General features: G+C 41.2%; 4 protein-coding genes across 8 annotated transcripts; 3 read left to right on the top strand and 1 right to left on the bottom strand.

Annotated features, from left to right (window-relative positions):
• Positions 1 to 10,902: 10,902 nt before the first annotated feature.
• LOC137598881 (capping protein, Arp2/3 and myosin-I linker protein 3-like) lies at positions 10,903 to 38,568 on the bottom strand. Of its 2 annotated transcripts, none has more exons than XM_068319412.1 (40): positions 38,381 to 38,568; positions 34,969 to 35,063; positions 32,492 to 32,542; positions 32,332 to 32,391; positions 31,613 to 31,734; positions 31,390 to 31,484; positions 30,986 to 31,056; positions 30,789 to 30,862; positions 30,640 to 30,715; positions 30,472 to 30,560; positions 30,070 to 30,164; positions 29,428 to 29,514; positions 28,923 to 29,032; positions 28,717 to 28,794; positions 28,537 to 28,613; positions 27,504 to 27,608; positions 27,318 to 27,387; positions 25,138 to 25,219; positions 24,734 to 24,830; positions 24,438 to 24,492; positions 23,838 to 24,010; positions 23,669 to 23,737; positions 23,130 to 23,223; positions 21,569 to 21,667; positions 21,363 to 21,482; positions 21,171 to 21,284; positions 20,924 to 21,099; positions 20,688 to 20,775; positions 20,483 to 20,602; positions 18,387 to 18,453; positions 17,949 to 18,133; positions 17,075 to 17,154; positions 15,353 to 15,526; positions 15,068 to 15,266; positions 14,228 to 14,981; positions 14,027 to 14,133; positions 13,752 to 13,878; positions 11,884 to 11,955; positions 11,627 to 11,734; positions 10,903 to 11,453 (listed from the first exon to the last, which is right to left on the bottom strand). In XM_068319412.1, exons 1-40 carry the CDS (start codon positions 38,436 to 38,438, stop codon positions 11,413 to 11,415), a joined length of 4,614 nt encoding a protein of 1,537 aa, XP_068175513.1. In that variant the 5' UTR covers positions 38,439 to 38,568; the 3' UTR covers positions 10,903 to 11,412. The 2 variants fall into 2 exon arrangements, with proteins under 2 accessions (XP_068175513.1, XP_068175514.1); XM_068319413.1 differs by having other exon boundaries at positions 14,240 to 14,981.
• A 1,127-nt stretch (positions 38,569 to 39,695) lies between these two features.
• LOC137599089 (putative high affinity immunoglobulin gamma Fc receptor IB) lies at positions 39,696 to 45,635 on the top strand. Of its 3 annotated transcripts, XM_068319772.1 has the most exons (9): positions 39,696 to 39,842; positions 41,037 to 41,075; positions 41,184 to 41,486; positions 42,795 to 43,097; positions 43,206 to 43,271; positions 43,356 to 43,478; positions 43,566 to 43,604; positions 43,809 to 43,890; positions 44,030 to 45,635. In XM_068319772.1, the coding sequence occupies exons 1-9, from the start codon at positions 39,812 to 39,814 to the stop codon at positions 44,190 to 44,192; spliced, it is 1,149 nt and encodes a 382-aa protein (XP_068175873.1). In that variant the 5' UTR covers positions 39,696 to 39,811; the 3' UTR covers positions 44,193 to 45,635. The 3 variants fall into 3 exon arrangements, with proteins under 3 accessions (XP_068175873.1, XP_068175874.1, XP_068175872.1); XM_068319773.1 differs by having other exon boundaries at positions 41,184 to 41,237; positions 43,206 to 43,478; XM_068319771.1 differs by having other exon boundaries at positions 43,206 to 43,478.
• A 3,057-nt stretch (positions 45,636 to 48,692) lies between these two features.
• Positions 48,693 to 55,506, top strand: rabggta (Rab geranylgeranyltransferase subunit alpha). Its single transcript, XM_068319313.1, has 17 exons — positions 48,693 to 48,809; positions 49,124 to 49,157; positions 49,307 to 49,417; positions 49,580 to 49,704; positions 49,809 to 49,996; positions 50,123 to 50,380; positions 50,557 to 50,640; positions 50,738 to 50,820; positions 51,059 to 51,154; positions 51,800 to 51,905; positions 51,988 to 52,039; positions 52,130 to 52,218; positions 52,348 to 52,436; positions 52,518 to 52,634; positions 52,746 to 52,859; positions 53,016 to 53,103; positions 54,820 to 55,506. The coding sequence occupies exons 2-17, from the start codon at positions 49,155 to 49,157 to the stop codon at positions 54,966 to 54,968; spliced, it is 1,752 nt and encodes a 583-aa protein (XP_068175414.1). The 5' UTR covers positions 48,693 to 48,809; positions 49,124 to 49,154; the 3' UTR covers positions 54,969 to 55,506.
• Positions 55,507 to 57,048: 1,542 nt separating this feature from the next.
• On the top strand, positions 57,049 to 70,109 carry LOC137598849 (protein-glutamine gamma-glutamyltransferase K-like). Of its 2 annotated transcripts, XM_068319359.1 has the most exons (15): positions 57,049 to 57,344; positions 58,524 to 58,585; positions 62,024 to 62,177; positions 62,270 to 62,458; positions 64,535 to 64,786; positions 65,519 to 65,637; positions 65,744 to 65,851; positions 66,394 to 66,571; positions 66,662 to 66,800; positions 66,890 to 67,082; positions 67,682 to 67,835; positions 67,971 to 68,255; positions 69,150 to 69,310; positions 69,397 to 69,533; positions 69,627 to 70,109. In XM_068319359.1, exons 3-15 carry the CDS (start codon positions 62,039 to 62,041, stop codon positions 69,784 to 69,786), a joined length of 2,214 nt encoding a protein of 737 aa, XP_068175460.1. In that variant the 5' UTR covers positions 57,049 to 57,344; positions 58,524 to 58,585; positions 62,024 to 62,038; the 3' UTR covers positions 69,787 to 70,109. The 2 variants fall into 2 exon arrangements, with proteins under 2 accessions (XP_068175460.1, XP_068175459.1); XM_068319358.1 differs by lacking the exon at positions 58,524 to 58,585 and having other exon boundaries at positions 57,050 to 57,344.
• The last annotated feature ends 281 nt before the right edge of the window (positions 70,110 to 70,390 follow it).

Raw genomic sequence — 70,390 nt, 5'->3', positions numbered from 1 at the left:
TAAGCCTGAGCATCTCCCTCCATCATCCCAAAACCCTCTCAATGACAAGTTAACCTCTCCATCACCCCCTAAACCCAGTTTCACATCCTCCAGCTTTATCCCCTCTGAGATACCTAAGGTCAAGTGGTGTCGAGATTGTAAAATTCTTTGACAAGACAAAAACCAAAAGCATTGCTGTTTTTTGGGGGTTTTTTTTAATAAAAGATGAATAAAAAGGTGCTCAAAAAGAGGTGGCAGAGGTGAAGGAGAGAAGTGACAGAGCCGAGGAGAGGCCATAGCTGTTGGACAGATGGTGTGAAGTGGAGGACTGTAGGGTCTCACTAAGGCAGCCTTATCTCACAGATACATGTCCTAATCCACACTAACTCTGCAACAAGCAGCAGGCTTACACGTCTCATCTCTGGAGGGGCCTCCCTCCCCTCTGAGGATCTGTCTCCTTCACTCTCTACATACTCATAAACACACAAAGGATCCATTCAGTGACACACAGTGGAAAAGACACATGAAGGCTACTCGTAAGCAAAACCCCCCCAAAAAAAACCCCAAAACAGAACCGTTCTGATGGTTTGATTTCACTTGTCAAATCCTGATTCACTGCTTCTCTCAAATGACAAAAGATTCAAAATGCTGTCAGGCATGTTTGGTTGCTAAGGGTTACAAACATAAACAAACAAAAAAAGTAAAATGTTTGGCTTGATTTTTTTTTTGGTTTAATGTAAATATTTCTGGAAGTGCCACCTGGAAGAAATGGAAGGCTGACATATTTGCTATGTTCAGCGTAAAAACAAGAGGACACAAGCCAGTGTCTTATTGTGCCGGTCCCAAGCCTGGATAAATACAGAGGGTTGCGTCAGGAAGGGCATCCGGCGTAAAACTTTTGCCAAATCAAAGATGCGAATCAAACCATGACTTCCATACTGGATCGGTCGAGGCCCGGGTTTACAACGACCGCCATCGGTGCTGTTGACCTACAGGGCACCGGTGGAAATTGGATTACTGTTGGTCGAAGAAGGAGAGGAGGAAAGTGCGTTCGCTCGAAGAAAGAGAAGAGGAACACCAAGAGTATAGGACTGAGAGTAGGGACGTTGAATGTTGGAACTATGACAGGAAAAGGTAGAGAGTTGGTCGACATGATGCAGAGGAGGAAGGTAGACATACTGTGTGTACAGGAGACCAGGTGGAAAGGTAGCAAGGTTAGAAGTTTAGGAGCAGGGTTCAAGTTGTTCTATCATGGTATAGATGGGAAGAGAAATGGAGTAGGAGTTATCTTGAAGGAGGAGTTTGTTTGGAATGTCCTGGAGGTAAAAAGAGTGTCGGATAGAGTGATGAGTCTGAAGCTAGAAATAGAAGGTGTGATGTTCAATGTTGTTAGTGGGTATGCTCCACAGGTAGGATGTGAGCTGGAGGAGAAGGAGAAATTCTGGTTGGACTTTGACAAAGTGATGCAAAGCATACCTAGAAGTGAGAGAGTTGTCATTGGAGCAGACTTCAATGGACATGTTGGTGCAGGAAACAGAGGTGATGAGGAGGTGATGGGCAGGTTTGGTATCCAGGAGAGGAACGCAGAAGGACAGATGGTGGTTGACTTTGCAAAAAGGATGTAAATGGCTGTAGTGAATGCTTTCCTCCAGAAGAGGCAGGAACATAGGGTGACCTATAAGAGTGGAGGTAGGAGCACACAGGTAGACTACATCTTGTGTAGACGGTGTAACCTGAAGGAGATCAGTGACTGCAAAGTAGTGGTAGGTGAGAGTGTAGCCGAACAGCATAGGATGATGGTGTGTAGGATGACTCTGGTGGTGAGGAAGATGAAGAGGACAAAGGGAGAGCAGAGGACGAAATGGTGGAAGCTGAAAAAGGAAGAGTGTTGCATGACTTTTAGGAGGGAGTTAAGACAGGCTCTGGTTGGCAAGGAGGTGCTTCCAGATGACTGGACAACTACAGCTAATGTGATCAGGGAGACAGGTAGGAGAGTACTTGGTGTGTCATCTGGAAGGAAAGTAGATAAGGAGACTTGGTGGTGGAATGAGGAGGTACAGGAGTGTATACAGAGAAAGAGGTTAGCTAAGAAGAAGTGGGACACTGAGAGGACTGAGGAGAGTAGACAGGAGTACAGGGAGATGCAGCGTAAGGTGAAGGTAGAGGTAGCAAAGGCCAAACAAGAAGCTTATGATGACTTCTATGCTAGGTTGGACAGTAAGGAGGGAGAGACTGATCTATACCGGTTGGCAAGACAGAGAGATAGAGATGGGAAGGATGTGCAGCAGGTTAGGGTGATTAAGGATAGGGATGGAAGTCTATTGACAGGTGCCAGTAGTGTGATGGGAAGATGGAAAGAGTACTTTGAAGAGTTGATGAACGTGGAAAATGAGAGAGAACAAACACTAGAAGAGGTGACTGTTGTGGACCAGGACGTAGCAAAGATTAGTCAGGATGAAGTGAGGAGGGCATTGAAGAGGATGAAGAGTGGAAAGGCATTCCGTCCTGATGATATACCTGTAGAGGTATGGAAGTGTCTAGGAGAGGTGGCAGTAGAGTTTCTGACTGGGTTGTTCAACAGGATCTTAGATAGTGAGAAGATGCCTGAGGAATGGAGGAGAAGTGTGCTGGTGCCCATTTTTAAGAACAAGGGAGATGTGCAGAGTTGTGACAACTACAGAGGAATAAAGCTGATGAGCCATACAATGAAGTTATGGGAAAGAGTAGTGGAAGCTAGACTAAGGGCAGAAGTGAACATTTGTGAGCATCAGTATGGTTTCATGCCAAAAAAGAGTACTACAGATGCAGTATTTGCTTTGAAGATGTTGATAGAGAAGTACAGAGAAGACCAAACTGAGCTGCATTGTGTTTTTGTAGATCTGGAGAAAGCTTATGACAGGGTGCCCAGAGAGGAACTGTGGTATTGTATGAGGAAGTCTGGAGTGGCAGAGGAGTATGTTAGAGCGGTGCAGGACAAGTATGAGGACTGTAAGACAGTGGTGAGGTGTGCTGTAGGTGTGACAGAGGAGTTCAAGGTGGAGGTGGGACTGCATCAGGGATCAGCTCTGAGCCCCTTCTTGTTCGCTATGGTGATGGACAGGCTGACAGACGAGGTTAGACAGGAATCTCCATGGACTATGATGTTTGCATATGACATTGTGATCTGTAGTGAGAGCAGGGAACAGGTGGAGGAGAAGCTAGAGAGGTGGAGGTTTGTCCTGGAAAGGAGAGGAATGGAGGTTAGCCGCAGTAAGACAGAGTACATGTGTGTGAATGAGAGGGACCCAAGTGGAAGAGTGAGGCTACAGGGAGAAGAGATCAAGAAGGTGGAGGGTTTTAAGTATTTAGGGTCAACAGTCCAGAGCAATGGAGAGTTTGGAAAAGAGGTGAAGAAGCGTGTCCAGGCAGGATGGAACGGGTGGAGGAAAGTGTCAGGTGTGATGTGTGATAGAAGAGTTTCAGCTAGAATGAAAGGAAAGGTGTACAAAACTGTGGTGAGACCAGCGATGTTGTTTGGTCTAGAGACAGTGTCACTGAGGAAAAGACAGGAGACAGAGCTGGAGGTAGCAGAGATGAAGATGCTGAGGTTCTCTTTGGGTAGTGACCAGGAAGGATAGGATCAGGAATGAGTACATCAGAGGGACAGCACATGTTAGAGGTTTTGGAGATAAAGTCAGAGAGGCCAGACTGAGATGGTTTGGACATGTCCAGAGGAGAGATAGTGAATATATTGGTAGAAGGATGCTGAGTTTTGAACTGCCAGGCAGGAGGCCTAGAAGAAGACCAAAGAGGAGGTTTATGGATGTAATGAGGGAAGACATGAAGGTAGTTGGTGTGAGAGAAGAGGATTCAAAGAACATGGCTAGATGGAGGCAACTGATTCGCTGTGGCGACCCCTGAAGGGAAAAGCCGAAAGGAAAAGAAGAAGAAGAAGAAGCGTAAAAACAAGAATGTGAGCTCTGTCACCTCTGAATAATCACTGTATGATCTATGGTTATTGTCCTCATTCAGATCAGTCATTAATAGGATCAATAGCTCCTCAGCTAACCGAGCTAACAAATGCTACAATGATACTGTGAGCACTAGTTAGTGATTACACTAGTCGGATGTTAGAGACCACTTTAAACTATGTCCATAATAAAAATGTTTCCTTTTGACAGTGATGTCTCCATACAGCAGACACAGACCTAATGTTACATCCAGTCATGATGATCCAGGATTATCATGTAAATAAAAGCAGAGGGGTGACATTTAATTTGATTCTGTCTTGACAAAAACAGCCTAAAAAGACTAATAATATTAAAATATGTTTGTCAGTTGTATTGGAGCGTGTGGTTTTCATCTCCTTAGGTTACTAAGCTAGCAGTTTTGGCACTTCATCTAAGCACAAAGACAAGAGTATTATGCTATCAAATATTCACTTAAACTCTTGATAAACCAAGGAAATTTCCTCAGATTCTATTCCTGTATCTGACATACTTTTCTAAATCACTATGTCTTGAATCATTATCTGATTGAGTTTACATAATTTAAACAGGAAACCTAAATGGCCTGTTTTTGAATATGAGTGGAAAACTCACACCTTTACTCTTCATCTCTGTCAATAAAAGCTAATATTCAGTATTCAGTGTGCTTTGAGGAGTATAATTTATCATTCATCTTCCCTCTGCACCAGGCTCCCTCTTATTACAGTTTTTTTTTTAACACGCCTGATTCATCACTTCAAATGTTAAATTTCATTTCTATAAACGGTCTGATTTTGTGCAGCATTCATAGTTACACTCTATCATATATACAGTAGATCTTTCATAGATTGTTTGTGTTTGTTTCTGTGTGTGTGTGTTTACTTGTGCTGTCCACATGTGGGGTCTCATTGTGAGTGACTTATCAGGCTAGTCATAGGATTAGCCCTGATTCTCCCCCTGAAACTAGTGTCAGATTAACAGATACCCATGGCTTCATAAGCCATCTGTAATGTAGACTTAAGACATTACCTCAGCCAGGCCAGCCTTCACCACCTATCCCCACCTAAAATCAATAGAAACACTTAATAATGATTATACCACTTCTGTTTATTCAATGGTGGTTAATCATGTATAAAGAAAAACTTCATCACAGCAGGTGGGATTGATGTTGACCCGGGCTATTCAATGGCTATCTGCTATTATATTGATGACGATTGCTCATAAAGAATGTTTAATATCTTTTTATAGATAAATAATTTCTCTGTTGAATTTCAAAAGCAAATTTTCGCAAAAATTTTATATACGTCATAAACTTTTTTATTTTTTTAAATTTTTTTACAATTCACGTATCAATTACCGTTTGAACATTCGTATGGATTGCAAAACAAAGTCATAAAACTGAAATGTGGGATGGACTTTACAGAACACACCAATAAATTATTAAATGTAAATTATTCATTAAACGGAGGAACTGTGGAGTTTTGTAGAGGGGCATTTAAAATGTTGCTTTAATGGGTAAATTAAAGACAATGAATAAATAAAGAAAAAAACACAAGGAACTATCTCATCAATAGTAATGTTAGAATGATGTTATAATTGTTTGTGTATAGTTTATAGAACTTCAACAAGCTTATAATATTTTATGTTATTCAGAAAAAAATATAGGAAATATGTTTGTGTACATGTTTATCTCCTTCTTTCTCCTTTTTCAGTTATTTAATGTGTGCAAATAGTTTTGGTTTAAATTCCTTTCAGTCTTGTAATATCTATTTTGTAAATTATAGTTACTTACAAACTGATCTGAACTGAATGAATGAATTGCTAAGTCTAGAAAGGTGATTTAACAAGTCCAAACCCTCATCAACACCGTTGAAAAACAAACATAAAGTAGATGAATTTAATCTTAATACACGCAGATGAACAGAGATGGAAAACAGGGGGTGCCAGCAGACAGAGACACAGAGACATAGGTTAGAGAGGATGAGGATGAGGAAGAGAGGGATGAACGGATTAAGGTGGTCGATACTTTGGTTGTTCTTCCAGACTAAAAGATGACACTAAAGCTGTTAATTCACCCCCCCACCCCTCCCTTCAAGTCAGGAGGTGGCAGGGCTCTTCCAGTTTATTTTTACCGTTACTTGGCAACTAGTCTAAGAACCTTTAAGTTCTGTTGAGATGAATCTTAAGAAGTTTGTTGCTTGTAACTGGAGAAAAAGGACTGTGTGTCCCTGGACTTAGAATCACGGTTCAGATGGAAACAGGTAGAGCAGTCAGCAGTTTTCACCATCTCCAGGAAAAATACAGCCTCCAGCACTTACATACAATTTCTGCAGATGCCAATAAGTTAGAAACAGTTTCTCAGTTCTATCCCCTCCAAAAAGAAAGAAAATGGATTTTTGACTTTGGATGTTTTTCCAGCACAAACAAAAAAGACTGAACTTCATGGAAAACATCTAAGGAGACATCTGGAAGAAGAACATTAAAATGAACACATTATTTATCAACAAGCGCTATAAATGTCATTTTAATGCACTGCACAGGCTTTATCGCAGTGCAATTCCACAGCGAGTCCCTTCATGTGATATGAAGCCTGATGTCTGCTGCTGACCTGACATTGACTGACATTTTCAGAATCTTGTCATGGTTGCATTGTCATCATATCCAGACCCCGTGGTGATCATCCTTGTCATGACTGGGACAGGAACCCTAAAGGCAATGTGAAAAACTGGTTGCATTTAGGTTTATTCAAACATTTATCTTTTTTTTTTTTTTTTTATGTTTTAGTAGGGTGGGAATGTACAGATTAAATATATTATATGTTCTGTCATACTAATTAAAGAATGATGCTGCCAAAATGTATTATTTCAGGATTTTGTAAATGCTTCTTACAAGAGAGAACAAAATCATGACAATCATCAAGCATTTCCAAGCCAGCAGTAAAGACAGCTTCTTTTCTCACACGTTAACAATTGTGAACAAAAAGTGTCAAAACCCAGGCTCAGTTAATCTGATGTATATACGTAGGTAAAAAGGAACATAACGTATCAAGTGCCTCTGAAAAAGCTAGTATTTTTGGTCATGTTTCATTAACACTTTTATATACAAACTTACACTTCAGAAAAAGCTGATTATGACAGGACTGCAAGCCGGTCAGAACATGAAATAAATATTATTATCTACAATCGACACATTTAGAATGGTTAAAAGAAAACTAAAGATATGTCAGATCTGACACCTTATGGGTTCATGAAATAAAAATAGCAGCACATTTAATTTAATTTTGAACATATAACATTCTGTGAAGTGTCATGATCTTACACTGTACACTACAATAATACCTAGCATGCTGGTGGCCCTTCTAAGATCACAAGATCATAGCAACACAGAAGCAGCACCAATGACTAATTCATTACAAATGGAAGTTCCAAAATGCAAAAATGTCAACTATTTAATGTTCCTTAGACCTGCTGCTGTATAAGATTTCACAAAACAGGTCGTGGTGGCAGGGTTAGAAGTTTGGCAAGGTTTTTGTTGAAAAACTGACCAACTGACCGACCGACTGACCAACCAGTCAATACAACAAAACAAACAGGTTGGTAACCAGGGAGAGAGACGTTTCGTCTGGCATCATCGTCAGTACAGAGTACGAGGTCAGATTAGTTTATTTGTTGGGTAAAACACCGAAAATGAGGTCATTCTTAACCTGCTAAAGACTCTGAGGACATCTGGTGGTCTAGACGTCGATATGTCAGTAACTATATGTACCCAGATAACACCTTGGTTATGTTATTTAAAAGTTAAATCAATTAAAAGGACATAATGTGAATTTAATTTTTAAAGCAGAAATAAAATTGCAATAGCCAACTTTAAAACACTCGGTAAGCTAGTGGACATGTCAATATGAATCAACCATCCTCAGATGAGGACTAAGAAAATAAAATGAACCTTTCAATATATTAAAAAAAAGGCAATAATTTATAAAATACTAAAAAAAAAAAAGCTTGGCTAATAAAATCCGTGAATAAAACTTACCACTGGCACATATTACATCACAATTTCTGTTCATGTCTGATATAAAATTATAAAAAAAAATTATTTGTGTCTCATATTTTTTCAGCTTTGTCCTGCAAATTTCTGTTGCTTCACTGCGATGGCAAATATTTTTTGTAGCAAAGAGCTGAAAAATCTTACTTTGCATGACTTCCTTACAACTGTAGTAATATCACATGATGTGACAATCCTGACCAGTCATGGCCAGTGACTGTGCAGGCTGTGTGTACGTGTCGATTGGCTTCCACTCAAATGTGCGCGATGCTGTTTGAACAGGTCCGTCCAACAGACAGGCTGCTGGGCCATCCGTTAGGGAGATGGTTCCCATGACGACCTAGCTGAAATACTTGTGACCTTTAGTTGATTTAGGTGTAATTGCATTAAATTACACTGCTTCTCATTGAAGCATTGTCTGCTTTCTGCTGTCATTTCCCTTGAAACTGCTGCGTTGTGAATGTCATCCAGCAGGCCAACTGTGAGCAGCTACATGCAAATAGACTTTGACAGCTTGTTCATGTGCCAACAGCGTGGAGGAAGAGGTAAAACAACGTTGTACAGGGTTGAAAATGATTAAAGGTTTTTTTTGGGGGGTTTTTTTGTGACGTACGAAAAAGTTACTTCTAGTTTTGTATCTATCTGACATGAACTGAACTTTTCCTCACAAGCCATTAAAGCGTTTCCTGACACACAGTGGATCCTCCCTCAGCCTGGAAAGTAAAGGATTTAGATTTTAGGGGGTGCTGTTGTGTGCATGATATTACATATTGCTTTGGACTGCCGGCATCATTTTATTTTCATGCATTTTTTTTTCTCCTCTACCCACACATGTTCTCTCTCTGACTCCTCTCTTCCCTTGGCCTTTACGTGATCGTGTTGCTTGGTAACTGCAGCAGAAAGATGAGAAGTGTAGGATGTGTTTGGGCGCCTCATGTGTGATGTGTTTTCACATCAGTTGAATGGAACACAGAGCAGTATGTAACACAGCCAAATCACACTGTACCATGATGTAATGACTATCAAAAAAAAACAACATGACATGACATGTGCTGGATACACAGGGAAACTCAATGAATGGAACAGCATAATGTTAAACCTGACACAGTATGCAGAATTACAAATATATTTTAGTGGGTAGCAAAATCATGCTCCAAAAGTTTTTTAGAAATAGAAAACGTTACTATGCAGAATTACAACTTTGTTTAAAATATAAACGTCTCCTCTAATTCTATTTAGTTTGTATATAAACACTCAATTCATCGCCAGCGGACATTTAATTACAGGTGAGGACTTGCTGGTGTGGATTCAACATTGGATTTAAAAGGAGTGGGAGTACCACCGCTTTTCTTTTATGAAGTCATTGTTGCAAAGATTGCCAATAATCTATCTGAAATCTAACCATAAATCAGAATTCGAGAGGGCAAACTGCTTCAGAGGAGATTCTCACATTGCTCACACAGAGTGGATGTGAGTCAGGACATAAAGCACATGTGTCAAACTCATGGCTCAGCTGAATCACCAATCTATTTTATTGAGAGAAAAGCAGTTAGAATATCTTCAAACTGATCTTTAAGGTCAAAATATTGCAGGAATAGTAAATGTAATAACCGTTTGACTTGCAACGTATGCTGTGTCTTGAATTTCGGCCCCTTTTGTGATCGAATTTGACAACCCTGATATAAAAGTCCAAATTTATGTGGGAAAATGTAGTAATTCATTAGCAGAGATAGGACCGAATGATTAAATGAGTTCATTACAATCACATATCTGTGATCTGAGCAGACCACAAGAGAGAGAGACATTTAAAAACAACAACACGTTTTTAATATCTGGTGTACGCAGTGATTTGCCTCAGTCAACTGAAAAACCTCACTGAAATTTCCCCAGAGGCTATTTAATGATTAAAAATCCCTGACTCTGTTTATCTCCACCTCAACCAATTGCAAAGATTTCCTTTCTCAGAAGCAGTGTTCTAACTCATATCTGACTCATTACAGCATTGTTAGAAAAAAAAGGTCAAGGCATGGTTGCTACTGACAACCTCCAGACCACTGCTCTGCTCATCATCTGGGTGTTTCCCAGAGGCGGCCTCATTTGTTAGGAACAGTCGCCCCCTGCTGTTTTTCTCTTCTTTAACTTTCAGACGATAAGTGGTTGCCATGACAACCACAGGGAGCTGGGGGGCACGTTTAAAGTCAGGAAGTTCATTTCTCATCCACCTGTGATTATGGAAATCAGATTAGGGAGTTGGATGGTTGTTACTGTGAAAATGTGCTTATTATAATTATAATAATTACACTTCTTGAGACAATAGTGAGGTAATAAAAGTGTTCATTAATTAACAGAATTTACCAGACACATCATTTGCAGCTTTATATATTCATGCTACTGAAACAAACTTCTCTTGTTGCGTGCAGCAACAGCAGACGTGAAGACAGTCGGTCCGTCAGTCACGTTTGAATCCTCCCATCACCTTCCAGATCCATTTCTATTGTTTTCTAAAATCTATGTAAGGTTACGACACGTTCAGCAGCTCGTCTGCTTGTCTTTTAGATTTGTGTGTATGAATTGAAAAAATGCAGAACATTAAGCTGCAATAAAGCTCCATATAATGAAAGGATGCATACGGATTTCTTACTACAAGTGCCACCTTTCACAAATAAATATTAATATAATCCATTTTTAACATGACGTTTTAAGTTAAAATACATCAGCTGGTAGAAGCAATGCCTTTAATGCAATTTAATCGTGAGTGTTGCACAGAAAAGACACATATTCTTGTTGAGACAATTATGTTTCAAAAAGAGACAGTTGTTTTATATTAGGATTTTATTCATACAGTGAGAGTGCTCATACATAATATTTATTATAAAATATATTACCTTTCAGTACCTGAAAGCAAAACTAGATATAAACAACAAGTTTCATCTGATAAGAAGCAACGTATTTTCAAGTGTCAACCAAGGCAATCAACTTCAGCAGTCAAAAATGCATTGCAGATTTAAGAAATCACATTCTAATAAAGACTTTTTTCTTACTATCAAAAGCCACAATGCTTGAACAATCAGCCCACCATCCACCAACACACACACACAAAAAAAACAATGATCATTTGGGTTTTCGTAAGTAGCAAATACTGTTAAAATACTGCAGCCACAAAAAGATTTGAGCAGGTTTTGTATGAGAGAAAAGTAAAGACAGAAACAGGATGAAGAGGGAGGAGAGGGACATGAAGGAAAGTGAGCGGATCAACCGAAGCGAGTGACTGATGCTTCATGATGTCGCTCATGATGCACCGTAAAACATTTTTCTCTGGCTCTCCCCTCCTTGTATAATTTTCCTTATTCTGTTGTTGATGAAATCCATCGCAGTTGTCATGACAACTCATTGGCCTGACAGCGCCAGGTGAATGTCTCAGGCATCACAACAGCTCGCTTTGACCAGGGGCTGAGTTGAAGCTGTCTGTAAAGAAGAAGATGACAAAAGCATAAAGAAAGATCACAACATTTGAAAACATACGATAAAATATCTAATTATTAAAGTATATAAACTTTAATGGACATGTTCTATAATGGTAACATGTTGCGGTGTTGGATTACACACATAAACACGTAAATAAAAACAGAGACATGTACCAGACAAGTCCAGTGACTTATTTCTGTTTTGGGGTAGTCTAGGTTTTTTCACGGGGGGTTTGCGATTTGGGGGCTTCTCAACGTTATTAGGGCTTTCCCTGTCAGTGCCTGAGTTCAGTGAGGACAAAAAAAACAAACACAGATTCACAGTTATATACAGACACTTAACAAACAGATCAACAAACGTAACAACATAAATAGGAATATGTTGCTTAAACTGTTTGAAGAGTCTGCGACGCGGGAAGGACAAGTTGTACCTGCGTCACAAGACATGGCCTTTCTGTTTCTCTGTGGTTTCACCGGTGCGTGGAGCCTCAGGCCTTCTTCACCTGCATATTTATCAAAGAAGAATGAATTAATGACAATCCTTTATGTACACGATTATTTTGGCCACTTACGATGTTACTCTACTCAGACCACTGGAAAGATCAACTTGAAAATCGAGGGATTTGCCTCACGACTCAACTCTCTATTCACCACAACGGGATGAAGTCTTTTAGTGCTGCAATATATAACATTTCCTTTTCGTGGTCTATCTTCTCATTACTTTATTCATTCAGTTTATCTGTCTTGTGGGTCACGGGTCTGCTGGAGCCTATCCAAGCTGGATACGGGCAAGGGGCGGGGTACACCCCAGATGAGACGCCAGCTCATCGCAGTGCCACATGAAAGACAAACAACCGCTCACGCTCACAGCTATGGACAATTTAGAGGGATCACTTCGCCTACACCGCATGTTTTGGAGGTGGGAAAGTGAAGAAAACCTTCCCAGACACAGGGAGAACATACAAACTCAGCGCAGAAGGGAATCGAACCTGGAACCTTCTTCACTGACACATGAAGCCCACAGAACCACAGGACCAGCAAAGAGCAGAATTACAATTCTGAGCTCCCGAAGTTGGACATTTTCTGCTCTTTGAGTGCCTTAAGTTACTGTCCGTGAATTTCCCACCCACAGAACATTTCTGCCAAGAATACTCTTGTTATTGTCATATGGTGATTGGATGGTTGTAATAAGGGCCATGGTATCCCATGCTGCCACACTTCCCTTCACAGGACTCTGCAGGAGGTGTTGAAACTTCCCTGCAGGCCAATTCATTTGAGTCTTCAAATTATTCTTGGTTCAGCTCCTCTTCTGTGACTTCAGAAATTTTCCTCAGGAGACTTTTCGAAAGCCGTCTGCCTCACAACTTTGATATCAAGACTCCAGAAGGTCCTCTTTGCTTGTCAAGCGGACAATTCTAATAGCACAACTTCCTTTTCCCCCATTTACTATACCCTGAGCATAAGCTGAGCTAATCCACCACATTTATCTTTCTATATTTATCTTTAAATCCGTGACCCTTCCTGTATACTTACGACCACTTGTATTTGGCAGAGACATCACAAGAAAAAAATACTGTAACCCCAAAATTAAACCACTTCCAATATAAGATGAATAAGATTCAAAATCCAAATTTGTTTGCGAAACTAAAGTAAGACTGACATGTGATGATTCTAGTAAAAGGAAAATGGAAGCAACCGAGCTAATTAAACTACATACATACAGCGTCACATTGTTACTACTGCTGAGGGATTCTCTGCTAAGGTTGAACTATTTCCAACCAGCAACATTTACTGGGTGGTTGTCAGATTGATTTTACAAAAACCACTGATTTCCATGAAACTCAGCAAAAGGATGGAGAACCAGGCCAGGAGAGAATCAGCATAAAATCACATTTAAAGAAAATGATCCAAGAATCTTTTTCCCCTTTTTAATTTTTTTTCTAATATTTAGTTTTCTAGTTTTCAATATTATGCAAAAAAAATAAAAAATTTTACCCCACATGGGATGACAGCTACACAAATGATTGCTTGACCCTGGGGGAGGTATGCCATTCTAGTTACACAGCAATACTTATGCTGTAATCATAGTGAAATCTAAACAAATATCCTGTTGTATAAGTCTGACAGTGACATGCCACAAATGGTAATGCAGTGAATACAATGATGGACAGCATACAGTCTTTATTTCTAGTAATGTATCGTAATTACAAAAGAGAAAAAAAGTCAGAAAAGTAAGAAAAATCTGCTACTTTGGAGGTGAAACTGGTGCTAGTTAAATGAATTATAGTAGATGAGTTACCTTGACTTGCAGCCCTGTCTGGTAATCCAAGAATGGCTTTGCAGACAGGAGGCGGCACAGGAGGAGGAGGCAAGGTCCTCTCATTCAGCGGTTCTTTTGGAAAACTCACAAACGTAGACGTCTTTGGCTGTTTTTAAAAAAAAAAATTTGTACAAGAAAACAGAAAACATGAACAAGCCAAAGAGACAAAGACAGTTACTACTGTCCCATGTGCTGTACATGTACAGTCACCACTGATAGACTTGTGAATACTGTAGATTGTTTCACAGTCGTACCTTTTCTGGAATGGGAGGAGGATGACTCTCTGTGTCTCTTCTCTTTTCTCTCTCTTTCTTTTCCATCTTTACAAGATCGTTCTCCGTTTCTCCCTCCTCTTCTGTACCTGATTAAAAACAAGCAATTCTTCCCGTTTATTATGGTCTGCACACACACTCAGGTAAAGTCTCTTAACATGCAGCATATAAAGAGTGAAGTACCTGGTAAAGTACCTGAGCTCTCCAGTCGATGCCTGTGCCTCAGCTTGGAGAGGTTTGGTTTGCTGCTTTGTGGAGGGGGTTCTGGCTTTGATGCACATAGAGGGACTCGACCTCCTCCGCTGCTTCTCCATCCTTCAGCAAACCCCCCCCCACGGTCGTCAGGTCCCGTTTCTCTGTCGCCCTGCGTGTCCTGCAGATGCCAGTCTGGAGCCGCTGCCTCTGTGCTTTTCAGCAGACTTGTGTCGTGTTTCGGAGAGGGCGTCCTGTCCGACGGGTACGGCGGCAGTGGTCTTTGCGCCAAATTAAGGACCTGGGCTTGTTTGTCTGGCTTCCTGCTTAGATGTCTGCTGTCAGTCCAGTGATTGTCCACCTGTACGTCCGTTGGCCTGCTTTCTGACCACGACCTGTCCAGCTGCCTGCCACCCATCCACTGTCTTTCTATCTTTCTGTCAATCTGCCGCTGTGTGTGTCTGTCAACTGTCCACTGTCTGTCCTGGTGTTTTTCCGGGTGTCTACTCTCAGTCCAGTACCTGTCTGTTTGTCTGTCTGTCGTTCTAGGCTCCCCAAGACTTCTCTCCTGTAGCTTGTTATCAAACCTCTGTCTCTCTGTGTGTTTCTCTCCATGTTGATCACCCTGCCTCGGTTCCGTCCACAGCTTGTCTGCATGCAGCACCTCTGTCGTCCTCTGCTTATCATCCACCCAGTACTTGTCTGTCTCTGCTGGCTGCTCAAACACTGCATCTATGTCAGGTTTCTGTCAAAACACAAGAGAACGTAGAACAAAAGATCACACCGTGTACCTCCTGTAAACTTAAAGCTAGTGGATCACACTGACGATACCTCTCTGGGAGAATAAAAGGGGTGCTTGCTTCCTCCCATGCCTGGGTGAGGGATGCCCTGCACTGGTGGTGGACTCAAAACAAGAGTATTTTTCCCCTGGTGATTGTTCATTTTCCCATCAGCCCCTTCATTGGGGGATCCAGCTCTGGCTGTGTATCTCGGAGGCTGAAGGAGTGTGTACACATTCTCTGTGGCTGTCCTGCGAGTCGGAGGAGACCGTCTATTCAGGGCTATATCCGTTAGTGGTGTGTCTGTTTGTGTGTGTCTGTGTGTGCAAATACACACCCTGTGGGTGCTGTACCAACAGTGTGACACCCGTCCCCATAGATCTCTGCCTCAGGCTCCAGTCCTTGATTGGAGGAAGTTTGGTTTCGATTCTTACGGAAACCGAAGATGGCCAACATGTTTCTCCTCTTCTTCCTCCTGAGTGAGTGAGCTTTGTGCAGGGAGGAGAGTTGACTGGAAGAGGTGAGAGAGGTTGAATGTCAGCATCTGTCTGCTATTTTAAGAGTACAATGAATAGTCAGAGACATTTTTAACTGCTTCTGCTACATCGGAGGGTTGCTAGGAAACACATTTTGCGAAACAATGATTTACCTAAATGGAACTTTTTTATATTGACAGTGTAATCCCATGGAAAGCAATGACTTTACCCGATGATCTGTAATGGAGGAAGATTAATTTGAAAAGTTGTGATTGCTGTGCCAAATTACAGCCTGACCAAACTCTGACCATCTGAATGTTTAAGGGTGACACTGGGGGGTTAGTATGTTTTAAAAAAAAATTTTTTTAATGAATATCATAAGACAATGCACTCATTTTCAAAAAATGCTGATTTACTAATCTGAATGACATACGACATCTGACCAAAAAACATACAAAGTCCTTTACTGAATAGCATGTACTACCTAACTAATCAATCCTGTCTTTTCATGCTACAAACAGCCAGCTCCAGCTCCATTAATCACAATCAATGTTTCACGTGATATCGTGGGAAGCGGACTCAATCAGTTCTGAATATAAAACCAGCAGGCAGGATGTTCCAAAAAACCCAAACTCCGTGCGAAATTACTTCAAAGACAGATGGCACGCTGGTCAGAGAAACACACACACACACACACACACACACACACACACACACACACACACACACACACACACACACACACACACACACACACACACACACACACACACACACACACACACACACACCTTGTGGTATATGATGAGCAATAAGGTAAGCAGTAAAAGTATTTACCTCAGGAAGGACGTGAGGATTCCGAGGCGAAATAATCACTGATTTAGTCTGTTAGGAATGCAATTTTTTCATACTTTGTCCTTCACTATAGGAATTTATATAATCTTTTTGGTTATTTTATAATGCAAAGTTATATTAATGTTCATGAAAATTATTAAGTATCTCAAGCCCATCAGCCAAACGTACCTTTCTTATATTTCAAATGAAGTTTTTGTCACCCTTAACTGGTTTCATTGTAAAAGTGTAATTACTGCAGTAATACTGTGTCTTCCACTGTGTGTGTCTTTACATTCTGAGACAGTTTTAGGCAAGTTCATGCAATACACACATATTAGTGAAATGGATGAACAATCCCCTCAGTGAAGAAACTATTGTATTTTCATATTTATATTGTGAATTTTTGGAAAATGAAACCTAAAAGATAAACATTTTCCTCTTCTTGTAAAGGTAGTTTTTTCAGCAGCGAACTCTCTTTTACATTCATCAAACAATTTTCTAAATCAGTTTCTGCTGGTAAATGTTTTACCATGCTACAGCGATTTAGAGGTGATGCACTGGTGAAATACCTACCTCAAGCAAATCTGAGGATTAATCAAATTTCTTTTAAGAAAAAAAAAAAAGGATAATTATAAATGTTCATGGGATGGGATTTGAACTTCAAAACTTGCAGGTTGCTTTGAAAATAAATATGAGTTTTAGTTGAAATGGAGGTGATATTCTGTGGGAAGCCGTACAGAAAGTCCTACCTGTCAGGCAGAACTCGTTTAGTGTAGAAATCTGGGAGTCCATCATCAAGAGGGCTTATCCCTCCATTTTCACTGCATGGCTACACACACACACACACACACACACACACACACCACACACACACACACACACACACACACACACAGACACAAAAGAAATGAAAAAGTAGTCAGTTGAGTTTCACTGGTTTTCATTTGTGAATGTGTTGGATGGAATAAAACCAATGGGTTACAGCAGCTTCAGGAGGACAACATACAGTCGTACCTCTACTTACGAAATTAATTGGTTCTGGAAGAAATTACGTAAGTAGAGACGCGTTTTCAATGCAAATGCCCTAATTTGTTCCAAACCCACAAAAATTCCGATATAAATGTTTTATAAAGCATAAAAATGCATCAAAACATGTAACAAATACATGTTACGATTAGATTATTACACAATAAATGACAGTTGTGCATAACGTAAAAAACAAAGAATAAAGAATAATAATGACGGTCATGTACCTTTTAACAGCTGTCCTCATTGTGTTTTGCCCTCTTTGGTTCATGCGCTCCTATCTCACGATGCCGAACAACAGAGTGAATTCCATCCTCCTCCTGAACTTCTCCCACCACCCACGCAATGCCTTAAACTCCTTAAACTTCCTTTTGTTTTAACAACGTGGCGATTGTAGATTTTTGGCCATATTCTTTGGCGAGATCAACCAAAGCCGATAGAGTGTTTTTATTCGAGTATCAGGCGATACTGCGCTTTTACATTACGTAAGCCGAAATTTCTTTCGTAAGCAGAGGTAATATTTTCCTCCTGAGAAATTTCGTAAGTAGAAAATTTCGTTAAGTAGAGACAGCGTGAGTGTTGACCCCCACTCATTACCTCGGCAGGGACATGCCCTCCTTTGTGCCTCCGTGGCGGCCTCGGCCGAACTCGCGTCACATGATGGAGTGGTAGACCCTGTGTGGGCAGCTCCGACAGCCCCTCCCAGGATGCTGACCGGGATAGTGGTGAAGAGTACGATGGTACAGAGGGGGGTGGGGAGGAGCTGGAGTCATCACACAGACCTGATATAAGTGAAGAGCAACGGAAGAATTACAGATAATGTGGAGCTGAGGATGAAGACGTGGGGTTTCTCGGGAGTCTGTCAACTTTCAACTGTACTGATATATCCTGAAATATACTGTAATACTGCAGATGCTTCTCAGCTCAGTTAACTGGAAAAGATAAAATAATTCAATGGAGTCCTAATGGAGCTACAGGGACAGAAAAAAGGGAAACAGAGAGGAGGATAAGAGGAGGACGAGAGGATGTACTGACTCAGCCTGGTGGAGACAGGTCGGATCCGTCTTGTTCTTGAGCTGTGCTTCTTAATGGCTATTGTGTCCTGGAAGACAAGAAGAAAAGACTTTCTGTCCTGATCCCTAAGAGATAACAAGATAAATGACTGGCAGGATTTGTGGCACAAAGTTTTACCCATAGTTAACAGGGGGAAGTTTTTAGCCATGACTATTCATTCACTCATCGTCAAATGCCCGCTTCTACCGTTGTCGTGGGTCACGGGGTGCTGGAGCCTATCCCAGCTGACTGGCGTGATGCCAGTGCACCACGGAGCCACACGTAAACAGACGTGTACTAGGGTCAAATTCCAACTTCTGTACACTCAGGAACCGGATAAGACAGAAAGACGAGGGAGAAGGCCAGTGTGAGTAAGACCATAAATCAAAGCTAGTGCTTTGATCAGAACACTAGCTCTGATCTTTGACCTATGCAAGTAGGTCAGGGTAAAATTTTGAATTCAGGGGTGTCGCAGCCTTGGTTCTAGTTGATCTCCCAATACAACCGATACAAACAACAGGTCGAATTTGAAGAGCAATTCTCCTGATGAGAAAGGTCTGTCTGAAGAACATGATCACCAAGCAACATGTTGTTTGTTTCACGTGTAACTGCGAACATTGAGGCAGAAAAGGCCATGTACTGTACCGCTACAGGGCAGAGTGATCTGTGAAGGAGGAGTATGAACGGATGATGACTCAACTGACCCAGATTCATGAGATTATGTCTGAGAAACAGTTTCCTGCTGCGGTCTGGACTGGCGTCCTGTAAATACACTGCTCTGTTGGTTTTAACAAATAAAAGCAATTTATTGTTCACTCAGCTTGTTTCATAGCAACCATGTGATTTTGTTTTAGGGTTCCTATTTCACAATTTGATGAAAGAAACAGACAATATTTTGTCGGTAATTGAAGAAGATGAGGTTGTACGAAGACTTTATCAGAAAAGCAGAAAAGGCCTTCAAACAAAATAGGGTAGGAATTAGAAATTCCTTCTACCCATTCATCAAAAACATATCAGATTTTTTTTTTAAATGTATGAAAAATGATAGAGAGAAGATCTCAGTACTTGTATTCAATCTGGTACCTTCCAGGCCACAGAGTACAGGAGTAACTAAATCAATGTCAGGAAATCTGTCAGATACTTTTGGTCCAGGGTATCACGTATCACAGTGATTTGATTTGTGCCAGTAGGAGGTATGGAGTACAAATTATAGACCTTTAGAAATTTAGACTTTAAATCTTGTGCTTTAATCAAGTCATCAGTAAAAGGCTTCTAAAGGCCAAGACACAGTTGAACTGGAGACACATCATCCATCAAAGAATTACCAAAACGTCTCCAGTGGAGGAGTTATGTATATTCAAATTCTGACCTTCCGATCAAGAAAGTCTGTGATGTTTTAAATGTCAGACCTGAGAGGAAAAGCCATCTATTAGTCAAAGTTTGCCCAGAATGAAACAGTTTTCTTTGGTCTGCTGTGATTAATAGGGTGAAAGGAGAGAGTCGTCACGTTCAGTTGACCTCCTGAGCACTGCCAAGGTGCCTTTGAGCAAGACCCCATCCTCTACAAGTTGGGCATAACCCATAGATGTTCTACCTCTCGTTATTTATCTGGATGCCTACAGGGCCCTTGTGTGTGCATGTTTCAGGGCCTGTAGCTATATACTGTATATGTGTGGAAATATGTCGGAGTGGAAAAACGATTTCCTCACGAGGATAACAAGTTTCTTCTTCTTCTTCTTCTTCTTCAGTCACCACATTTGTTTGAGACACAGAAAATAAAAATCAAAAAAGTCACCATTTGAGTTAATTATTATACAAAAACCTCCAAAAGCAGTCTATCACACAGGATCTGGTTTTGGAGATAGCGGAGGAAGAGTAGGATAATAGATGGGAGAGCTGACGTGACGTGTTGACTCTGAAATTAAATTATACAAAGAGATTTTCAGGGACTGTCCACCCAAAACAGTTTTTAATACTCACGACAAGACAAGTCGTCCAGAGGAATAATGATAGTGAATAACGGATGTGCTTAAAAACCAGCAGCAGGACAGACTGCCAGCAGCTCCGGACACACTCACTATGCTGGTGCTGAGCTCCTCGTCTGTGATGTCCAGAGAGTCTCTGTGTCTGTTGTACCTCCAGCCCATCCCCTCCTCACCCGTCCCCTCCCAGTGTTTGACATGGGACACCTGCAGAGTCTGAGACAGACAGACAGACAAGCTCCGTCACTTTTATCTTTCCACAGACCAATAATGTCCCCTACAGTTAGCGTTTTACATTTACCAGCGTCTTATGTGTGGCGTAGAGCTCCTGCAGTATTTGATCCACGATGGAGTTGGTGAGATAGGAAACCACTGACAGTTTGACTTCCCTGCAGAGGATTGGGTGGGGGTGGTGGGGGTGGGGGTGGGGGCAGATGGGAAGAGGTTTGGCAAATAGTGAGATGAAATCAATAACCCGCTCATCAGACACCGCTCCAATGCCGCTCTCCCTTTTCCCTCTCCACATCCCTCCCTTACTCCAAGGCTCTGTGAATGTCCTGCGCCGCTCTCTCCATCAGAGCCGTCCGGATGGCAGAGCGAGGGATGGAAACGCGCTCCGAGACGGACGAGAGCGGAGGACTCAGCCTCTCCGCCGCAGACGAAGATAAAGGGCAGAGCTCACGACAGAGAGCCACCATTGAATCGACGATAACCTGCGACAGATGCCAGAGATTAAGCAAAATGGGTCAGCATTGATAAACAAGTGATGAAGTGAGGATCCCACCTGGAGCTCCTTGTCTGCAGCTTTGGCAAGTTCACCAGCCAGAGAATCCAGCCTCTGTCGCACCGGCCCGTCCACCGACAGCACATGAGCCAGCTCACACAGCGACGGGTACAGCTTGAAAGGACACACTCGCATAAAAACTTCCTGAGTGACAGCGATGTAAATATTCCTCTGCAGTTCATTTCAACTCACAGCACGAGAGTTCCTGGCCTCTTTCAGCACTTGTTTAGCAGCTTGGATCTCCTCCACGTCTCCGACGCCTCGCAACACACACACCTGCTGCTGGACACGCACACACAACCGCTCCATCACCTTGGAGACAGACAGATGATGGAGTGTCACCAGCTTTAACAGAAAAAATGCGGCGCTCGTAAACAGTGAGCACTGATGAGTTCTACCTGTTCAGCAGTGCTGGTGACCAAACCTTGATGTAGCCGCAGGGCCTGCTTCTGAGAGAAGCGCTGGGTCTGGTTGTTCCTCACCAGAGCACGCTGGATCTGTGCAGCAAAGACGAAGACGAGAGGCATCAATATGTTCCAGCTATTAAAAACATGAAGGAGGAAAAAACAGAGTAGAGGAGGTGATGATGATGATGATGATGATGCAACAGGCAAATTGTTGCAGAGGAGATGGAGCGTCATGAAGCAAAATAAAAGAAAGCAGAGAAGATATTATGATATTATACAACCAAAAAGCACAAAATTATACCTTCCCTTAGAAATGAAAAAATATTTCATGCACCTCCTGTCTGTCTTGAAGGAGAATAAAGCCCTGCTTAAACTACAAGAGATGTAAAATCATAACTGATCTGAAATTTGAATTTTTCATCAGGCAAGAGAGGAAATTTCATCTCTCCACTTTCAGACATTCCCGTACAACAAATCAGAGAGTAACGGTGCATAACTTATAGAATATAATTACACTGTGTCAGTGGGAACACAACTTCAGGTGATTACTTCTGTGTTTTCGCTTGGAGACCGAATGCGTATGAGTGAGAAAAACAACGGCAGAAACCCTGAATGTGTGAAAGAGAAAATCAGCACACGTTTTTTTCTTTTAATCCTGGCACTGACTAAAAAAAAAAAACCAGACAAAGAACAAAGTACAGGAGAATTTTCTAATCTGGTCAAAATGACATAGTGTGATTGATACATGACAACCTCTAAAGCCTCAAAAACTATTTATCTCACGAATGCCTGCAGAACCTTGAACTGTTAATGTGTGGATGATTGGCCTTCTTTGTTTTAATTAATTTACAGCAAAATAAAATTACAGAATCTTGACCTGAATCTTAATGTGTTTATTTCCTCAGGCTGATATGCTGTTCTTTAATGTTTGTTTCCCTCTGAATCTTTTTTTGAAGAGTATCAAATGATGAGATGCAAGCAGTGCAGCGATGTGATGGAGGATGCATGTAGATATAAGCCTGCAGAGAATTGTCATCCTGGATATGCATCACGCTCTACTTTATGAAGCTTTATATTATGTGCCAGCTCATTGTTTATCTTTGCATAATGTTCTCACTGTGCTTATAGGGTAATTTTTTTTTTTTTTTAAATCACCATATGCTTCTGCGTTCAGTAAACAGTAGATGTAGATGGACGAAGCAATTGACTATCTGCTGGGACTGGAGGAGCATTTAGCAGCTAATCAGAAAGATGGTTCCATCAGGAGATGGAGACATAAATCAGGACAATTTTTTTATTTTTTTATCATACTTTCTCCAGCATATATTTGTGTAAAAATAATGGTTATAGCAGCTATGAGTACTCCTTTGGATGATTGCAAAAAATTCACTTTCAAGTTCTGTTTTCTAAAGTACTAATTTCAAATATCAAAAATGGAGCTGAAAGCTGCTTTTGAACATGCATAGACCACATGATCTGTTGCCCAAAAGATCGATCCAAAAGAATCTCCATCAGGTTTTATTTCTGACACATCAATGGCTTTAATGCCAACCTTGGTCAGTGCCTGCTCTGTCCTCTCAGGGGCGCTGCGGTACGCCTGGCTGATGTCACTTAGAGGTAGAGGCATGTACTGCAAGGTGAAATTACTGAGAGAAGAGAAATCAGAAAAGGAAACAAGACCAGAGGAAGGGTGGGGTTACTGAAGGAGACAATGACCGGCGTAGGAAAATAAAGTGGGTTACAGGTTCAAAGGTTAGTTAAGGTTAATATCCCCACTGGACACAGCTCATCCCAAAATATCCCTGCTACAACATGCAGAGAGTGAGTAACACTCTGATCTTTTTTAACCATATCATCCGTAGCCTGCAGATGGGTCTGGACCATTTAAGATAGCAATGTGGAAAGCAACAATTTGCTCGGCTCATGTTGCAAATTTCAATATTCTTATGCTCTAAAATGGGAGATAAATCCACGATGGCTTCTTAAAATAAACACTTGCCTTACAACAGATATATATGGTCTCCTTCACTACATATTAGTTTGCATATGCAAAATGTGTATTGTGAATATCTGATGTTTTAATGCTCTTACTGTTCAAGTGCCCGGGCTACATCTAGAAATCCTGCTGCGGAGGTGTTGTTGCGATCCCATGACACACTCCTGCAGGGCAAAGTCATGAGTTTGGCTGAATACAATCCTCCATACACAGCAGGAGTTATGCTGCAACGAAAAACTATGTGCATAACAGTTTTGCCTTCACCTAAGTGTTGTGTTGATCTGCAGGGCTTTGCTAAGCATCTTGGCTCCGATGTCTTCCATGTTGTTTCCGCTCAGGTCCACTTTTCTCAGGCAGGTGTTGCTGCCCAGCGCGTTTACCAGCACGGTGCACCGAGAGCGTAGGCGAGACTCGGTCAACGACAGAGACTGTAAAGCCTGAAGAAGAAAAGGGGAAAGGAAGGCTGAAGGGGTGTCTGCGCTGCGTTAGAGTTAATGTGTCACCATAAATTACTCATGAAAGAAAAGAGGTGATGATGCAACAAGAAAGAGAGTGCAGGGAAGCTGAATGAAAGTATTCGTAAATGAGTGTTATAAAAGCATTCTTTTTTTTATTCATATATAAAGCACTAGTGTTATTAAAGAAAGATGGAAAGAAAGATTTTTTTGATTTTTAATTTCAAGATTTTAAAATCAAGAAAGAAAGAAAGAAAGAAAATAAAAATAATGTGTCCAAGAATCCACAAAGTCAACTTAAAAACTTGCTTCTTGTTTAGATATAAGACATCACTCAAATCATTTTCAATCAGAAGAATGTTGTAGTTATGTAGTTATGGATTCATATTTGCAGACTTTTCTCACTCACACATTCCTCCTCCTGAATGAGCTGAACCAGCTTCTGCAGGACTTCATCCAGAACCCTGCAGACACAAACACATAGACGAGGCCGGATGAGTTGGCACGAGTCATTACCTGCTGCCAGTGAGCCTTCAGCCTGAGGAGCGGCCACTGCTTACCCAAACAGAAGTCAGGATCAAAAACACGCACATTCCATCTGGCATATGTGGTGCCCACACACATCTGTTTCACACACAACCACAGACACACACACACACACACACGTAACTGCAGCAAAGCGTGACACGGAACAACCGGCAGCACCTGTTTTTGATGTTAAAGTTCTTGCCCAGATGAAGGTGTTTGAGGGACGGGTGTCTGGTGAGGGCTGGCAATACTGTGAGCAGGTCTGCATCCAGACCTACACACACACACACACACACACACACACACACACACACACACACACACACACACACACACACACACACACACACACACACACACACACACACACACACACACACATACACACACACACACAGCTCAACATTGGTTGATTCATTAACAGCTCAATCCAAAATCTGCTGTTAGAGACAGAAAGTCACCGAGGGATGTGCTGATGTGTGTTGAGATGAGTTGATGTGTGTTGATGAGTGGATGTGCTGATGTGTGTTGGTGTGTGTTGACGTGTGTTGGTGTGTGTGTGTTGACGTGTGTTTGTGTACCGTTGTCTGAGATGTCCAGCGTGCCGATGGAGGAGACTCTGGGGAAGAGTTCCTGGATCACAGCCGCTCCTGCAGACCTCAGCTGAAGACACACACACGCACGCACGCACGCACGCACACACACACACACACACACACACACACACACAGCAACCAACAGATGTACATGAATCCACGTCATTTTAGCTTCAGTGTCCTGGGAATTGTTCTACTTTTCCAGGGAAAAGCTAATGTTCTGCAGTGTGGACGTTTGTTGAACAGTGGCTTTTGTTTCACTAGTGATCTGAAGTCAGTCTGCTTGGTGCTAAGAAAAATATTTTCTGCTTCCATATTAGCTTTGCATGTGTTTTTTTTCTTTTTTTAGGAGGCTGTACAACCTGCTTATCAGTCTAAGTAATAAACTACAAAGCACTGAACCCTAAAAGCTGTTCCTGGGGTGCTGCTATGTGTCTGCCCATCCCTCCACCATCTAAACACTACCATCCATTAATGCCATGTCTACAGGCTCTTTGTGTGTGTGTGTGTGTGTGTGTGTGTGTGTGTGTGTGTGTGTGTGTGTGTGTGTGTGTGTGTGTGTGTGTGTGTGTGTGTGTGTGTGTGTGTGTGTGTGTGTGTCCAGTGTATGTGTGTTTATTATATTGAGTGCAAAGCGAATTTCCTCTCAGGGGATTAATGACATAACTTCAAACTTGTATCTTAAAAAATTTACTTTATCCGACCCAATTTTTTAATGTGTTTATTTGAGAACTACTCATCAGTTTGTTTGTTTTTTTACTTTTATATTTTCCCGTACGAAACCCATCATCAGCTCATTAAATGTGATCCCCAGTGGTTTGTGCTTTGCTTTCAAAAATTAAATATAATAATAGCTCCCATTTAACCAGATGCATCAGCAAAAACAGCCTTTATTAAATATTTTCACACTGGGCTCATCCCACTGTATAACAATTAAAACGGCTTTGAAACAGCACTTACTACCACGGGAACCTTTGACCTTCCACATGTGTTCCAGCTGTTCTTTCAACCCTTGATACTTGATACAGCACTGTGTTGTTCTCAAAGCCCTTTGGTGCTATTTCCCATTGAGATTTGGGTATTTGTAGTCCATAATTGGTACAGACGTTCTAGTACACTATTCCAGCCACTTGTTTGTGCCTCTCCATGTTCACAGATCCAGCTAGCATCTTGCAATGTAGATTCTCAATTATCCAAGTCATGTTTATCCACTGGACTTTAATAAAGTTTCTTGAAGACGAACTGAAGAAGCCTCTTGGATAAGAGGTAAAACCTCTTCAAGAGACTTTCTTAAAGTCCAGTGGATTGATTGAAACAGCGTTGGATATCAGTCCAGCAGGGGTTTGCCCCTCCATGTTGTTTGCTCCTCGTCCTCCACACCCTCACCAGGTTTCTGCTGCCCGAGGCATTCCCTCAGCAGTTCACCCTGTGGGGCTATCTTCATCATGTACTCTTGGATTTTTGATGGTTCTCCCTGGACTGTGGCCTTCATGCTCATGAGTCCTTGGCGTCTGTATTTCCGTTTAGTGTAAAACCCCAGGATCTCCTAGGTTTATACATTTGTTGCATTTGATGCTAACTTGGGCAACTGGGCAACTCTTCAAGGTTGTTAATATTCTGTAGATCTTATACAGTCCCAGACATTCCAGTACCCGTGGTAATGTGCTTTCTTGCAGTCAATCCAGCTGGTGCACTGATTCGTTTTTCTAGTTTTACTCATTTGCCTTAGTCGTCTTAGCCACCTTGATGCCTTGGAGGAGCTTCCATGTTGTGCAGAGACAGGTTTTCCAGAAAGTATCAACCCAGACGCAGGGAGAACTCCACACAGAAAGAGGTCAAACCCACAACCTTCTTGCTGTGAGGCCAGAGCGCCACCCACTGCACCACCGTGCAATTTCAAGCTGATTTCATCGCAATCAAAATTCCGTGATGATATTCTACTTCTCTATTACTGTAATCTTGCCAGGAACATTAACAAACTTGTCTTTGTTTTGTCACGGATATAAATTGACCACAAGCTCTGATATTACGTGTGAACATTTCACAAGCTTACAGTCGAGTCAACAGGATAACTTCATGGTTTCCAACGACGTTATACTGCATGAACAGACCTGTTCCTTTAAATAAGCGCAAAATCCACAGTGGATGATGCAGAGAACACTTACCTCACAGCCACTGATATCCAGATGAAGGTCATTGATGTGTGGATTGGAGGTTAACCCAGTTAGCAGTGCCCTGTGGAGACAGGAAGTAGCAGTGATAAAAGACAGGGAGAAGCAGTGGAGGATATCAATAAGCTTTGATTCTGCCGAGTGTGGATAAAAAAGAATACGGGCTGACGTGGGGCACACCTCAGAACATCAGGGGGCAGCTTCATGGAGGCCAGGCTGACGTAAGTGAGGCTGAAGGCTGAGCTGAAGAACTGACGAAACATCGGCAGTGTGTCTTTCACCTTTCTGTTGGATAAAAAAAAAAACAAGGAATGACAGAGGCTCCTCTCATTGGCTGAGACGAGCCACACAGAACAGGAGTATTATTGACATATTGGGTAAACATGACCGCAGTATTGAGCATGAAGCACTGACACAGAATGAGAAATACTGTGAATATTCCATTGGTGTAAGAACAGGGAGCCGACCGGCTCACATGATGGATAGTTCTGCTTAAATATTCATGAGTCTTATCTATGGAGGCAACGAAGTGAGTTCTAGCTTTAAACGGCAGTAGACATACCACGGAGAGGAAACACAATGTTCCAGTCATTCCAGAAAGCTCATTTTCTGATTTCCCATTAAGTAAGAGATGGAGATAATGAGGAAAAAGAGAGGAGAGACAATGGGAGGGACAGTGGATGATTAGAGAAGGAGAATGAATCCTTTAAGGTGAAGTAAGAGAGATACATACTCATATCTGACTTAAATGGGGTAACTAGGGGAATAGTCTCCCTCTAGCCAGGAATGTGCTTTCCCTCTTGTTCCTACAGTCGAATGCTTGAATGCATTGTGTTAAATGTTAAACATGCGGTCTGATATGAAAAGGCTGTTTTTACATTCATGTGTAAATCGTTTCTGATTGTAAGAAGTGAACCTGCAGGCATGATATCACAAATAGTTAAGAAACTATTTCTGGTTAAATTTTCAAAATACGCAAGTATATTCTGAAGACCTCAGCTGCACATATAGCACACAGAGAATGATATATACACACTGAAGCAGGAGGGCTCTTGTTTTCAGGAGCAAATCTGAAATTTTTTTTTTTTACCTGAATATGGAATTTTGTAATGAGGGCGATGCATATGTATCATTTAAAGATTTATAACTCATTTTTTAAGAAAAAAAAAAAAAAAGTCAGAAAATCAGTGCGCAATTTAAGAACAGGACCAACCTGTGAGAGAAGGAATTTTTGGAGAGATTCAGAAAGGAAAGATCGGCACAACACCCCCTCAAAAGAGCCCCAAATAGCTGCATGAAACATAAGGTGGAGAGAGTCAAAGTGGGCTGAGCGTGATCCGAGTATTTTAAACAAGGTACACAAACATTTGATGGGCCGCGTCGTGACACTCACTGAGTCCACGGTGCAATCTGTGCCTGACAGATCCAAGTGTACCAAGCAGTTGGGCTGAGACAAGAAAAGATATAAGTTCTGGAAATAGAAAGAAAAGAGAAAGAAAGAAAAAGGAAGAGGCATCATGTTAAGTTTGAAAAGTAGCACAAACAGCGTGTGTGAGCAGCGTGTGCTTTTGTTTCTAGATGGGTTGCGTTCCCTCTGACCGATGAATCCTCCCCCGAGAGGACACCGGGATTCTTGCTCAGGTCCAGGTGCAGCAGGGAGTTGGAGTACTCATCACTGGAACACAGAGCCTGAGAGAGAGACACCACTCCTGATGGAGAGAGACGGATGAAAAGGACGAAGAAGGGAGGGTGTACAATATTAAAAGACAGAAAGAGAACACTGAAACATTTTGTGCCCTTACATTATTCATAGACATCTGCAGGTATCAGTAGACGAAATGGGAAGAAGTGCATATATCTGAGTGCTTCAATGTAATATTTAAATTCTCCACAGGGTACAAGGTAAACAGAGACAGTAACAGGAGGCATGCTGCTCCATCAGCCGCAGCTTCATGAAAACACACCATTTGACCGACTTCCAGCTGTTCTTGTGATTTACTGTCACAACAGAAAGTCTGTTTGCACTTTATTGATGTTACTGAACTGGATTAGATGGGGGGGGGGAAGAGAGAGAGAGAATGAGAGAGAAGAGGACAGGCCAAACCTTTTGAGGTAAGTGACGTCTTGGAGAGATTGAGGAGACGGAGTCCCTTGCTGAGGCGACACACCTGCTGGATTAAGTTGGACACACCTGCCGGCAAAACGCATGAGAGCTTTGATTTGGTTATTCTTTCTTGGTTCAATCTACTGTATCTTATAAATAATGGAATTAAACAACTGTATAAAATGTCAAAATAAAATTGACATTTTATAAGAAATTTAACTCACTGGCTGCCATTAAAGTCTAAATTGACTCAATTTGTTGTTTCCAGTAGGGGGATTAGGATTACAGTCAGAAAAAGGGAAACAGTTGGGGGGGGGGGCAGTCTGGCCTAGTGCCTCTATCAATACCATACTTCTACAAGCTGATCCCCTGTAGGTGACAGCCGTACTGCTTTTGGATGAGAGATCATCATATATTATGTGAGACGAAGACAGGAAGAGACAAGAGAGACCAAGGCGAAACTCTGGGAGTCAGACAAATGGAGGTGGCTCACAATGCTACAGAGAACTGGTGTTTTTAGTGAAACCTAAGCAAAGAACGGAAAATGCAAAACTTTTAATGATGAAAAAAAGAGTCTACTCTTTGAAAATGGTTGGCAGCTAATGAGTTAAATCAAACCCTTTTGATGATCTTTAATTACACCTTGGTTATCCAGAGAGTTGTGTGCCAAGTTCAAGGAGTGGATGACAGAAGCAGGGTTTTCTGAGAGAGCAGCTGACATCTTTTGTGGAAAGTCTCTTTGAGGTGGATCCAAAGAAAGAGACGTGTTTGTAAAACAGACAGCATTTAAAAAGGCACAGTGCAAACACATAGCAATGGCATTAAAGGAGGAACCCACCAGGGGTAGTGGACAAAAAACAACAACAACATGTAGTAAATCCTGAGCTAGCCTGACTTTTAGCATCTAGTAAAGGTGAGCCCTACAACAATGAATGCTTTGTTTTACAGCTTTCTGTACAAGTTAAAAAGTGTTGGCACTTGGACAAAACACAGTCCAGAATGTTTAACAGGTGAAACTAAGATGGAGTTGTTATTTAAACTCACGATTTCAACCCTGCATTCTCCAGAGTAATTTCCTCCAGGCTGGAGGACTTGCTGACTGTGTGTAGGACCTGCTCGGTGACCTCTGAACCCTTAACAAGAAGCAAAAAGTCATATCTTTCACCAGTTTTTAAAAAAAAAAACAAATACACCAGAGTGGTTTTGACTTACTATACGAAGGTCTTTGCAGTACAGCTTAGTGAACCAGGTGTTGTACGCCATTGATGCCACAATCACCGCCAAATCCCTGGAATCGTGCAAAAAATATGTAAATGAGGAGCGATACATTGGGAGTGTTTTGACGGTGGTTTGTCCCTCACCTGCTCTCCAGATGACTGAAGTCCAGCAAGTTAAACTCTCGGTTGTCCTGGGAGTGATAGATGGTGTCCACATCCTAGAATCAACATCATCTATGAGTCTCTCAGCTGCACAACATGACTCCCTAAATATGTGCACGGCGCTGTACAGTACGTAACACTCAAAAGCACTCACAGCGACAATCTCCCAAAGCCCTTACCCATTGCACTTCCTCTTTGCAGCTGATGCCATTATAGTCGCACAGAGCAGAGTACGTCTCTGAGAAGCCTCCTGAGAGAGGGGGGCAGGAGGAAGAAACAAGACGATTAAAAAAAAAAAAAAAAAAACTGAGTTGATGTGAACAGCTGCTTCCTTCAGCAATAGCAAAAGAAAAACTAGAGGCGAACGCACACAGAAACGTCTTTCAAAATTATCAGTCTTTTATTTGTGCAACAGAACACTTTGAAGGAACATCTGGGATGCCATTTCTGAGGCATGTGAGCCAACTTCCTCTCGAGTCTGCCAAATTGTGTGCATGCACCCCACTCTTCATGTTCCTGTGTGTGTCGGACTGCGTGTGTTCGCATGGCGGGAGTTTCTATGTCCGGTGATCGTGTCTCTTACCACAGGCCCTCTGGGTTTCCACTGAAGTCTCTGAGCTGGGCGAATACTTTCTGCTGCCCTCCGAAAGGTCGCTGTCTGAATGACAGATGGAGGGTCTGCAATGATAAAAGGACCGGAAGCCGTATGGAATCATTCACCTCATGATAACTGGGCGAATAAGGTCGTTCTTCTTTAATCTATCATTGTACAAATGGGGGTTACTACTCCTTTAGGTGACACTTACGCAAATATGGAGTTGTTGAATATACGAGATAGGGCGAAATTAATATGGCCGACCACATGATTGAGGTTTTCACGTGACTCAAACCTCAGGGAGTAGCTGGACTTGTCAGTGTCGATAATGACCTGCACAGAAAACGGAACTTTAAGGGGTCGTATAAAATGATGGAAAGAGGGGGAGTAAAAACTTTAATTACTGTACATTAAATCCCTTTAAATGAAGCTAAGGTAACACAATATAAACTTCATATGTCTAAAAATTTTAATATTAGGAACTACATTACTTCATTAACATCCAGTAATTTCAAAACTTGTCCTATGAAGACTTGTTTTACATCATTACAACATTCACCATTCATTGTCTTTGAAATGTCTGTTGACGTAATGAAGCGCTTTATAAATAAAAGCTGATTGATTGATTGATTTATTGATTGATTTAATTATATACCAGCATCTATGTTTGGAGATTTGATTACTATATGAATGACTCTTGAGTAAACAGTGTTGACTGGTTATTTTTGTGAAAAGAATGATACAAATAATTATAGAAAATTTCTGACTCGAAATTTCATACAGTCCCTACACAGTTTTTCTTGTCACTTGAAAGGAAAATATTTATAACAGCATGTTGACTGACTCATACCATTTCAATAAAATATGGGTTTTGCGCAACTGTTTCATTAAACAAATGTCCAGAAGTTCAGAAGTTATACTAAAATTCACCTGATTCTCAGGATGAGAATTAAGAGCTCGAATCTCCAGGAAGTTAAACGTGGTTTCTACCTGTTGTCAGAGAAATTGGCAAGGTAAAGGTTTCGTTATTCACTATGAAAGAAAAGGATTCATACACTTAAGTAACTGGAAACTGGGGTGAAAAAAATACCTTAGAGGGAAACTTTGGCACCAGAAAATAGAGACGCCATGTTGTGAGGACCTAAAAAAAGGAGGGTAAAGCAACATGAATGAAGATTAAAGAAAAGTTCACTGCACAATTGCACTCCCCATGAGGAGAATATAGTCCCAGGAGTTTCCATGGTAATGTTAAGATGGAAATATTCATGTATTGATCCAGCTAAAAGCTCTGTGTGTCAGAGACAGGTTGTCTAACATTAATAGGTTACAGTAACATGTTGCGAGCCAGGCAAAAGAAATAATGACACATTGCAATGTTTTAATCACATTCCCATAAATGTAATCACATTAGTATTCCATTATGTCTGCTGTGGGCAAACATGAAAGTGGCTCTTATATTTAATTTGAGACACTATGACAGTGTGGCTTTGGGCTCAACAGTCAATAATTCCTTGTCATCCAACATCTCCTCCGGTCTTTAATATGAGAAATTAAAGGGAAGAGCCGCCCCTATTTGGTAATAAATTGTGTTTTTATTTTAGTGAGTCAACCATGGTATCTGTTCCACTGCCAGAAATGCTTGTCATCCCAGGTCCGGATGCCAAATTTGCATTTTTGCTACACTACCTCTGCTAAATTGCCATCTGAAGTCTAAACTGTATGGGATCATTTTGAGTGCAATGCAAAGTTGATAGGAATTTGGACGTGACTGGCAATCAGAGAGCAAACAGAAATCTTATTTGTGCCTCTCCAACTGAATGAGCATTTCTGAGCCTGCACCCACTTACTCTCAGCGAGTAAGCATTTGTGTCACGTAGCTATTGGATACATCTAATTCTGTCTTGATTGCTATTCAAGAGAAGCAACCGCTCTTTATTTATTTAATCTTTTTTTTTTTTTTTCAAAAAACACTAAAAGTGTTTCTGACCATCAAGGAAACAAAAGAGCCACGATTCTTTGACATCAGACTGCTCTCCACCAGCCCCGAGTACTGCCCTCTGCTCTTTCTCTTCTCCTCTTCTGCTCCGTCACTCCCAATCATTTACTCTCTGATGGCTCCCGTAAAACATTCCCTCAGGACAGCCGGCCTCCTCCATGTGCCTCTCCCCGATGAAACGCAGTAATTAAATTACAGTTCTTCCACTATGCTGTTGTGTTTTTTGGAGAGAGCAGCTTCAGGTTTGTCTGAACCAGACACTGACAGACCCTTAAACCCACGCAGCGAGTCAGGCGTCTGAGTTGTTGACACTCAAAAAGTGGTTTGAGACATGAGTGGCTGAGAAGAGTGAGGAGGACGACCACATTTGAAGGAAGAGGTCAACTAGATAGGACTGTATCACATGTCAGGGATGACTCAGGGTGATGGCTGGGAGTTAAGTGGAAGTGAACCAGTTAACAGGTGTCTAGTAGATCAAGCTGATGGAACAAGGAGAGCTTCAGCATCTAATATCAGACTTGCACACAGACCACACACATCATTCATTATGCATGAGCTGGTACGGGACAGGAATGTAAATCTCTTAGCCTGAGGGGAAGATCAGGTCACGTGACCTGCAATGACCGATCATGACACCTAATCTAAAAGAAATCCTGACATACAGCAACAAAACTTTCCAAAAAAAAAAAGGCTTTTGATTGAACTCCAGTCTATCTTTGCGTCTTCTCTGCACACTCAGCAGGAGAGAGAGGGCTTCCTTTCCTGTTCAGTTTTTAAGAGGCAGCGGTCAGTGGGACATGGATTGGAAATGGATTATTGGAAAGAGGCATCCAACAGATAGAGACATCAATGAAAGTGAAAGACATGCAGGGCAATGAAAGTCAATAGTCTTTAAACAGTGGAGGAAACACATTGGCACTGCCGCGTTTGGATACAGAATACAGTTAAATCTTGCGTGTACAGACGTACGGTTGAGTCGCTGCACTAATAGAATCCCTCAATCAATAAAACCCACTTTGCACTGTGACTGTGTTCTCCCAGTACATGACGGCTGCGCTTTCATTCATATATAGCAATCAAGCAAATAAGAGCATCGATCCAGGGTCCACGGTGTATGAGCTGGTCGTCCCAGTTTTGGGACTGCTTCATTCACTCAAAAAGAAATTTCACATCTCTGCTCTATATTCTCTAATGAAAGCACCCCTGAATCAAAGGCTGCAAGCTGCTCAGCCCCCTGCTGCCTCTGCAGCGGGGCTCACAGACTGCTACTCCCATAGATAGCGTCTATCCAATATTCACCCGCCAAGCTGCCAATGGGCCCAGCAGTTACTTAGCAGTGACCTCATAATCAGGCCTTTTTACTGTTAAATCACAGAGCCTCTACCTCTGCTGTCATAGATCCATTAACAATGCAGTGGATGTTCACATCAAAGGTGCTGTACATACATGATGCATCAGACTGCTTAGATAGCAGGATTAAGGTGTTCCTTTACAGCTGCATCCCAGAGTTACTGTAGCACAGAGGCTCATTAAAAACAGTCCACAGTGAACTGGCTGGATCAGCAACTCACCAGTATCCTGTCTTCTGTTTTACCAGCTTTGGTGTCCAGCTTTATACCATGAATAAACTTGATGGATGACTTATCAACAATCTTCTTGATGCTCTCTGTGGATGAAAACCACAACAGATGTGTGTATATTAGAATAATGCATACAAACACTCTCCGCTAGCCATCAGTTTTGCAGGTTTCATAGCATTTCATACAAATGCTTTATAGCCAAGCATTTTTAAAATCATGCTGCTATCGATTAGACCCATTGGCACTATGTTCCAGACACACTGGTTTCAGTATTAACTGTGTAATGTGGTAAAAAAGAAAAAGAAAAAAGACTGAAAACCTGTCACAGGTAACTTATCACGACAGCCTGGTCATGGATCTGTTCTCTTGTCATTCTCTTGTCATTCCTGTCACCTCATTTCCTGTCATCTCATAACAGTCAAATCTCTATTACGTTATAAAAAGGTGGTAATGAAAATCAAAAATTGAACAATTCCACATGAAATTAAATGACCCTGCCCTTTGGATTGCCCGGCTTCTTTTTATGTGTTCATTTAACACCTGAGCGATACACCAGTCTTTTCATTTGAACACATGTGCTGATTCTAAAATAGTCCAAAGAGCTTTTAATCTGTGCAATGATTCCTGATGATTTTAAGTTACTTACAAATCTCTTATGTCCATGTCACACTGACGCACTGAAGGGTTTTTATGTTGTGCTTCAAATGCCACAGCATTTATATCGAGGTTCCTTCAATTAATCACTGACTGACTCATTCTATATGCCTCACTAAGTTCTGTGTGGAGCTCCAGTCCCCAGTGCTTGAGTGTCATTTTCCTCCTCTCAAAAGCAACATGACACATGTGAGCATCGGTGTCTTGCGATTCACTGAGAACTGTTCCCGTCAAACAGCATCACGGTCACTGCAGGGACCTCAGACATCCATGCAGGACATAACTTTGCTGCCATGCTAGTGACTTCTTCACAGTGGGGACCCTCAACACTGGTTTCTATGTCAGAAACATACAGATGCAGGCAGGAATGACAAGATTCCTCCTCTCCGTTCCATTACAGTATCTGTACAGCATCCCCACTGACAACTTTATGACTAAATCGATACTGAAGCCAGGAAGGCTTTGGCAAGGGACTTGATCCAGTAACAGCAGATGGTAAAGCAAGTCTTACTCTTTATGGAGCCGTATTCTCCCATATTTTCAGGTGTATATTTGTCTGTGGTGCAGACTTCAATGTGGTAGAGTGAGGTTAAGTAATAATTCAAATTCTGCACTATTTTTAGAATTCTCTTTCATGCTCATTTTTACGTCTTCTCAAAAAATGTTTTAGTATTTTTTGCTCCAGTAACAATGCCTGTCAGCAAAGGCAGAACATTTGATCATCAATCAAGTCAGGCTCAGTTAACAATATTTGATTAAAGAATGATGTGCTTAACAATAAATCAAGTCTTTATCTTTATTGCTGATCCTTTGCATGGTTATTGGAGAATATGGTCATTCATGTTTATACATTTTTTCCACCACATTCAATTCAATATAATTTTTACTGACCACTGGAGTACCGAACTTAATAAATAGAGACCCTGAATAGCATCCATCATGTAAAACAGATGACACCGTGCCAACCTTCATTGACTAACTTTAACAGTGGAGTCCCCAAGCTTTTCTCCTCTGGCCTAAATTTACATAAAGGCTACATGCCCAAACTCCAAAAAGCAAAACACTGTTGATACAAAAAAGACAACAACCCTAAAGAAACAAGTCCACCAAGGCTTGGGTTTGGAAGACCTCGATCATCTTGGAGAGGTCATCACACCTTGTCTGACTTGAACCCCACAGAAAACCTCTGGTGGGATTTGAAGAGGACTTCAAATAAACACGTGGCTATGACAGAACTGGAGACCTTTACCTTTTGTAAGAGGGAAAAGACCCCAGAGGAACACTGTCAGGAGCCAGTTTCTGGATACGCATCTCATTTGCAGTGGGTCATCACAGATCAGGACTTTACTAAGTACAAGAGACTTTTGCTTAATGGACTAAATCATTTTGAGACTTCAACACTCAATAAAAATAACATTTCTATGATATTTAGTGAAAACAAACAGCCATTTAAACTGTCCCTGTTTGATTTGCTTACTATAAAAGACTGATAAAAAAAATAAATCAAAATAATTTTGCCATTAAAATGAATACACAGGGCAATTTTGATAATTTATTTCCAACTTAACTTTAACTTACTCCGTTACAGTATAACATTATTATTTTGTACGTACTGCTTCCACTATAAATGCAGACAGCAGCCATATCTGCACACAGATATTTTAAAAGAAAGTCTGGACTGAGTTTATGAGTCTGATGAGATAGACTGATGCTGTTCTGGGGGCAAACCTGTGCCAGTTTGCTTTAAGGCAACCCCCCCCCCCCCCCAGTGAATATGCCCTCTGTGATGGCTGCAGGAACCAGAGGTTGAAACACTGATCCGACAGTGGACAACAGCTTTTGTCCATCAGATAAGATATGCAGGCTGAAGTATCATTCAGGTGACCTTGTACAAGCCTGCAGGCCACAGGGGCCACGGTGGTCTCGGTGCTCCACCTGTCAGTCAGAGCGGGCAGGGCAGGAGGAGGCGGCGCAGCCTCCCGGCAGGTGACCGGGTGGAGAAACTGGATTAATCAGCGCGCCTAATGGAGCCATTTGTAGTAATTAACACAGTGGCGGAGTCAGGGGTATCCTGAACTCGGTGCGTGTCTGTGGTCCACGCACGTTGTTCAGTGGAAGGCAGCGTGAGCTGTTAGGGGGGGGATGGACACCGGTGCGTCCTGTGGTTTGTGTTACACAGGCATTTTTACTGGCAAGACACAGTGAACATCTGCCTTTATCGCCCCTCCATCTCCACTTACGCACGCATAAGCACATGCACACGCACAATCAGTGTAGCTCTCAGGATGGATACCAGGCTGCAGGACTGCAAAGATGAGTGAGGTCTGACGTATAAAGACGGGTATAAACACCCTGTGGGGATATTTATTGGTAAAAACGTGGAGAGAACAAAAAAAAAGAGAGACCAGACCCACGAGTAAACACCATTTCCACAACGCCCCTTTTTCCTCTCTGGCCTATGGCTTGGGGTGTTCAATACCTGATACCCCCCACCTCCGGGGCGCTTATAAAGCAAGGTAGAGTATGCATCTCAATAATTAACCTTTACATCAACTAAATGCATGAGGAGGAGGAAGAAGAAAGAAGACACATTGAGATAAAGGTGGAGGTGCAGCTGATGACCACCGTGGTGTCCACTGCGTCTGCTCGGATGCGGACGCGCGGAGGGAAAGCATCCCGGGAAAGGAGGAATACACGCCGCGCAAAATAACGCAAAATTACCAAGCGGCAGTTTTTTTTTTTTACCCACCTGTGATATCCTTGCTCACATTGATGAAACCAGAAGCAGAGATCTCTTTAGAAGCCATGTCTATTCTCCCTCCTGTCGCCCCCCCCTTCTCCTCCTCTTCCTCCTCTTCCTCACCACTCGCTCTCTTGTTTTCCTGAGAAATGGACAAAAAGGATGCTCTCTCCCCCAGGCATTCCAGCGGAGCATCCGACTTGCCCTGCGCTCTTCCCGGAAGGATCACTGGATGCCGAGAGGCTGGATGTGGGAGCGATGGAAAGCGAGGGATGGGGAGGAGAAGGAGGAGGCAGGGACGATGAGGAGAAGGAGGGGATCTAACGCGATAATGAGGCGGATAATGAGGCTCGGAGTGCGCAAGTTAGAAATGTATTTGTAGCCTGAAAAAAGAACCAGATGTGTGTTTGTGTGTGTAGTTGAGAATTTGAACAGGTTTAGACGCGGGATGTGGCTCCGTGAGACCATCTGACATAAAGTCACCAACTAACGGGAAAAGAAATACTTAATACTTATTCAAGTTGAAAACATTACAGTAGCACAGAAAAAAATATGGTTGTTGTTCCTCTGTCGAAACATAAATTGTTTTAGCGTGTCAGGCAATGAAAAAAACCTCACAAAAGTCCATCAATCAAGGATCAAACTATTCGAGTGAATAAAGAAAAATAACATCAAACACAAGTTAACACATCAACTTTAGGACATCAAAACGTTTTTGTCAGAGTTAAAATGGGCTTCATTGCTGTATTGTGGGAAATGTAGTTTTGCTGAAACCACATATTTGACCTATTTATTTTTAGACACTCTGACCCTTTATTGTCTCGCTGGCCACATAAAATGGTGTGGCGGGCCACATTTGACATTTGGCACCTTGGGTTTGAAATGTGTGATCTAAAAGCTTTTACCCAAGTAAACAATCAGTGGCTCAGACAAGATGGTGTATATATATTTTATAATAAAGTGTGAAAAGCACAGACAGATTTCATCACTGACCTGCTGTCATCAGCATATCTGAAGCTAAATTAATTAAGAAAATCTGAAATATGGTGTGAAAAACATTTGCAGCATGTTTTAGGTGTTAGTAATGACGATGGCATTGGCAAAGCAGAGGTTTTCTTTTTCTTTCTTTTTTCAAGAAAACTGTGAAACTGCTTGTTGATAGTAAATTGCTCGTATTTTGATTTGGCGTTTTTGCCTTCGGCCTTTCCTTGACTTCTGCTCTCTGACATCTCCGCCTATTAACTGGTGGACAAAGGAAGGAAATGTCTCCACCAAGATGCCCATCTCTGTTTTGGAATTTGGTGCGGCAGTGAGTTCAGACTCCTCCTCAAGTGGTCGGAAAGTGGTAGAAATCTTACAAAATCTCATTACTGTCATGTTTCATCTTTTTAATAACGGATTACAGAGATGCTGTACGTCTAATTTTGGACATTCAACACAATGAACATCGTCTTTATCTCTTCACTGCTGTGTGAGTAACACCAATAAAATCTGATTAAATGACACCAGCCTGCATTTTATTTCCCTTGACATCAAAATGAAGGCTGGTTTCTAGACATTGATATGTATGTGATCATTTTACGTCTTGAATATCTGTCAAAATGAAACATTCCAAATGTTTTACACAAATTAATTACAATAAACATTGTTGTATTTAGATTTTTCTTTAAATCTTATTTTTTTGGAGTTTTTGATGGTGATGCTAAGTTGACGCTGGACGTTGTTCATCTCCTACAAAAGAAATGGATAGTAGGTCGTACACTGGTGTACGATACTGCAATAGTTTAGAGGGTGTAATGATTTCCTGCATTCACACCAGACGCTTCTATGAACGCATAGTAGAAAAATATCAAGATCTTCATCCAATAGCTTGTGGAGAAAATTCCGTCTGAGTCCAGCTGTCAGTGCTTTGCTGATCTACACCTAAAGCTGCACTCTTGTACTTGATGCAGATACTGTATCAGCATATCGGTATGGCATGCAGGCTTATATATTTGACTGGACTGTTAGCCTGAAGCTAGGATGCTCAGATAGTGATAAATGAAAATGATGTGCACAGCCAAAATGTGAGCAGGGTTAATGCAAATTATTTGAACAAGGTGGCCAAATTATTATGCTGAATATTCCATCCCTGACAGCCATTGATTATAAACTGGGAGACTATGGATGTATTTCTTCATTGCACCGTTCTCTTTGTACGTTATCTAACAGGAAATACAACAAACGAGTGTTCATTCCTTCCATCCCATGAGAATGATAACAGTCTGACAGTCTCATTAAGGAGCAGGAAGAGCTCCTTTCTCTCACGTTGTGTAGCCGTGCTGTGACTCTGTGTGAGAATGTTGGCATGTCTTCAATACACTAGTTTGATGGTGATACATGCATAAAATCTCCCGCAGAGATAAACTCCTTTGAATTTCTTTGTTATATATTTCAAAATCACCAGTGGGCCACGACTGACTTGTGTGTCACCGTGTGGGGGCAAACCATCTGAGGTGTCTGTGGTATTCATGCTAATACATGTAACTCCTGATTATCAGAGCAGACTGTTGACAAACCAAACTGACACCAATGTGGCAGGAACAAGCTGTGGTAGCACATGAGGCCATAAGGAGATGTGTGGGCGTGTGAGCTGTTTGTGTGAAGCAATCTCTCCGTATTTCAGGTGTAGCTGCGTTTGACCTCCAAGTCTCGACATCAGAAGGTACTGAAGATTGTTAAGGCATACACAAATGGCACACACCTGTATACAAACACACACACACACACAAGAAAAAGAGAAAGCCATAATGAAGTCCTTGTCCTCCTGCAGAGACTGTGAAAGTCAGTGTGCTCGTGTGGCCTCCGGGGTCACACATCTACCTTGGTGAGTGTGTGTTGCTGCAGTGCACAGTGAGGTCAAACTCCAGTTTTATGTGGAGCTACCAATGGTTCAGGCACAAACTAGATGCCGCAGCAACCCCGAACCCCAGGCACCTGGTCTCCAGTGACACCTACTCCATCATCGCAGTAACAAGGAAGGATGCGGGCAGCTACAGCTGCCGAGCGGAGGGAAGGCAGAACAACAACACCTCTGTGGTGCTCCTTAGCCAGCTGACCACAATCAGTGTGTCAGGTAAGGAATAGGAGCTGTGAGCTCTGCAGTGAGGGATCAGGTTCCTCCAGTAATCACCAGAAAGTTTGAACACACATCTGCTGCTATGGTGACCACAACATTTATACAAACCTGACTGAAATCTTCAAATGAATGTAGTGACGTATTATTGCTTAACTCTCTGTCACCTGATAAGACATCCATACTTCAAAATTTCCACTATAGTTTGAGTGATTATTTGGTTTTTTTTCACCATAATAGAAAGTCAGAATGCATTTTCTTTATTCATTTTTCTTGTGGTCTAGTATCCTCTATGAAAATGTGTTCAAGTGTGTCTTCATTAGTATCCAGTTAAATTCTCAAGCTGGTCGATTATTTCTTTCAGTTATTATTATTCTTCTATAAGAATGTCTTTGGTATAAAATTAAATTTATGTTTGGGTTTGCATGCTGTAACACATTCCTGGCTTTTGCATTAGACATGTGCTTTATGTTTTGACTGTTCACATTCACCTGATCAACAAGAGGCACACATGTCAATTTAAAAAGATCTAATTCTATGTGATATGTGTTGGTCACAGTTAAAAAAAAAAAGAAAAAAAGACAATACTAACAACAAGAGCACACATTCTAGGCCCATATGAGTAAAAAAACAAAAACAAAAACAAAACATGAGCCAGGGGTTTCAGATGTGTACTCATCACCTCAATATTTCTGCAGGGAGTGATGAGGATGTGCTGTTGTAATAGGCAAAGAAATATTTTCTTGCAATCAAGGTGAAAAGTTTACTCAGGCGTGAACCATGTGGAGAGACACACCAGGGAAACCCATAAACACATTTTGGACAGCTTTCCCCCCAAACAAACACTGGTTACATTTTGCAATGACAACTACAAACCGGGGTGACTCGGTGGTGCAGTGGGTAGCACTGTTTGCCTCATTGCAAGAAGGTTTCGGGTTCAATTCCTTTCTGTGTGAAGTTTGCATGTTCTCTCCGTGTCTGTGTGGGTTCTCTCCAGGTTCTCCGGCTTCCTCCCACATCTAAAAACATGCAGCTTAGGTGAACAATATGTCTGTAGGTGTGAGTGTGTGGTAAGTGGTTGTCTCTCTATGTGTGGCCTAGAGGTCAGGCTCCTTCTAGCCACCATGCAACATTTGATGTGGTTGGTTTTGACTCCTGCTGAAGGAGAGAAACAAGGAAGTGATGGGCTGATTTGACTCAGTCCCTCCAGAGTCAAGAATTGCCTGTGCAAACAGTACGAAACACCTCATCTGACTGTCTTCTCTTTCTGCTGTTCTTCTCCTCCACTTGTCTCGTCCTCTCCTTCAGAGCTACCCCCTCCCTCACTGACTTTAACTCCCAGCACCAGGCAGTTCTTCAAAGGGGAGCTTTTCACTTTGCAGTGTCCCGTGTCTCAGTCCAAGTCATCGGATTGGATGCTGAGGCAGTTCTCCCTGGGACGGACAGCGAGGAAAAGACTACCCTACGTAGATCAGTGTTCACCACTTGGGGGGGTTGTTAGTGCAGAGAAGTCTGGAGCCTGTGTGTTCACTGCTGTCAGTGGAAGCAGTGGGTTGTACTGGTGTGAAGGTGCCAAAGGTCGCAGCAATGGAGTCAGCATCACAGTAAGCGGTGAGTTCCATTTAACAGGGATGTATTCAGTCCCGTGTTCAGGAGTATGATTAGAAGAGAAACATAATTGTAAAGCAGTTTGTCCACAGCATTTGTTTTGCCCAACAGCTGGAACCATTATCATGAAGATTCCTGCCTTCCCTGTTCTCGAGGGTGAAGAAGTGGTCTTGCATTGTCAGTACTCTACAGACAACCAGCGTAACACAACCTTCTTTAAAAATGGTGCAGAAGTCTTCACTCACAGTTCCTCATCTTCAGACAGAATGATAAAGATGACAATTGAGAATGTGACACAGGACGATGAAGGATTTTACAAGTGTGCATCCCAGGACAGAAAGATGGAAAGTCCAGAAAGTTGGTTGTCAGTAAGAGCGGCCCAAGGTCAGCTTTGTGATTATAATTCCATTTAGGATAAGATCTTAGTCTGTGTTGTTGATCAATGACAAATGTCCATCGTTATTGTTTAAGGTGACTTCACTCCAACAAATGGGACTGGAGCCTGGAGCGGTAAAACATTTCCTTTTGTTAATGCGATCATTTCACATGAGCTTGACATCCACGACATCCATTTCTGATAAGAGCAAAGATGAACATAATGAGTCATCATTTAACAGGGATGTAATGAAGTTGTTCATCTGTATGTGTCCAGTATTTGTAACTCTGGTCTGATCCTGATACAATCATACTAATGCAACTTTTTCTCTTCATCAGGCTCCTGGAAATGGACAGTCTCATGCATACTTGTGCTTTTGTTCCTCATTCCTCTAACTGTTTGGTTAGTGTGTCGCTACAGGTTAGTCACATTATCAATCAAATTGTCAGCACACTTCCCGCTCTCTAATATCTCTTGACAGATATCTACTTTTGGCAGCATTCACAATTGAAAGTGGCAGCTGAGTAAATGCTTTACTGATTGTTATATTCATGTGAAGGTACCAGATGATTTGCACCCGTAGTTGTTGGCCTGTTTCTAGAGGAGATCAGCCAGCGTTGGAGCTTCCAGCAACCAAGCAAGATACAACAGAAGTGCAGTGGGACCTTTCCTGGATAGAAATGTCCTCGCTGCTGGATAAACAGTTGTGTCCCGGCACTTAAAGAGTCACTCGTTTGAACTATATAGAAAATATAAAATGAATAAAGACTTGACGTAATTCAGTCAATGTTGCTCCTGACAGTAGAACGATTTGTTGTAACTGAATTCAAACAGGGGTGTCACAAGGATCTTTGACTGGATCTCTGACATTTTTTAATGTCTGTCATTGTCCTGCATGTAGTTAGCAAAGGTTTGCTTGGTAAGTTCAAGAATTTATTGAACTAAAACAAAATGTCAAAACAGAATTGGTGCAATAATTTAAGAGCAAATCTAGAAGTTTTATTAAAAACACAAGTATTATTTTTGCTTCATAAATTTTTGTAGTGGAGAAAGAAATAATCCTCAAATCATACTTTACGCAACTTAGGCGAAAATGTTATTTGAAAAACTTTTCAATATGTGAAACAGAGATTAATTGCATTCACTTGGAAAAAAGAAACCCTGCTTATTCTTACCAATTGTTTTCTGATTCAATAAAAAAAAAAAAAATTCTCAGCTGAATGCTTTATGCTTACAAAATTGATATGGTCTACCATACTAAATGTTTTACTTTTTGTTGCTGTCAGAAATGATTTGCTAATTCCTTCCACCATAATCTGTTCATTCAGATTTTAAAAAATGTCAATAATAAAGTAGCTATTCCTCACTTGTTCCTTTGTCTCAGAAATATATGAAATCCATCTATCAATTTTCTTTAAAACTCTAATTCTGTTCAGGTTTGCTGTTGCCTGTCCCACGCACGAGGTCAGAGGGGAACACCGTATTTATCATAGGACAGAAAGACAAACAACAATTCACACCTAAAATACATCCAGAGTCACTGATCCTATTAAAAGCTGGAGAAGGCCGGAGCGAACTCACAACGACTGGAAGAGCACACAAACTCCACACAGACGTCCTCAGATGGAACAGATTCAGGACCACAACGCCACCACAATAAATACGGATTGAATGCACCTGATGAGTACTTAGTAGTCCATAATCAATTTGTTGATCAGCTGCCAAACTATAAAATAGTCATTCAAAGGTCTTGAATTGAATTGTTGGGGCGGCGCCGCATGCCGGAGTGTCCAGAATGTCCCCCACCTCACGCCCTATGCCAGCTCGGATAGGCTGCAGCTCCCCGCGACCCACTGCCGCGGATATAGCGGAAGAAAATGGATGGATGGATGGATGGATGGATGGATGGATGGATGGATGGATGCTTTTAGTAGTTCATGATGTTGCACAGAAAAAAGTAGAGAAGTCAACCAACTTCTTTACACTGTCCTTTATAGTGTTCACTGAAGAAAAAAAAATCTCGTTTTTAGTTCCTTTCAGCGTGTTGCCTGTGACTTCACATATAATTGTTTGCTTTGTCTTGATGTCTTGTATGTCTTTGTATTTAATTCAATGTCGCTATAATTGTCAGGTTTTGTCCCTGAAGTCATTGAATAAATACTTCTTCTTTTTTCACATCTTTCTGCATCACATTCAGACACAGCATGTTGGCACAATTTCATAAAAATCATACAGTGAAGTAGTGTAATTTCTCATCTTAACAGAGAGCATTTAAAGTTTGATAGCTTGTAAATGATTTGTTTATGTATAGGTGGAAACGTTTTGATTGGATGAGGAGGAGACAGAGCCAGTGAAACCTGGAGATAGCAGGATAGCAATTAACCTCTTTGAAAATGTACAAAAAAAGCTCTAATTGAATTGTAACTGAATTAGTTTCCAGGTAAACATAATTGTGGAGATGGACTGTGACCAGTGTGCTCTAGCTAAGAGTTAAAACATGTAGAATAAGACTGATCATACTGTACAAATGATGTCACTGCGAGCATCCCAAGAAATTGCTGTTTCAGTTCATTTAAAACATATAATTAATGACATGAGCATCGCTATTAGTAAGAATACTGATGTCTATGGACTGATCATTAAAAACATATTTACATGTATGTGGTTATTAGCTTTAACACAAATCAGTGTAATCACTGCATGAATTGCTGGTATAAATTAATCATGTTAATTTAAATTTATTTAATCACAGACTTAACAAGTAGCAATTCTTGCATGACCCAGTCTCTTGATCAGATGGACTCCTCATTGGATTTGTCATTAATTCATGTCTTGGTTCTTCATTAGTCATTCATTTACTAGTGATGATCTGGGCATCAGTGAAGCATTAAAGTATTCATATTAGTGTTTTTATGTTTGTTTGTTTTTAAAATACAGCACTCTTAAGTGTTTTTTCTCTGTTTCAAGTTATAATTTGTGGTTAAATGAACATAGACTTGTTAGTCAATTTATTTTACATTTCTGTGTTACTTTCTCTCTCATGAATCATGAAGCACTAGTGACAGTGGGAGGTGTTGAGTCACTCATGGCTAATTTAGCTGGATTTTTGACATTTTTTCATCTTGAGCTTCATTTAATGTTGCCACGAAATGATTTATTTTTGGGTCAGTGTCATTCTGTAAAAAATGAACTTGTTATGTTTTGTCTCATCTTACTGTTTGGTTCTATGTTAATAGAAAATTAATAATAAACCCCAAAATAACTTCCATAAAATCCCAGAGGAGCAACACAAAGTCAAGTTTATAAAAGTGTTCCTTGACTCTCAGACATAAAAAAGTAGCAGACACCTGATGTCACGACCCTGAAAACATCTCCTGAATACTTTGTTCTGTGACGGTTCTTTTGCAGGTTTACTAACAAAATGCATTATCATCAAACCAAGAAGCTGCTTTACAAAGTGAGTGAAAATATAACTCTTGGTCAAACAGTCAGTCTCTATTTCTTCACAAGTGGTGGAAAAATTAACCAGTGTGGAGTTCTCCTTCATCTTTCAAGAGGCAGTCTTTTATTCAGGGGGCACCAGGATATGAAATGCTGTCCAGGTTTTTTTGCGGTATATGCTTGTCGTGTAATGCCCGCTTTTGTAAGCCATTATTCTCTAAGCCACATACATGGTTCATGTATTTTATATACTTTGCTTGGCAAAAGTCTGCTATGTGACCAGTATGTATGATAACGCGCAGCTTGTCATTCAATATTCTATAAGCCCACTTGATCTCCCCCTGGACCTATGAGGCAGCGCTTATGCCTTTCTCAGTAGCGGGTGGAGTGTCTTTTCTCACATATCCCTTGGTCACAATCTTTTTGCAAGAAACCATTCCAGATATTTTTGATCTTTTGGAGGATTGATCACACTTAGGATCTTAATAGGCGTATCCAGATATATCTTCATCAGTCAGACAGTGTTTCAACTCATTCCACTTTTGGAACACTGAGGCAATTCTCACGTGTAGAGCGGCAGTCGACAGACTTTGCTGTTTGTAATCACTCATCTGTGGTATCAAAATTCTCAACATTTTTAATGAGGGTGTTATTTACAGAGAGTAGGGACTTCTGAGCTCTGATCGGCTCGTGGACATTAAAAGCCATGGTCTCAATTTTTGAATACATCATTTGGAACCAAAAAACTTTTAGTCTTATATAGCGGTACACTGAGAGGACTGAGGAGAGTAGACAGGAGTACAGGGAGCGTAAGGTGAAGGTAGAGGTAGCAAAGGCCAAGCAAGGGGCTTATGATGACTTGTATGCTAGGTTGGACAGTAAGGAGGGAGAGACTGATCTATACAGGCTGGTAATACAGAGAGACAGAGATGGGAAGGTCACACTTCACCAGCAAAAACACTTCACTCACATTCAAACATTTTACAATTTTACATTAGATGAAAGCACTAAAGGGCTTCAAAAAGACTAAAAACCAATAAATAAAAGGAAATACAATTTAAAAATTAGTGCCTTATATCAGGAAATTTGCAAGAGTGAGTTGATCATCAACTAAAGTGCATAGGACATTTTTGTGACACCAGATGTTCCTAAAGTTATTTAGGTCTTTTGTAATTTTATAGAAACCAAATTCTAGTTTTAAGCGACATCTGATGTTACAGCAAAGAACAGTAGCTGCTTCTTGAACAGTATTACTATCGATTGAAGAAGAAGATACTGTATGTTTGTTTGATGCCTGTATTTGGTTGGTTGGTCTCGCTTTTTGTAATTATTACTTAGTTTTCTTGAATTTAATAATTAATTTAATTTACCTACCTACCTACCTAACATGTATTCACAACAGCCAAACACGGGTGGTGTCATTTGCTATTAAGGGGATGTTTATCTATACAACGTAATGTACATTTTTATACAATTTCTGTATTATAATGACTGAAAGAAAAATGTGGCTTTTTCTTTAAGGAAAATGTATTAAAAAAAATTTAAAATGTTAATTTCTGACCTACAGACTAATCAAGACTGTTCTTTGCACAGACTAAAAAAATTGTTCTTTATGTGTAAGAATAGTTCTTAAATTTTATTTCATTGTAGCTTAATTCATTCATTTTGAACCTTCAACAAACCATTTCCACGCTCTAAACGTCTAATTTTAATGTGTCCGTCAAGCGAGACGCCGTAACATTTTAACGTAATGTTCATCGCTCCATCTGACGTCATCATCACACGACGGAAGTGAATCGGATCCGGAAGTAAAATTGTAGTGTTAGACATCCTGGTGGTGACATGACAAATCCAGCTGAAACCTGGAAAGCATAAAAAGAGCTCAAGTAGCGAATACGGTGGGTGTTTAATGAAGTTAACAAGTGCGGTGTTTATTTCTTAAGTACGTTAATTAAATAGTATATTCCGTCGTAGGCTGTTTGTATTCTGTGCTGGCTCGACTGTGTTGGTGATGTGTTAGCTACGGTGATTGACAGGCTAAACTGAGGCTTAAGTGTTGAGTGTTTCAACCCTTCTGCAAATTGTCTGACCCGATGATCAGCTCTCGACTGAACAATGTCGGCATGTTATAACGTTACCTCTGTGTCAGTTCATGTGGACGTCATTACAGGGCTAACCCTGAATAACACTCCCCCTTATCTACTATAAACAGACATTTGTGGACGACATCGCAAACGGAAAGGATGGTAAGAGATTCCAAATTGATACCATTCCTTTTCAAATATAGAGTTATAATACAGTGTTCGTGTTGTTCATCAAAATGAAATGATTTCTTACATTTACCCTCAGAGTGAACCCTGCTTATTTAAACGCTGCATTGTGTATTCTTTAACAGCATGGCCGAGTGAAGATTAAAACGACAGCACAACAGGAGGAGGAGAAAAAGAAGGAGCGAGAGAAGAAACTGAAGATATACGTCGCTGCAAGAGATGCTTGTTTTTCTAAGGTTATTTACATTCACGTTTTATCTTCTTCTTTTTTTTTAAACATAATACATGCATCGTTACTGATAAAAATGGACTGATAAAATAAATAAATAAAAACAAATAAAAAGCATTTCATCGTTCATATCTTTGCCTCACACCGTTGCCGTTGTCCTGTATGGCAGAGGAGAGAGGGTGTCTGTGATGAGGAAGCACTCCAGCTGACCCAACAGCTACTCTCATCCAATCCTGACTTTGCAACACTCTGGAACTACAGACGAGAGATTCTTATGCACCTGGAGACTGTGAAGTTAGATATTTATCTGCTTTCTCATCAACCATAGTTTTTAAGCGTGACGCATCCTGAATAATCAAGTATCATATATTTGACCATATCTGTTTGGTCTCCTCCAGGGACGAGGATGAAGTACAAAAGGTTTATGAAGCTGAGCTGTTGTTTCTAGAGTCGTGCCTGAAGGTGAACCCTAAGTCCTACGGCAGCTGGTATCACCGAGGTTGGGTCTCAGCACGCTTGCCTCGACCAAACTGGGCCAGAGAGCTGAGCCTCTGTGATCGTTGCCTCAGCCTGGATGACCGCAACTGTAAGTATTGGAAAAGCAAAGCGAGAAAATCATAGGCATCTGGGTAATTCATAACAAATTTAATCGGAACCAAGGACTCTATTTAATGTTTCCCTGATGTATCACACCGTGTTCTTCCATCTCCAGTTCATTGCTGGGATTATCGCAGGATGGTTGTGAAGTCGTTTGGAGTGCCTGTTGATCAGGAATTGGGGTTTACAGATCGTCTTATTGGCTCTAACTTCTCCAACTACTCCAGCTGGCACTATCGGAGCACCTTATTGCCACTGCTTCACCCAGAGTCCCCTGAACCCCCGTCATCATGCCGTGAAGCTTCCCACTCCTCCCCTCCACCTTCTCCACAAACCCACTCTCATCGCGTCTGTGAGGAGCAACTCCTTAAAGGTACACTTTTAAAAAAAACTGCAATGGAATGGCTTGTTTGTTTAGTCAGGAATGCCTTCTAGTGACCGCCAGGGGGCAGTCTTGGGCTTCTGACTGGCTGTAACCAGGATCTTACGTGGTGTGAGGTGCAATTCAAGAAATTTTGATTCTTATTGAACCCAATCTTTTTTTCTTAGAATATGAGCTTGTACAGAATGCCTTTTTCACTGACCCAAACGACCAGAGTGCTTGGTTCTACTATCGATGGTTGCTTGGAAGAGGTATGTCAATCTTTTTATCTCTACTGAACACTTTCTTTACTGTCCATCATTACCAAACAGCAGTTGCGCAATCCTACGTTTTCTGACTTTTCAACAGCGGAACGAGAGGAGATGATAAGCTGTGTGTATGTCAGTCGGGATGAGGAGAGAGTGGCTGTTGCCTTTTCCAGGCCTGTAAATGTGAGCAATATTTTGTGTCTGCCAACTAAAAGCATGCTGTCAATCACAATGCAGTGACCTTAAAAACATCAGTACACCATATAGCAAAAAGGAGCCACTATTCATCTCCACGTCTTACATTAAATCCTCCACATTTGAAGGATGTGTCAGACATAAAAGTTCTCTATGATGACTGTGTGATGCATTCTAAAGTTGAAACATCGAGTGTTTTGAAAATGTTCTGCCTCCGTTCTGTTAGGCACAGTCTGTCGGTCTCCTGCTGGTGCTCGATGGTCAGCCTCAGAGAGTGGAGTGGAGGACCGTTCATCCTCGCTTTAAACACAGCCCTGTGTGGGTATCCTTTTCCTTTGGCTGGTCATTGACCCCGACATAAATGTCTGGCACTGTGTGCTCTAGGTTGAAGCAGATACTCGTTCAACAAACCTTCGCCAGTCTTTGCATATCCCACGCTGACAAAACTGACCTTTATATGAGGAAACTCAAAGAGCCTGAAGAAGAAAGCCAAAGAAAAATCAAGAACGTTCTGGCTGGAACTTTTCTTCCAGTTTACCTCTCAGAAGGTAGACTGTCTGTATTGATCAAAATGAAAAGAAAAGAAAAGTTTTAATTCCAGAGTGATCATGACATTTTAGAAAGAGAATAAACAAACTTATCTTTCAGCCATGTTGTGCTTATGGGTGGATTGTCAATTTTCATCGAATTTGATGTACCACCATGTGAGATTTGTAACTGATATGAATTCATCAATGAATAAATTCCATGTTCAAAGTGTGTTGTGCACGTTGAGAGAAGACTCAGCTGGATCCAGACAAGTAGAATTGTAGGGTAGGATTATAGATTGAGAATGTTGTGAAGCTGACGTCTTCATTAAACCGGTTAGACGTGCTCCAATCTTTCAATCTTTTAATTGGCTGAAACAGAATTATGAAAATTACAGTATAATGTTCACTGGCAGGTGTTTAACTTAACGCTATCTCAGATCTGTGATCTTCCTCCGGGGACTATCAGCGACATCACAAATGAACACAATCTAACCGTGCACTGGACTGAAAAACACATTCACAGAGACTGTGCTCTGTACACAGGTGACACATGTGTATTTTTATGTATAATCTGTTCCAATGCACTTTTCCTCCAGTTTCTTTACACTCTGTTTCATTTCCAAAGGGCGGACTGAGAGTTGGTGTCGGGACTCTGCTACAAATCAGGAACTTTTCAGGTATTACCTCGGAGAAATTAGGCCGTATTGAGAAGGTACAGATATATACCGGTATATTGTTTTTTAAGTAGTAAAACTCTTTATCTTTAGGAGTGAACTCTCAGTGGAAAAAACCTCAGTGTTGCAGTCAGAGCTACAGTCTTGTAATCAGCTGCAAGAACTGGAGCCACTCAATAAGTGTAAGTATGTTTCAATGAACATCCAAAGGGTTCCTGTCTTTTAATGGAACAAAATCACCAGCACCACATAACAACACAGAAGCGTACTGCTGCTCTTCATTTTGTGCAACATTATTCTTGTCTTGACAGGGTGTTTACTGACAATTATCCTCCTGATGAGGGCGCTAGACCCCCTGGGATATGAAAAGGAGACACTTGCTCATTTCCTCACACTGAAAGTGGGTACTGACTACACAGTAGGTAATGGTGCTGACCGGGAAATAGACATTATGAACTAATGGCTCATTTTTCCCCTTCAGGACGTGGATTCCATGCGGTCTGGGTATTACAGTGACCTCTGTAGCAAATTTATGATTGAGAACACCATCCTGAAAATGGAGTACGCTGAAGTGCGTGTCTTCAGTATCACTGACAAGGTTGGTTCAGAATTTAGAAAAAAACCCCATTGTGTTGCTTGATATACAATAAATTTTAAGCGTTCTGTCATGTAGCTGTGTAAAGTTGTCTCTCCTGTGTTGTTTAAACAGAACTTAACCACCTTGTGCCACCTAGACCAGCTGCTGTTGGTCACCCATATCAATCTGTCCTCTAATCGTCTGGAGCGGCTTCCTCCTCAGTTCGCCATGTTGCAGTGCCTTCAGGTGATAAACCTGCAATCCAAATCCATTTATCTGTCCTGCATGATAGCATTTTTACTTTTTACTTTCTTTGGATGTTCCAAACTAGATTACAAGAGGAAAGCTAGTGATTGCTTTTTTTCTGCAACATTACATTACAACATCACTTCATACTCTCAGGTCTTGGAGGCTGATAACAACGTAATAGGAAACCTGGAAGGAGTTCATCACCTTCCCAAATTGGAAGAAGTCCTCTTGAAGAACAACAGTATCCTTTTTAATCAAGTTACTCATATTCCCCAGGGTTTTTTTCTGGATAATGTGTCAATGTAGATCTGCCTTAATCCTGGTGCTTTATTGATTTATAATTGACAGAAAAAATATTCACCTACCAGTACATACTCTCAGATTTACTGGGAAAATTTAATATTTATCAGCTGTTTCAAGTCACTAACTCACTCCAGCATGCATTGTCCAATCAGGTGTTGTTAAAATTCTGTGCCAACATTCACATGCATACTTCAGCATCTTACTATCTAAATTTCTATATTATATTGAGGAACTGTGCAAAATATTGCGGAATAAGTTATTAATTTATACAAGTAAGGAAAATGATCCTCAAAGATGGCAAAAGCACTGAAAAGATTCCTTTGGAAGCATAATTTGTTCAAAGGTACGGTTGCTACCTGACCTGCATGTGGATGAAGGAGGAGGCTATTATTAACAGCTGTCACCAGATTCTTACAGAGACAGGTGGGAAAAGACCTGCAGAAGTACTCGGCGACAGCAGGGAGTGAGGTTTCGTACAGTAAAGCTATATATTCACATGATGTGCTGCATGGTCCATACCCCACATTCACCCTTGCTCGCCCAAAAGCACCCAGCTGTTAAAATCCATCTGGATAAGATGCTGAAGTTTTGGGATGTTGGTCTGTGAATTGTAACAAAAGTGGAGATTGAGAGGTCTAAAGTTCAGTGGTGTGTCTGGAGGAGGAAGAAATGAAGTAGATACCATTAGTGAGATGTGGAGGTAGGTCTGTGATTATTTGCTTCTTCAGTAACTGGAAACCTGAAGCATGTAGAGATGCTTCGAGAGGACCCATCAAGTATCAAGAAGTGCTTGAGAAAACTTCAGTGAGGAACCTGAAATTTGGGCATCAATTGTCATTTGAAAAGGACAATGAAGACCCTGAAAGTCCACTAAGGCTTACAGTCAGACATTTTGGATAATTCTGCAAGCATTACAGTCATATGACTTGGGTCCAGTAGGAAATCTCTAGTGGAATTTGAAGAACATTTTTGCTGCACATAAACCAGGAATATAACAGGACAGGAAGCCTTAGTTCACAACAAATGGGCTAAGATTCTTTATTGAAGGTGCAGCAGATAAATGGTATGTTTTGTCAGTAAGCCTAACATACAGCCTAACCTAGCCTGTATAATTCCACACTATATTCCACTTCCAACTCTGTGTATATTGTTTGTGTATGAGTGACTAAAGAAATGTGTCATTCAGCTCCTGAGCCGACTGTGTGACCAGAGTTATATAAAGTTCCTGCACAAAAAAGTGGGGTAGACAGAGTTCAGCATATAGCAGCAATAACAAGACTGTTCAGCTCAATGCATGAGTAATTTGTTTACACCTGAAACTTAAAGTAAATAAAATCATCGCTGCAATTTCACGCAACAAACAACATCATTAAGAAGGGAAGAGATGCTTAACAACACGGCAACGCTGCAGGCTCCTTCCTGCCCATGCTTCACTTCTCCTGGTACAATGATGAGGATTTAATTGGGTTTGCAGGTCATGCCACTGAGGCTGCGTTCAAAAATGATTTAATATCTCAGTATGAAATTTGACATGCAGTTTTAACTTTTGCACCAGGGTTGAGACGGAGTGTCCTGTTTGATTCCACTCATTAGTTGTGCTTCTGATACTCGACACAACACTTCGGAATGCTTTCTCATTAACCCAAATGCACAGATATCTCTACTTTGGCAGATCTTCGGCCACTGGCCTCCTGCCCCAAGCTGAAGCGCCTTGATCTCCGTGGTAACCCTGTCACTCAGACGGCCAACATCGCGACAGATTTGGCAGAGCTGCTGCCTTCAGTCACAGACCTCCTGCTCTGATTAGGAGTCGCTGCCACATCATCCCATCCACCTATTGTCCACTGCATTCTCAGACGTGTTTGTGAAAGAGCAAGTGGGTGTTTTTCCAACATTTTGTGTTCTGTCTGGCCCACTTATTTGGAAGAATGTCAATCACATTTTTCCTGAGGGTCTAAAAGCTAGCTGCCTCAGAGCTTATGTCAAGAAACCTCTATAAGCCATCACTGAAATGTCAAGAGATCTGTGTGTAAAAGAGAGAGAATCACTGTTCCATTACTTAAATTGTGGGCGTCCTTTTTAAAGCAAACAAATACGCATGCGGAAACACCGACTGGAATAAATATGACTTGTTGGACTGCGCTCGTCATTGCTGGTATATTTTGTTCTATGAGATTTGAAAGCCACTGAAGTCAAATTATGCTAATGTTCAGAACGTCACCCAAGTCATTTTTTAAACAGCTGTGTAATGTATTTAATGACACTGTACTGTTGATAGATAAGCCACAGATCCAATAATTAAACAGCACACACGTCACTGCCGCTTTGTGTCACAGCTTCTTTGGTCTCTGTTGGCATTCCTGAAGGCACCTTCATACTTTTCAGAAGCACCTCGGTTTTAACTGCTTCTAGATTCACATCTTCTAAGTACAGTATGTCGGGACTCAGAGCCACTCTCCTGCTTAATGTGTTCTTCTTTATGTCAAGGTGTTTTTGTTCAGTCCTATCAAACCAATGCCCGGTGGGAAGCTCGACCTTCTTTTGCAGAGGTAATCCAGCAGTTTCTCACAAATGTTGCACTTTATGGGGAAAATCTGTCTCCCAATGTGAAGAAACACCATGAGTGTGCAGCTCATTTCAGAGGAACCAGGAACAGCAGTGCTCTGAGCTACGTGCTAACATCTGGGTGCTCATACAATTCAAATTACTATCATATGTGAGCACTGTGATAAACAAAACAAGTCAGGTTTGTTCATATAACGTAATAAAAATACGACAATGTTTTTGAAATAGCAGATCGACCAGAGCAGAATGGACTCTGACCATTAGGCAGAAAGTGATGATGACAATTTATGTGATAACTGGAAAATGTGAAACGACAGTAAATAATTTATCTCAACATTGATTTTTGTAAATCAATACTTCCATCGTTTGACACCAGCAACATGCTACAAACTACTTCAGGTGCAAACGGCGGTTGTGTGATGTGACGTCTGATTGGACCACTCCATAGGAAAGAGGTTGATTAATAGGTGACAGTGTCCTGATTGGTTCTGATGGGGCATCGTCAGAAATCCTATCCATTCCAAAAATGGAACAACATGATTGTAGGACACATGTGCTCTGGGTTGTAGTGACAGTGACAATATGCTACCATGAGGAAGTTTAGCAATAGAAACCCTATAGCAGATGCTGATAGGATATTAATTTTACAGGTGTTTTTCCCCAAACCAAATCTTTGGACAAAGCAGAACTCTCATCAGATGGTGCTACATGACAAGTCTGGAGAGAAAAGTAGCAACCATGGTGTGGGGAACAGATTCTAATGAATTTCAATTCTCCCACTAGCTGTTGAAGCACTTCACTCAGAACAACACATGTCAATCATTTGGCGGCACCAGAGGAAAAGTTGGGCTCACCAAAGTTGTAGGCTTCATTCTCAGGAGACCATGAACATACGTTATTCCAGGACACTGTCCATTGCTTCTCACATCATTGTGTTTCTGCTGCTGGGACTTATCTTTAATCGTGGTTGATTAGCTGTTGAAAACCAACCAGCGAGGATGACTTTTAGACAAGTACATCAACCAACTCATGTCGTAATAATCACACTTGAAACAAAGGCAGACTGAAGCCACTCCTCTACAGTGTGTCAAACCTCTCCGTGAGCCAAGGTATGGACCTTCCCACGCGGTGGGAGTGAAACCTGTCACTGTGATGGACATGGAGACATTTTGACACATCACCGTAGGAAAAGCAGACATGCAAGCAGTAATTTAAAGCTCCACGAGCCGGTTATAATGTTCCTGTTATTTTCACCAATAACCTCCTCTTCCTCCTTTACCGGATTTGCAGCATTTTTTTGTAACCACAACTGATTGTGTTTGTCTCATGTTTTACCTCATGTTTTCAACAGTTGCAGTCGTGATAGAACTCTCAAGAGATCACACACACACACACAAACACACACGCACGTTTTCAAAGCTTCAGTGAATACATGCAAATTTAACAAAATTTAAGACGATTCATTCTACTGAAGTAATTTCAGATGAGAATTTAGAGGAAGTGTCTGAACAGGAGGAAGGTGTGTCTTTGCTGCCTCATATTTCAACCGGAACTGAACTTGTAGTTTGTGGAACAAAGACGGGCAACTGAACACTTCTACTTTCATCATACCGAGTGAGTTTAATTCAATGGTCTCATTTGCATCTTAGTCTGCGTGTGACTTTTGATTTGTCATTCTGTGTTATTTAAACCTAGTTTACTGAATGCTACTTCTTACATGAATGATTCTGTTAGAGGCTGCTTTCGATGATCTGTTTCCTGTCATCACATAATGAATGAGGCAGCTGTACACATTTGACTGGAAGAGACAACAAAGAATCCTCACCTTAAAAAAAAAGTAACATGTAAGAGGACCCCAGGCAATAAATAATCTCATAACCACATCTCTAATGCAATTCTCTGTTATTGCAAACAATATGACATTGTAATGTTTCCAGGCTAATAAGAAAGGGGCAAGTAAAGCTCTTATCTCAAGGATCAGTTCCTTGGATGATTTTACGCAACACTAGAGAAGGCCGCTGTGTTTCTCTTTGTTCTATGCGGTTAAAAATACATTGTGCAGTGTGGCTGAACAATACCGACGGCTCTACCCTCTACATGGAGGACAATCTACAACTTTCTTGAGCAGCACATGCTGCTGACTCCAGGAAAGTGTTTGGTAAACCTGTATTTGACCAGCTTTCTACAGTTTTCTATGAGGTCTTCATACAGTGTGCTCCAGTTACACATACATACACCTACAGAATAGAACACAGTCGAGAAGATCGAGCTGCAGTCAGTTGTCATCCTCAAAATGTCAAATCCTCTGAGTGCAGTGCAGCTGAATGATCTACACTACTTTACAGTTGTTGTTTTTTTTACCAACATTTTTATTTGGTCTTAACAGTTTGCTGGATGTGGAAGAGAAGTGTAGATCTGTGTGGGCAGACCCCTATCTAGGTCTGTGATGTTGCAAGTAGACTGTAATCTTAACAATATGGAACAATGCTTCTCTTCTGCCCTCCTTATGTTTCTGGCACTGAGGCTGGTGCGATGCTCGTTCGCATTTTCATTTGTCAACATTTCTTAATACCCATCACGCAGTTATCTTACACAGAATATGGATGTTTTCCTGTTACAATCTGAGATATTTGGTGATTTCTGGATAAAAAATACCTGAGCTTAAAGTCTGAAACAGAGCGAGTTGCAAATGTTGACAACTATACACATGGATGTAAAAATTCACATTCATGCTTGATTCATGATAAACTTGATGATCCAATGTCTCATTGACTATTACATGTATAAATACAGATTTTCATCATCATCATCATCATCATCATCATCATCATCATCATCATCATTATCATTCACAGGTAAGAATGTGAAGAATCAGGTGTTGATGAAAGCCCCAGTCTGCAATTTAAGAAGCAGACGGGATGTAGTGGGAGATTGATTGCTTTATGATCTTTTCTTATTAATCATTCACTTAGCTGCTCAATTGATCAGTTCATGATTTAATCATTGAAGTGCCAGCAAATATTGGAATATACAAATAGCTTGTCTAAAAAATAAACCCCAAGATAGTGAACTGTATTATCACGCAGGACAAACAAAAGCCTCAATCTTTACAATTTATGAAATAAGGAAGGTAGTAGTTTCAGGTGACCTTAAAACATAGATTATAATTTGTTATAATACTTACTGATGAATCTTGATTGGTTCATGAATTGACGAAGTCTAACAAACTTACGAAATTCAAAACTAAGATATGATTATGGAAAATGCTAAATCGCAAAGTTTTACCACAAAGCTTGCCCTTTGTCACCAATTCTGTTCATAACTTTTATGGACAGAATTTCTAGGCGCAGCCAAGGCGTTGAGGGTGTCCGGTTTGGTGGCCTCAGTATTGCGTCTCTGCTTTTTGCAGACGACGTGGTGCTGTTGGCTTCATCAAGCCGTGATCTCCAACTCTCACTGGAGCGGTTCGCAGCTGAGTGTGAAGCGGTTGGGATGAGAATCAGCACCTCCAAATCTGAGACCATGGTCCTCAGTCGGAAAAGGGTGAAGTGCCCTCTCCAGGTTGGGGATGAGATCCTGCCCCAAGTGGAATAGTTCAAGCATTTCGGGGTCTCGTTCACGAGTGAGGGTACAATGGAACGGGAGATCGACAGGCGGATCGGTGCAGCGTCTGCAGTGATGCGGACTCTGTATCGGTCCGTCGTGGTGAAGAATGAGCTGAGCCGAAAGGCAAAGCTCTCGATTTACCGGTCGATCTACGTTCCTGCCCTCACCTATGGTCACGAGCTATGGGTCGTGACCGAAAGAACGAGAGCCCGGATACAAGCGGCCGAAATGGGTTTCCTCCGTAGGGTGTCCGGGCTCTCCCTTAGAGATAGGGTGAGAAGTTCGGTCATCCGGGATGGACTCAGAGTCGAGCCGCTGCTCCTCCGCATCGAGAGGAGCCAGATGAGGTGGCTTGGGCATCTGGTCAGGATGCCTCCTGGACGCCTCCCTGGTGAGGTGTTCCGGGCACGTCCTACCGGGAGGAGGCCCCGGGGACGACCCAGGACACGCTGGAGAGACTATGTCTCCCGGCTGGCCTGGGAACGCCTTGGGATTCTCCCGGAGGAGCTGGACGAAGTGGCTAGGGAGAGGGAAGTCTGGGCTTCCCTGCTTAAGCTGCTGCCCCGCGACCCGACCCCGGATAAGCGGAAGAGAATGGATGGATGGATGGATGAATTTAAAAAGTGACTTTGTGTACATAACAAGCTGTTGATATACATACCTGCATAGTGAGTGTGCTCTATGCAGTACTCCTTGAGAATCTTAGCCTATTCCTCATGGACAAAAGTTTCTAGTTTCTAATATTCCTGGTGTAGTATTCAGGATTTGTATGTACATTTTATTGTGTAGCTGCTTTTAGCATTGTCTGTAAATATAATGTGCAAGGCTGCTGGGAGGGGACTTTCCTCCCAACTACTTCGTAACGTGTTTTATTCACATATTAACTTCATTTGAATATGGAATGAAATAATCCTCAGTCTTGCCACAGACTGATGATGAACTAATCCTGAGTCTTGCTACAGACTCACCTCAGTTGGTTTGTTCACAATAAACCACCCTGTGCTGTTGAGAAAAGTCAGAACAAATATATTCATTTGTTGTAGCAAGATGCACTGATTTGAAATAAATGTGAGAACAAATTGGAAGCAAAAACAAAAAAAAACATTTACACAGGTTTTTTCAGTTAAACATTTTGTGCTTGTATTGTGATCTTCTTTTCCACTGATATATTGTAAAAGATGACATTTGCGAATACATGAAGGCTTCAGAAATATATTGCACTTATTCCTAGACTAATTACATAATTACTAATTACATAATTACTAATTACATGCAGAGGGTTGCGGAAGCGCATCCGGCATAAAACTTTTGCCAAGTCAAACATGCGAATCAAACTTATGACTTCCAAACCGGATCAGTCGAGGCCCGGGTTAACAACGGCCCCCAACAATGCTGTTGACCTACAGGGTGCCGGTGGACATTGGACAACTGTTGGTCGAAGAAGGAAAGGTTAGGGTGATTAAGGATAGGGATGGAAGTCTATTGACAGGGGCCAGTAGTGTGATGGGAAGATGGAAAGAGTACTTTGAAGAGTTGATGAACGTGGAAAATGAGAGACTAGAAGAGGTGACTGTTGTGGACCAGGAAGTAGCAAAGAATGAGTGTGAATGACAGTACTTGTGTGTGAATGAGAGAGACCCAAGTGGAAGAGTGAGGTTAAAGGGAGAAGAGATCAAGAAGGTGGAGGATTTTAAGTACTTAGGGTCAACAGTCCAGAGCAATGGAGAGTGTGGAAAAGACGTGAAGAAGCGTGTACAGGCAGGATGGAACGGGTGGAGGAAAGTGTCAGGTGTGATGTGTGATAGAAGAGTTTCAGCTAAAATGAAGGGAAAGGTGTACAAAACTGTGGTGAGACCAGCGATGTTGTTTGGTCTAGAGACAGTGTCCCTGAGGAAAAGACAGGAGACAGAGCTGGATGTAGCAGAGATGAAGATGCTGAGGTTCTCTCTGGGAGTGACCAGGAAGGATAGGATCAGGGATGAGTACATCAGAGGGACAGCACATGTTAGAGGTTTTGGAGATAAAGTCAGAGAGGCCAGACTGAGATGGTTTGGACATGTCCAGAGGAGAGATAGTGAATATATTGGTAGAAGGATGCTGAGTTTTGAACTGCCAGGCAGGAGGCCTAGAGGAAGACCAAAGAGGAGGTTTATGGATGTAGTGAAAGAGGACATGAAGGTAGTTGGTGTGAGAGAAGAGGATGTAGAAGACAGGGTTAGATGGAGGCAACTGATTCGCTGTGGTGACCCCTGAAGGGAAAAGCCGAAAGGAAAAGAAGAAGAAGATTCTTAGACTAATTACATCCTGCTTCAAAGCCGTGATGTATTGTAATTATCAGTGTTCTGTGTGTCCGTCCGTCCGTTAGTCCACCAAATATCTTTGCAACCGTTGCAGAGCTAGTGCTTTGATCTATGAAAGTAGGTCAGAGCACTGGCTTTGATCTTTGACCTATGCAAGTAGGTCAGGGTAAAATTTTGAATTGAGGGGTGTTGCAGGATGTTGCAGTCTGTGACTGCCTTGTTAAAACATAAAGTTGTGGATGAGCCAATTAAATCCACAACACATTTTTTAGACTTTTCTTGTCTCTGAGGCAAATGTGCGTTTAACACCTTATAAAGAAAAATAAGCAGACACATTAATGTTCAATTGTGATGCCTAGATTTCTACCTTATGTTTTCCTTTATCAGATAATTCCTGAAGAGATGCGGTCAGTCAGACACAGGTCTGCATTGGGCCGGTTTGCATCTGTCACTCTTGAACTTGAGGAAGATGCAGTGGACAAAAGGGGTGAACCAGAAGAAAAGGAGGAAGAAACAACTGATGAGAAGAACCCTGAGACTGGTGACAGTGAACGTCATGATGACTACTGTCTCATAATTGTATCAGTAAAGTATAATAAACTTCACTTCACATGTTGGCTTTCATTTTTGCAGAATTCCTGAGTGTGGTGTCCATAGACCTCATGAAAAGCCAATCAGGGGAGAACCGCACACGCCACCGCACAAACCTGTACCAGACCGATGACTTTATTATTCGCAGAGGACAGAATTTCCAGATGTGGATCACAATGTCTCGAGTTTTTAATCCCAGCACTGACAAACTCCACCTTGAACTCAGAACAGGTTTGTCCTAAAACAGAAGCGGTGTTGTGCATCTTGATTAGGAATTTCAACACAGTCCAGCCGCTAACAAGGCTCCGCAAGAGTTACTTTGGCTTTTTGGTGGTGTTGATAAGACATTATGAATGCTTCCTCAGTTCATGTAAATTTCTTCCATGGCTGATTTTTAATCAGAAGCTGAGTGTGAAACTGGATGGACACAATCCAGCGTGATCACACCCACATGCTTTCTTGACCCTGGCTGAAACCGCCTACATAGAAAACCATGGACATGAAGATGTCCTTCTTTTTTGACAGTTGAACGTAGGTGATGGTTAGGTCATGGGAGAACACAAACTGTATCAAGAAGAATTTAGCTTTACTGATAATATCATAACCTTTTAATCTGGCTTCTTGTGTCTATTGATTGTAATGCATGTGTATGTGATACTGTATGTTTACAGCCAGATAGGGACAGATGGGGTATTTTTGGAAACCACTGCTATGGCAACAGTTTTGCTTGCCTTCCTAAAGGGGTGGGGGAATTTTACAGATGCCAAGTCCTCTAACTAAAATCCCTTTCTACTGACAATTTATCATCAGTGCTGCCCCTACCAACTGTCTGAGCCTCAGCCCTGCCAAATGTTTACCCAGCATTCATCTCACTCTCTGCCCCCTCTCCTCTTGTGTTTTGTGATGTAAGGCAGAGAGGACATGGATATAAGATCCTACAATTACAGAGCGGTGGTGTGCGATAATAAGTGAGGTATAAGAGGAATAATTATAATGTCTTTTACAGAAAGGCTGTGTATCTTATTATAGGAATGGTGAATTTTCCTAAAGATCTGGCAAGGCATGTTATTTTTCTAACTCATTATGCACATAGTATGACGTTAAAAACCATAAGAATAAATGAAATTTAATGGTGTCAAAAAAAAGAGGAAATACATCTTTTTAAATGATGTTGCCACTCTCCCATGGAGAATAATGCTCATATCTCATTTCAAACTATTTTCGGTCATGCTGGCAGCCCTCTGGTTTCAGTCCAAACACTGTATTCTGAGTCACAAACCCCACAGCGTGAAGCTAATCACAGCCCAATCTAAAGCATCACAACACAGATGTTTTTTTTATGTGTGTGTCCCCCCCCCTCAGATCTCTGGCTTTGTTGTTTATGGTTTCCTCTAAATTCTGAGACAGAAAATCACCAAATGAACGATTATGTGATCCCTGTAATATCCACAGAGTAGCTCCAGTTGATGAATCACTATGTGAATGCTTATTAAACAATGACATAGAGAGTGTGTTGTGTAAAGGTGACATTTGTGCTGTGGATGAAAAGAAAAAAAGAAAAAAAAGAACGCTTTGGTGCATTTACAAAAAATCCTGTATCTGCCATCTTGCCAAGAGATACATGTTAGTACCAGTTTTGAATTAATAGCTTACCACAAAGACCTGAGGCAGATCCAAAGAGATAACCTGCTCCAATGTTAACCAAATCCACTAATGATCAACTCAGCTAACACAATACAGCTCATTTCTTATATTCATAAAGGTCCATTTGCTGTTGTTGGCCTTGTTCTGGGATTCTTGGAAACGAAAATCAAAGTTTTTATCTGTGGTCAAAAGTAAAGCGGAGGTGTTCAGTTCATCTGGAGCTCCAGTCATTATATGGACACTGTATTGGAACCTTACTCATCCATATAGTTCTTGACAGACACTGTAGTTGTGACTCGTGAGCTGAGCAGCGAGGTGATGCCTCAGTAGACAAACCTTTTATATCCCACTCACACTGCGAGCTAATGACAAGGCATTGTGTGTGTGCATGTGCACGAGTGGTGTGCACGTATAACTCCTGTCAGGGCAGCACATGCAGGATTTGTGGTACTTGGTTTCTGTTTATTTTGTCACACCACCAGGTAGGAATGTAGGTTTGGCTTCAAGAAAAGAAAGAGGAATGTGGTATAAAAAAAAACAAAAAAACACAAACCTGATCTGCACTGTGCTCTGTCTCTGGGTACAGCATGAACAACAATCTGCTATTTCACATTATATATTCCCTCACCTGTGAATGATGTGTGCCTCATCTCACCTTTCCAGGACCATTGCCAAAAGTGTCGAGGGGAACACATGTCATCATTCCGCTGGTGGGGGCCCTGGAGGGGAATCGTTGGGAGGCTGCTCTAGTGCAACAGGATGGAGAAAGAATTAAGCTGTCAGTGAATTCTCCACCCACAGCAGTTGTTGGTCGATATCGACTGAGGGTGGAGACCGATTGTGGAAACAGCATAACAATTTCAACACATGATTGTTCAGATGACATCTACTTGTTGTTCAACCCTTGGTGTAAAGGTACGTAAGTTTATTTAGTATCAGAGGAATATTTCCTATTGTAATTCACTTGGGTCACATGCTGGTGTGCAGATAGCACTGATAAATTGTGGGTTCTCGGTTCAAATCCCAAAACTCCCTCCCAAAAAAAACAATATAAGCAAATGGTGTCACTGAAAGACGTAAACTATTTCTTGCCCAGTGTCAGCAGGAAGAGGTCCCAGCCCAGGACTCCACACAAGATTAGCTGTTATAAAAAAAATGGATGGGTATCTCCTGAAAGAGTTAGATGAAAAGAACATTGTTTCACTCAAGCTCAACATTTCCAGTAATCTGCTTATCCTGCTATCAACAAGAGAGAAAATAACTTTTTGTTCCAAAAGTGTCACCTATTACCTCAAGAAATGCTCCCATTCGAGTGGGAAAATATCATTCCCTCACTGTTAGACAATATCTTCTGAATTAATGGCGGGTGAGGTGGATAATCAAATCAGAATCAGAATTAGCTTTATTTGTTAAGTTTGTGCATACAAACAGTGAATTTGACAGTGACTGCATTTTGCTGACAATGTGATGTTGAAAATGTTATCAAGTGTTCATGTCAAGAAAACTACTCAACAAACTAAACCATCATTGCTTTAAGAATGTTCATCAAGCATCCTCTAAGTATGAAAGTTGCAGAATTTGTTATTAACGAAATATCACGTTTAAAAAAAGTTTCTTCATTTGAAAAATGTCCTTCTTCTCTGCCAGAGGACACAGTGTACATGGATTCTGAGGAAGAGAGAGAGGAGTATGTCCTGAATGATATTGGACAAATCTACTATGGCACGGAGCACCAAATTGGTGTCCAGACGTGGAACTATGGGCAGGTTAGTAAGTCATATAATATATTATAGTGGTGTGTGTTTGATGGATGGAGTACACACAAGGAGACACAAACTGTTTGGGGTTTTCTCCATCTTTCTTTGGTTTCAGTTTGACGAGGGGATTCTTGCGATTTGCCTTTTTCTCCTGGATAAAAGTGGAACTCCTCCGTCTGCCTGGGGAGACCCCGTCAACGTGGTGCGAGTCATCTCAGCCATGGTGAGACCTCTATACATCTACAGTATATGTGTCCACACCTGACCGGCCAACAATGTTTCCTTTCAATATGCTTTGGGTAGAAATCAATTGGACCCCTTCATCAGAAGCGTCTTCCACCACTCTTCAGCAGTTTCCATGAGTTTTAAGGGATCAGGGTTCAGCAAAGGAGTTTTAGCATCTATATGCAGCATAGATGCTACACAATGATGCTACATTTTACTGAAGCAACGCAGTGTATTTAGACTTAATGCCATTCATATTGCCATGCTGTCAAGTATTAGTTGGACTGAAAATGACAATAAACAAAGAATAGAGAGACAGATCACAGCTAGATAGATAGATAGATAGATAGATAGATAGATAGATAGATAGATAGATAGATAGATAGATAGATAGATAGATAGATAGATAGATAGATAGATAGATAGATAGATAGATAGATAGATAGATAGATAGATAGATAGATACTGTAGAGACTAGGTTTGTTACAGTGGAAAAAACAGTGAACAGACTTCATTTTCGTTTTATATTCGTTTGTACAGATCAACTCTCAAGATGATCGCGGTGTGCTGACAGGAAACTGGTCAGGAGAGTATTCAGGTGGAACCAGGCCAACGACTTGGAGTGGAAGTGTGGAAATCTTGAACGAATATCACTATAACAGTGGCACTCCTGTCAAGTACGGCCAGTGTTGGGTCTTTGCTGGTGTATTTACAACAGGTCAGTTTACACGAACGGACGAGACTTGTGCATATTGAGTTTGTACAGATTTTGACACTAAAGGTCTTATTCTTTATACTTTCCTTTCAGTTTTAAGGTGTTTGGGAATTCCTAGTCGAACTGTGACCAACTTCAGCTCAGCTCACGATACAGACGTGTCATTGACAACTGATGTCTACCTGGATGAGGACATGGACCCCATTGATGACCTCAACACTGACTCTATCTGGTATGCCCTGTCATCAACATTGTGATGCTGCCTCAGCATGACATGCATGAATATGAATGAAGCCTCACCTTCAAGACCTTTGCTTAAAGGAACTTCCACGTGTGGAACGACTGCTGGATGGCCCGTCCAGACTTGCCTCCAGGCTACGGAGGCTGGCAAGTTGTTGATGCCACCCCTCAGGAGACCAGCCAAGGCACCTTCCGTTGTGGCCCTGCTTCTCTTGTTGCTATTCGCAATGGTCACGTCTTCCTCAAACATGACTCCCCGTTTGTGTTTGCTGAGGTCTGTATAAATATCATTTACCCGAAATGAATTAATAAAATAAATATCTTGATAGTAATTCACTGGTTAAATATGGGAGAGGTCCTAGTTTGGGTCTTATCGTACCAATAAATATATTAAAAATGTTTCCATCAACAACAACCAAGAAAATCATGATTCAGTGGCTCAGCATATTTCACATGCCTGCTTTTGAATCACAGCACAGAAGGAAATGTGCTGATTCATGAGAGGCTGCTGCTCATGACACCTCTCGACTAAGCAGAAATGTGTTCTTGGTTAGTTACCCTCTCATTTAAGACTGAATATATCCTTGTGTATAGTGGTACGGACGAAAAATACAAGAGTCTGTCCTCAGGAGGGAATGAAAAACATTATACTTTTAGATTCGATGTGACTCCAAGAATTTGTTGTATAGCATTTCTTTTGCATTAATTCACAATTGATGCAAGAGTAAAACTTTGTCACACATCTGACCTTCAGCAGTGAGTAACCGGTGCTTTAGATGCCACCTCTAATGAGCCATACGGCATTCATCAGATGTGTGACGTTTCCATCTGTGCGTGGTTCTGTTTCTAACTCCCTCTCTCCGCTTCACTCAGGTTAACAGTGATAAAATTTACTGGCAGAAGAACGCAGATGGGACCTTCACTCGAATCCGTACTGAGAAACGTACTGTCGGACACTTCATAAGCACAAAATCTGTTGGTTCTGATGAACGCAATGACATCACACACCTTTATAAGCACCTTGAAGGTATCAGCAAAGACACTGCACACATTAAAATTCTGACTCAATGGAGAGGTGAAGAATGTAGAGTGATATATACCAACCAGGACAATTGTGCTGCACTGTTTATTGAATTAATTCACCCTTTGTGGTCATTCTCAGGCACAGAGGCAGAACGGATTGCTGTGGAAACAGCGTGTAGCTATGGCTCCAAAGCAGAGGCCTTTTCTTCTTCCACCGCAGAGGATGTGTCTGTAGAAGTGATAATGAATGTTGAGGATCCTAAAATGGGACAAGATGTAAATCTCACCATCAAACTGCAAAACTGCAGCTCAGAGAAACGTGAGGTGTTCCTGCACAGCAGGGTGGCAGTCATGTACTACACCGGTGTCCATAAGATCACAGTCAGGAAGGACGTGACTGATGTGATCATCATGCCCAACAAGGGTGAGTGGAGCTCTGGAATTCAGGAGAGGGTGGGGGCTTGCAGAAAGGAAAGGGTTGATTTAGGCAATTTGAAAAATTACGCACCTTTGATTGTATTTGTAGAATTTTAAGTTCAAAACAAAACCTTTTAATGGTGTCTAAAGAAGAATTTGAAACTTGATTATTTAGATTCTTGCCAGGAAAATGCTATCAAGAAAAATCATAGTCTACTAATACACATTTTTAATACTAAATACTAATACACATAATACGCATTACTATAGGTAATACCAATACTAAAACTAATACTAAAACTAATACACATAATACACATTATCCAGTATTTATTTATTATGTAATGCCTGAGCAGTATCTATCTATCTATCTATCTATCTATCTATCTATCTATCTATCTATCTATCTATCTATCTATCTATCTATCTATCTATCTATCTATCTATCTATCTATCTATCTATCTATCTATCTATCTATCTATCTATCTATCTATCTATCTATCTATCTATCTATCTACTTCACTGCATCCTTTTTCCTCCATTAGGCTTATATTTGCTTATTATTAACAGGAAACAGAAACTGGCGAACTGGAGGGTTAGCTTTGGCCACAGCCATGCTAGTTGTGAATGATCTGACTCCTCCCTTTAGTGATTCATTCATATTTGAATGTCATGTTTTTTCATCCACCGCTGAGTAAAAAATTAATAGGATGTCAAAGTAATCTTAAATTGCTTTAAAGGTTTTTTAAAAAATTATAAAATGAAAGATGTTAAAAGCCCGTACTCAAAGCTCTAATTAAGGACGACAGTTAATTTGAAAAATGCATTTATTCACACACACTCACAATCACAATCAAAGAATAAGAACATACATTCTTTGCCTCTGACTCCTGTCTACAGTGAAGCTTTTGGAGTGGAAGCTTAAGTATGAAGAGTACAAGGATGAACTTGTAGACCAAGCTGCCCTGATGTTGACACTGTCTGGCAGAGTGGAAGAAACGCAGCAAGTTCTGGCAACTCAGTTCAGTTTTCGGCTCAGCACCCCAGACCTCCTCATACTGGTAACCCAAAATAGAAAAGAAAGACAATGACTAAAACATTACATCCAGATTTGATCTTACTTCTGTTTTCTTCTTTTCTCATACAGCTGATTGGGAAGGCAGAGGTAGGGGAGAAAATGACAGTGAAGATCTTATTTACTAATCCACTACCAAAGGAGCTTAAAAATGTCATATTCCACGTGGAAGGACTGGGAATCACAGCTGCTCGAAAGATTTACTTTGGGTGAGGAGGAAAACATGCTCTATATTGTGGTCATTTTTTAAATTACTCTATCTGTTTTATGATTTTCATTGTCATTTCCTGTTCTACTCTCAGTGATATTGCCAGCCATGCTTCCGTGTCTCTGACTGAGCAGTTCTTACCCACCCTGCCTGGGAAGAGGAAATTGCTGGCGTCACTGGACTGTAAGGAGCTCACACAGGTACACGGTGTAACCAACATCACCGTGGAGGCTAAAAGCAGCAGTGCTCCGTAGAACTTTGAGTTGAACACTGAATATTGTCATGTTCTCTGGTCCTGAAATGAATGATTCCAAAATTCAGCTGCTTTATTTTGGGTGAACATATTTCAACACAGAATAGAAAATGTCTTTTTGTGGCGTTAAAACAATAGGAGGTTAGAAATGAATTCTGTTTTGTTGGATGCAGGGGTTGGACAATGTGGTAGCTTATGTAACAGATATTTACTGTAATGAACCACATTGAGATCATGTTTCACATTTTTAATGAGTTAAAGCAGTGCTTCCCAATTGTTTTCTCTTAAATTTTGCTTTAAATGTATGTGCATCATTAAAAAAGAGTTGAGTTCAAATATGTCTCGACGGCTGGTGATTCATTGGTGTAACGTTAGAAATAACTTTAAGAAGAGCTGGTGTCACTGAATATTTGGTTACCAATACTATGGTACGGCCGAAAAGTGTCTGAAGATGGATGGATGGATGATGGATGGATGGATGGATGGATGGATGGATGGATGGCTTGAAAAGGCAGCAAATCGTGATCAATGCACTGTGTGCCTATAATGATGGATTGGTCCTTAGATCATACTGTACTTTTCTAGTTAGATATTTATTCTGCTAA

Source organism: Antennarius striatus, chromosome 7, assembly GCF_040054535.1.
Source record: "Antennarius striatus isolate MH-2024 chromosome 7, ASM4005453v1, whole genome shotgun sequence".
Classification (NCBI taxonomy): Eukaryota; Metazoa; Chordata; class Actinopteri; order Lophiiformes; family Antennariidae; genus Antennarius; species Antennarius striatus.
This window is presented reverse-complemented; position numbering and strand designations above follow the sequence as displayed.

What these genes read in the sequence shown, in the direction of transcription:
- LOC137598849 (XM_068319359.1), top strand. Translation starts at nt 62,039, where the DNA reads ATGCGGTCAGTCAGACACAGGTCTGCATTGGGCCGGTTTGCATCTGTC. An exon ending in TGCGAGTCATCTCAGCCATG is followed by an intron (nt 65,852 to 66,393) that starts GTGAGACCTCTA and finishes TCGTTTGTACAG; the next exon opens with ATCAACTCTCAAGATGATCG. An exon ending in CCCCAGACCTCCTCATACTG is followed by an intron (nt 69,311 to 69,396) that starts GTAACCCAAAAT and finishes TTTCTCATACAG; the next exon opens with CTGATTGGGAAGGCAGAGGT.
- rabggta (XM_068319313.1), top strand. An exon ending in AGACTGTGCTCTGTACACAG is followed by an intron (nt 51,906 to 51,987) that starts GTGACACATGTG and finishes TCATTTCCAAAG; the next exon opens with GGCGGACTGAGAGTTGGTGT. An exon ending in TCTTCAGTATCACTGACAAG is followed by an intron (nt 52,635 to 52,745) that starts GTTGGTTCAGAA and finishes TTGTTTAAACAG; the next exon opens with AACTTAACCACCTTGTGCCA.
- LOC137599089 (XM_068319771.1), top strand. Translation starts at nt 39,812, where the DNA reads ATGAACATCGTCTTTATCTCTTCACTGCTGT. An exon ending in CTTTATCTCTTCACTGCTGT is followed by an intron (nt 39,843 to 41,036) that starts GTGAGTAACACC and finishes TCCGTATTTCAG; the next exon opens with GTGTAGCTGCGTTTGACCTC. An exon ending in CCAAGTCTCGACATCAGAAG is followed by an intron (nt 41,076 to 41,183) that starts GTACTGAAGATT and finishes GTCCTCCTGCAG; the next exon opens with AGACTGTGAAAGTCAGTGTG.
- LOC137598881 (XM_068319412.1), bottom strand. Translation starts at nt 38,438, where the DNA reads ATGGCTTCTAAAGAGATCTCTGCTTCTGGTTTCATCAATGTGAGCAAG. An exon ending in GCAAAGAGGAAGTGCAATGG is followed by an intron (nt 30,863 to 30,985) that starts GTAAGGGCTTTG and finishes TGTTGATTCTAG; the next exon opens with GATGTGGACACCATCTATCA. An exon ending in TCTCGGGGGAGGATTCATCG is followed by an intron (nt 28,795 to 28,922) that starts GTCAGAGGGAAC and finishes TTCTATTTCCAG; the next exon opens with AACTTATATCTTTTCTTGTC.